This window comes from Rhinolophus ferrumequinum, chromosome 6 (genome assembly GCF_004115265.2).
Source record: "Rhinolophus ferrumequinum isolate MPI-CBG mRhiFer1 chromosome 6, mRhiFer1_v1.p, whole genome shotgun sequence".
NCBI lineage: Eukaryota > Metazoa > Chordata > Mammalia > Chiroptera > Rhinolophidae > Rhinolophus > Rhinolophus ferrumequinum.
Genome location: NC_046289.1, coordinates 64,631,727 through 64,685,798, shown reverse-complemented (window position 1 = coordinate 64,685,798; position 54,072 = coordinate 64,631,727). Strand labels below are relative to the sequence as shown.

The 54,072-nt window shown below is 49.3% G+C and overlaps 3 protein-coding genes across 5 annotated transcripts; all 3 read left to right on the top strand.

Annotated features, from left to right (window-relative positions):
• The first annotated feature begins 2,543 nt into the window (after window positions 1-2,543).
• On the top strand, window positions 2,544-18,186 carry DISP2 (dispatched RND transporter family member 2). Of its 2 annotated transcripts, XR_004423205.1 has the most exons (9): window positions 2,544-2,830; window positions 7,711-8,040; window positions 8,325-8,354; window positions 8,491-8,614; window positions 8,897-9,012; window positions 9,205-9,332; window positions 9,699-9,796; window positions 11,080-16,709; window positions 17,032-18,186. XR_004423205.1 is itself a non-coding variant. In XM_033108158.1 (8 exons), the coding sequence occupies exons 1-8, from the start codon at window positions 2,580-2,582 to the stop codon at window positions 14,338-14,340; spliced, it is 4,338 nt and encodes a 1,445-aa protein (XP_032964049.1). In that variant the 5' UTR covers window positions 2,544-2,579; the 3' UTR covers window positions 14,341-18,186. The 2 variants fall into 2 exon arrangements, 1 of the variants encoding a protein (XP_032964049.1); XM_033108158.1 differs by having other exon boundaries at window positions 11,080-18,186.
• Window positions 18,187-18,616: 430 nt separating this feature from the next.
• Window positions 18,617-31,818, top strand: KNSTRN (kinetochore localized astrin (SPAG5) binding protein). 2 transcript variants are annotated; one of them, XM_033108162.1, is made up of 11 exons: window positions 18,617-18,715; window positions 22,223-22,251; window positions 22,864-22,955; window positions 23,182-23,276; window positions 26,159-26,291; window positions 27,086-27,133; window positions 27,972-28,077; window positions 28,298-28,391; window positions 29,430-29,491; window positions 30,277-30,351; window positions 31,094-31,818. In XM_033108162.1, the coding sequence occupies exons 1-11, from the start codon at window positions 18,628-18,630 to the stop codon at window positions 31,223-31,225; spliced, it is 954 nt and encodes a 317-aa protein (XP_032964053.1). In that variant the 5' UTR covers window positions 18,617-18,627; the 3' UTR covers window positions 31,226-31,818. The 2 variants fall into 2 exon arrangements, with proteins under 2 accessions (XP_032964053.1, XP_032964052.1); XM_033108161.1 differs by having other exon boundaries at window positions 29,430-29,503.
• Window positions 31,819-37,272: 5,454 nt separating this feature from the next.
• On the top strand, window positions 37,273-48,889 carry IVD (isovaleryl-CoA dehydrogenase). Its single transcript, XM_033108451.1, has 12 exons — window positions 37,273-37,505; window positions 38,494-38,583; window positions 38,818-38,869; window positions 40,831-41,000; window positions 42,880-42,973; window positions 43,179-43,315; window positions 44,581-44,677; window positions 45,588-45,681; window positions 46,178-46,259; window positions 46,817-46,921; window positions 47,020-47,092; window positions 47,824-48,889. The coding sequence occupies exons 1-12, from the start codon at window positions 37,353-37,355 to the stop codon at window positions 47,955-47,957; spliced, it is 1,281 nt and encodes a 426-aa protein (XP_032964342.1). The 5' UTR covers window positions 37,273-37,352; the 3' UTR covers window positions 47,958-48,889.
• The last annotated feature ends 5,183 nt before the right edge of the window (window positions 48,890-54,072 follow it).

Genomic DNA, 54,072 nt, shown 5'->3' with positions numbered 1-54,072 from the left:
GGCTCACACATGCTCCCATTATCCTGTACACACAACCACGCACAAGCACACATATGCGTGTATCTGTGTGTACAACAGGCATGTATATGCACCTACCCATGCACATGTACAAAGACACAGCGATTTGTATATAAATTAGCACACACCCTTGTACCTACACACATGCATGCACTACCTACATAGAGAACACGCACACCCTCGCCTTGCCACCTCCTACCTTTGGTCTCCTCATTCTTCTTCCTCCCCACTACTCCTTCTTGGCTCCTACGTCTTCCCTGACCCTGCCTCCTGTCTGTCTTCCTTGAGTCTGGCCTTCAGTGAGCTCCTCTGTAGTCTTCCCAGCCTCACCCTCACTTCTAAGTACAGTCGGCCTGCAGTTCCTAGCACGGCAAACCTCTAGTCACTGTGCAAGGGTTTCTGGGTGATGGAAGGGAGGAGATGAGATAATTCTGCTTCTTAGTTACAGATAAAATAAACTGAGGTCTGGGGAGTGGGAGTCATATCTCAGCTCAAGGAATGGAGACCAGTGAATCTAGATTCCTCCCATTTTGTCCGCTCAGTGCTCTGGCTGCATCAAAGCAGAAGGCCCAGAGCAAGGAGCTGTCACTGCTCTTCCCTCCTCCCAGCCCTCTCCCACGATCCCCTACTAGTGCCCAGGAATCCCGAGTCCTCTACAGTAGGGGTAGGAGGAAGGGAGAAGAAAAGGGGGAGTTGATTTGGGGTAAGATTGGCACTGATCTCTGACTCGAACATTGTTCATTTGGCTTTCCACAGGAGCACTGATATGGTAGTGGGCAAGGCCAAGGTCCTGGGCACTGCCTGGGGGAAGCCACTCTCCAGGGCACTCTTCTAGGGGGAGCCACACTCCAGGGCCCCGTGAGCCATCCCCTGGTCCACATCACTGAGGAAGTAGAAGAAACAGGACACAAGAATGGGGAGCCTGAGAGGGTTGCCATGCTGACCTGACATGGGGCCTGAACTAGAATCTTCTCTTCTTAATAACCGCCTCCTAAAGGCCTGTCTTCCTTCATATCCAGCCTGGCACTCAGGGGACCCAGTGGTCTCTGAGATCCCTAGTTGTAAGAATGGGGCACCCAGGCAGGCATTCTTAGAAGCTTGGCTTGGTGGTCCTAATAGCATGTGGTTATATAAAGCCACCCCTCCTTTCCTTTTCACTTCTGCTACCGCCCATCAAAGGGCCTTAAGTGTGGCCTCCTCACCTCTACCCCGTCATATATACCCAGACCTGGTGAGCCTTCCAAAGTTCCATCTTGCATGCCTCACTCTACAGATCAGAAGCCTTCGATGGATCCCTACTGTCCAGGTTTATTTCTCTAACGTAGGTCCATTCCCTAAATGTAGATTGAACTTTCCAGACTCCTTAACTTTGCTCAGTTCCCCACCCTCACCACTCCCCCTTGCCCCATCCCCAGGTTGGGAATGCCTTTCTTCCAAGCCAGCTGAAGCTCCATCATTAACATGAAGCCCATTAGCTTCCCTAAAGCCCATTAGGAAAAGAGAGGTCCTCTCTCTTTGCACACTGTTCCTTCTCTACAGCTTATATCAACTATCACATGGGCCTGACCACACTCTACCCAGTCGGCACCAATTTATGGGCTGGCCTTTTATCTCTCCAACGAAACTAAGCTACTCAGGGCAGGGCCCACAAGTTCTACACATCTAGATTGTCCCACCCCAGTGCCTTGCATAGAGTGGCATTTGTACAGAGTTCAGGGACACCTATACTCCAAAGACCCCTGGGTTCTGACTCACTCCCCAGCCCCACTCTTCAGCCAAGGCACCTCCCTGCACATTCACCCAGCTTGTTTGCTGTGAAATCCCACATCTGAGACCCTCTCCACTTGCCGAATCCCAGGCTTCTTACACTGCGCCTATCCTAGTGCTACCACATCCCTCTAGCCAGGCGGGTCCACAGCCCATCACACGTCCCCTCACTCTCGGCCATTCCTTGACCTAGGAGGCAGCAAGTGCCCTGGAGTGAGTGGCTACTGGGATCTCCCAGGCTGAAGCCTGGGTGATTCTAAGAAAAGGAGCTGGGGATTTTCTGAGTGTCTCTCTTCTCCCTCTCCCAGCCCCATACTCCACACCTGAGTAACAGAATTGGAGCTCCACGTGTGATGGGTGCAGACCGAGGTCCCGGTCCAGACAAACGTGAAGAAAAACCCAACTTGAGCAGGTGCCAAGCGCACTGGGGTAGAGCAGGAGACGCTGACCGGAGCGGAGAGATATGTGTGATTATAGTCGCCCGACCTCTTGGCGCCCTGTGCAGTGTACTGCGGGCGTGGAGGGGCTCCCTCTTTCCTACTGGAAAAGTCTGCATTTCAAGTTGTGAGGCTCTCTATACTTTGGGGTTGCACTTCTGGTTCCTTACGGGAAGACCGATGCTCCCCAGGAAAGGCCGGTGTGCGGACTACAGCCAGACGGCCGGACTCCTAACCGCAGCTCTCAGACCTGGCCGGGGTACAGGGGGCCCACGCCACCAGCCCGGGGGTCTCAAAGACAGCGAGCCTGCAGCTCTGGGCAGCAGCGCCGTGGGAAGCCTCTGTCCCCGCCCCCCGATGCCGCGCCCATTGGTTGGCCTCCCCGTCAGCCCCGCCCAGCGATCGCCCCGCCCGGCCCTTACGCATGCGCAGGAGCCCGCCGCCGCCCGCGACCGCTTCAGCACCAGAGCCCGGACAGCGGCGCCGCCCACGGGCATGGACCGAGGTAGAGGCAGTACCAGCAGCGTTCCGGCTCCCGGCCCCGGTCCGGAAGGGGAGCAGCGGCCGGAGGGGGAGCCCTTGGCCCCAGACGGCAGCTCCCCGGACAGGTAGGGCGGACGGCTCCGCAGACCCAGCTCACAGACCTTCCCAGCACCCCCGCCCCAGTTATCCCCAGTAGCCGCCATATGTCGCCCCATTCATTCCCCAGCCTCTCCCAGGGCCCCTTCCGGCACCTCAATGTTCCCAGTCCCCTGACCACGCCCTCATTCTGCCGGGTCAATTTTCTCTCTCCCTGATACCTACCCCTTACTGTCAGCACCCCCATCGCCCTCACCACCCTGGTACCTGCCCCACCCCCTGTTCCTACCTTACCTCTAAGGCCTGGGGTACCCCACCCCTCCGGCCTCCCGAGCCCCTCCCTCTAGGCCCTGTCCCCATGTCTTCTCAATAAGCCCCAAGCCTGCAGCGACCTCAGTCTGGGTTCCTGCATGTCAGTATGCTCGAGGGTGCGCATGTATTGTAGACGGGAGGCTCGCCAAGGTGTGTGTCCTGGGGAAGGCAGGCGCTCGTCGGTCACGCCTGGGACTGTCTTTGTCCATCACCGTCAGTCTCCACCCTGCCCCGCATGGCGGGCTGCACACGTGTGGGCTCGAGTCTCTGCCTGTGGCAGCTACCTGCCCTTACTGGAGGCACTAAGGTGGGCAGGCTCTGAGGCTCAGGCTGTGGTCAGAACTGTCCCTGAAAGAGCCCCAAGCGGACAGGACCGGAGGAATATTTTCCTACTGAGGGCCCTGATCTCAGTGCTTCTCCTCTCCCTTTCTCCACCATATGTGTGAGGGAACAGCCCAGCCAGGTAGCAATATGGCGCAATTTCTGTGCCCTGCCTGATCTGCTGCCTCCAGAATCCCTCCCCTGATGTGACATTGCCTTTCTCTCCTGCCTGGACTGAAATAAGAGGCGTTCTTTGGGGCAAGAAGCAGAGGTGGACACATTGTCTCCAGACTGCCCCGGTTAATATGTACATTCTGTACCTCAGAACAAGAGGAGGTCCCACAAGTAGAGAGAAATAGTTTCTTCCTTCAATTGTTAACATATCAGCCTGGACAAGTTGAACCACCTTTCCATCTGAAAAGCACAGAGCTTTCTTCAAGGGGGTGAGACACAGAATGAATGTGTTCCCTGGCCCAGGGGGTTGCCTGGGACTATGGCCTGACCAAAGAGCCAGGGGGGTGGGGGGACCGGGCAGGGACAGTGACAGGGTTAGCAGGGGCCTGGGACCAGGAGTATCTCTATAAGGGGCTGGAGAGTCATTGGGTGTCTTGGATATTTTGCCAAGGATTAGCCCTGTCTGGTCTGCTCACTTCCCCTGCACACGAGGGTCGTTCTTGGGCACAGGAACCACTTGCTGTCCTTCAGCCACTCCCTGGGACCTGTGGCCCCTCTCGGCACGTCCCCAGAGATTCTGGGCACTAATCAGGCAAAGGGACTCCATTCAATTCAAGAAACACAAATACTCTCCTGCTGAGCTAAGTAGAACTCTGGGGATAAATGCACAGTGAATGTTACAGCAAGCAGGTATGTGTGCACGTGTGTGTGCACGTGCACACACACATACACACACACACACACAGAGTCCTTTACTAATGCATTGACTAAAGCACAGTTTGAAATAGTTCACTCTTTGTGTTTTAAAAATTACCTTTTTATTTTCCTAGTGGCATGAACTGCTCCCCCATCTATCCTGGCCACTGTGTGGGATCACATGGAAGTCCACATGGCTATATGTCTGTGGACTTGGGGGCAAGGTTGATGCACATGTACATTGCCCTTACGGGGCTCCCAAGTTGGGGCTCTGCGTCTGGGGGCCTGTCAGCTAGGCCCTGACTGCTGTGACTGGCCTCTCAAGGAGGCCTGTGTCACCACTTTCCATCTGCCTGCCTGCCCCAGTCACTTGGCTTACAAGCCAGTGGGCCCAGGCAGGCAGCCCAGGAAGTTGTTCATCCCAGTCAGAACCATGGAACTGAGAGGGTAAGAATGAAAGCCCCCTGGGGAGGCAGGGCCTGGAGTGCTTAACTCGTATTATTACTAGGTCTCCTGAGAATAGAGGGCAGCAGGAGCTGGCAGGAGAAAGCTTTTATTCTGAGAATAGTTTGGCTGTTCTCCTTGGGAGGGTTGAGACAAAGGCTTGGTCCTACAGCCATCAGAATGTGGAGGGTTTCAAATTCTGCTGTATTGCCAATGATGGGCACAGTTAAGAAGGATGAAATTTGGGAACAGCTGATCCTAGGACCCCGGAGATAGATAGAAGGGGTTGAAAGAAGGGCCTGGGGCCAGGAAGATCTCAACAGAAGCAAATCAATGGTAGGTGCTGGAATTCCCCTTGAACAGAAGCCACCTAAGGAAGGGGTTGGGCTTATGAGGTTGGGCAGACTGGTTAAGGGAGAGTGCTTCCATTATTTTCTAGTACCCCCTGGAGTGCTGGCTTCCCTTAATGAAAAAGAAACTGACATTCCAAGTGGTGGCCTGGATCCTAGGAAAAGCCCAGTGCTCAATGAGTGCTCTAAGGCCATGGGCAGTTGGAATAGGCACCCTGGCTTCCCCACCCTCCTGACTCCTGGAAGGCAGGCCCTGCTCTAAAAAGGGAGACCAGGACTAACGGGTCATCTTTGTGCCTTCAGGATCCAACCCAGACCAAGCTCAGTACCCAGTATGTGGTAGGTGCTCAAAAAAGATCTACAGAATAAAAATCTTAAAGAAGATGTCCGTAGTTACACATAAACCCAGGCCATGTATCCAGCTTCCTTTTGGGCCATGAAGATGGGCCCATAAGGTCTTTTATCTGCCAGGACACTGGTTGCTATGTAATTAACTTTATGGGGTCATCTGAGGTCTTGCTTTCGAACAACTGGTAGAATTCCTGTTTTTATAAAAGTTGAGTTAGTAAAAAAAATAATAATAATAATAAGTATCAGTGATTTAAACCTGAGATCAAATTCTGATGCAGTTCTGGATAGCAAAAAGGAAAGTATTTATAATTACATATGTAGTGAGAATCTCAAGGTGTAAGACGTTCTCAAGTAGAAATACATTATCTGAGGTGCATAAAGAGGTCAAATTGTAAATATAAATATACTTCTTAAACTACATGCTCCCTGCAGCACTGAGTGTGATAAGCAGCAGGAAAGCAAATGTGTCTTCCACATGTCGGGCACCTCACATGGTGTGTCAGTTAATTCCCATATCTAACCTGGGAGGGGTTGTTGTCATATCCTCACTCACAGACAAGGAGGCCAGTGCTCCAAGAACTGTGTCTTTCCCAAGGCACCAGAGCTAAAGGACGATGGAGCCAGGAGCCCACTTCCATTCCCCCATTGTACTCTCAGCATAAGGGTCATTCTCCCCAGACTGCTATGCCAGCCAGCCAGCCTTCTGGAAGAAAGAGGATGAGCTTACCTGTTCTTTCCAGTTCCTCTACTCAGCCTCTGGTCAGTACCCAGCCTCTGTGGGCAATGTCTACTTGCATCGGGATTCTGGCCCGCAGCCCAGCAGTGCAGCAGGCAAGACTGGAATCCAGGGGTGGCTCGGCATACAGCTGGCTCTCCCACGGGAGGTATGCAAGCTCCGGCAAGCCAGCTGATCCAGGAAGATGGGGGAAGGAGACAGGGCTCTGCCAAGGCTGCCCAGTCCAGAACCCCTGAGGAAGCCCCGCCATTGCCCTCAGGTACTCTGTTCTGTAGCCATTTTCTCCTGACCTAGGTCTGGTAATCCAGTCACTGAGGCAGGACTCCATGTCCCCTGTACCCAAGGAGTGGGGCTGGGTCCCTGCACAGAGTGCTGTGCTCATGAGTAATTTTGAAAGAGGAATCTATTTCTGACTCCTCCCTGGCAAGTTCCTTGGGGGTGCCAACCCCCTCTCCCAACTGTGCACACACTTGCAACGCAAACCTTCTACCCCATGGCCCAAGGTTGGTGGAAGGGCAGCAGCTGCCTCTACCAGACTTTCCCTCACTACCCCCATCCCTGTGAAGGTCAGGCTCTCCTCTGGGCCCCTTCAGCCCTCTGTGACTTCCTCTCTCAGAGCACTGAACATACTGGATTGTCCACATCTCCCACCTACTATGAGTGCCTGGAGGATAAGGGCTGGGCCCTCTTCATCCTAGAACCACTATCAGCAGCCTGTATGGCACTCAGTATTCATTCAACAAACATTTCCTGGGCACCTTCTGTGTGCAAGATACTGCTCAAGGCCCTGGGGATAGAGAGACGAACAAATGCACCAGGCCCCTGCTCTTCCAGAACTCACATTCCATATGAGAGACAGGCAATAAACATGACAACTATATAATATAATGTTCGGTTGTAGCAAATGCTCTGAAGAAATATAAAGCAAGTAGTGGGTAGTAGGGGGATGCAAAGCTGGTGGATGATTATTTAGAGAGGGTAGTCAGGGAAGGCTTCTCTAAGAAGGTAATCGTTGAACTGAGACTAGAATAAAGAGAGGGTGGGAACAAGAGTACAGCAGGTACTCACTAAATATCTCACAAGACAATGAACCGATGACCATAGCAGAAAGAGCACAGGACAGCAAGTCAGAACCAGGTTCAAGGCCCCGCTCGTCACATCTCACTGAACCTCAGTTTTCAAATCTATAAACATGGAAAATACTTCCCTTGTGGGTTTTTGTAAGGAGTAAATAAGATCACACATGTAAAAGCACATTCATTGCCGAGAACAGTGTCTGTCGTGTAGCTGCCAATAATGTTTTTTGAGTGCATGGACAGATGAGTGAATGAGACAATGAACCCCAAGAGGTAGGTTGGGGATGTAGACCCAGGCGCCCCCTACCTTCCTCATCTCTCCCCCAGGAGTAATAGAGAAACCCCAAGCCCCGTCTCCTTGTCTTGGCTGGCTTACTGAACAAAACTGGGGCACCGGGTGGCCCCCCCATCATCCGCCACCCAATCTTCCCTGTCTTCTCTCTCCCCAGGTCCCAGAGCAAGGCTGTGGCCCCTGAGGCAAGCCCAGAGAGAAGCAGCTCCCTCCACAGCTGCCCCCTTGAGGACCCTTCCAGTTCTTCAGGACCTCCACCACCAACCTCTACCCTCCAGTCTGTGGGCCCATCCAGCCCCTTGGCCCCTGCCCACTTCACTTATACCCGGGCACCACAGGAATACCGGGGGGGCAGTTCCCTGCCAGGGCTTGGGGACCAGGCAGCTCTGTGCTCCCGTGGCTCCAGCCTCAGTCCCTCTCCAGCCCGCTCACAGCATGATGGGGCCTGGAAGCCACCATCCGTGCAGCACCATGTGGTCAGCGTCAGGTAAGTAAGGAGCGGTCCAGCAGCCTGCCAGCTGCCACTGGAAGGTAGGGCAGGGCTTAACAGTGGGGCCAACCGCCCAGGCTCTGGAGTCTATCAAGAGGCACCCCAAGATGTCCCCTGCCTCTTATGGAGGAGGCAGCCTGGATGGAAGAGGAAGGAAGGGTTGCAGCTGGGCAGTGGGAAAGCCTGAAAGTGTTAATACCATCTTCCTCTATGTGCCCCGTCCCCACCCCCCACCCACAAGAGGACTCTGGCAAGCAAGTCTATTTTCTTCTCTTCTACAGGCAGGAACGGACCTTCCGGATGCCAAAGAGGTAGGCCTAGGGCTTGTCTGGACCCCATAGTGACCAGGCTATGCCCAGTATAGCCTTACCACCCCTTCTTGGTGGTTCCTAAGCTCACGCACCCAACTCAACACCAACTCCTGTGGGCTCTTTTCCTCGTTCCCAGCTACTCCCAGCTGATTGCTGAGTGGCCACTGGCCGTGCTGCTGCTGTGTCTGGCTGTCATCCTCCTCTGCACCTTGGCTGGACTCTTGGGGGGCCAGCTGCCCGACTTCTCCAAGCCTTTGCTGGTGAGGGGCCAAGGAGAGGGAGGGGGCCCCCAGGCTTGGCCACCGCAGCTCAGTCTAGGGCAGACAGTTGGAGTGGCCCAGCTGGGGATGGGGTGGCAGTGGTGGGCTCTCAACCTCCAGAGACAGTTGGGGAGATGGCACAGAGGTGATACTTTCATCCAACCATCCAGGCAGGCAGGCTGGCTTTCCCTGCTCCAGGGACCCAAGGGGCCATGCCAAGAAGGGCCAGCTGGAGAAGGCCTCCCGCTGCTTGCCTGATCTCCTGGGCCCTCCTCCCTGCAGGGCTTTGAGCCTCGGGACACAGACATCGGACGCAAGCTTGTGGTCTGGAGAGCACTGCAGGCCCTCACGGGCCCCAGGAAACTGCTTTCCCTTTCCCCAGACCTGGAGCTCAATAGGTAATAAGTTCTCATCTTTCCACTGTTGGGGGAATGGGGGAAAGAATGAGGTCTCTAGGGAGGGGCCAGCAGGTGACCTCCTCAAAGGCGGGTCAGAAGGGCTTGCTGGGACCCCCTGGGGAGTAGCTTCCGGCCTCCTCTGAACCCCCCACCTCTAGATGGTGCCTGGCATCGGTTTTCTCTCTACCTCAGCTCAAACCCCCACACCACTCTGAGCCCCACACCCTGGAGCAGTGCCCAAGAGGGCATAGCCCGGCCCCGGAGGATGGTGGAGCCCCTGGAGGACAGAGGGCAGGAGAGCTTCTTCTGTGGCCCCCCTGGTAAGCTAACGCCTGGCCAGCTCCTGGCTTTAATGGTGGTCCCCACCCCTCCTACTAGAACAGGAGAGCCCAGGAGAACAAATGTGGGCAGACAGAAAGGGAAGGAGGCCAGCTGGTTACATTAAAGCCAAGGAAGTTGGGTTACATTTGGGAAGATGAGCCAGGTCTCAGGTGCTCCACCAGGTAGGGTCAAGCTGGGTGTGGGTGGGGCACAGGAGCTGGGATGCAGGCCCAGAATGAGGCAGCCAGGCACAGGTTTCAGGCTCCCCGGAATCTGAACCTCATATGGCCCTGGGTAAGCATCTTCCCTTTGCTGGGCCCAGGACCTGGGGCCACAGGGCTGAGCTCTGGGGGTGTGTGTTGCAGAGAAGAGCTATGCACAGCTGGTGTTCATGTCCACCTCAGCGGGCAGCCTATGGAACCTGCACGCCATCCATTCCATGTGTCACATGGAACAGGACCAGGTGAGCTGACTGGGGAGGTGCCAGGGGCTGGGGCTGAATCAAGGACAACAGAGACCTGGTCCCAAGGAAATACAGCTGAGCCAAGACTGCCAGCGTAGACTGGGGAAGAGCATTTCCTGCTTAGAAAAGTATTCCAACCCTGCTGAGAGGCTCCAGGTTGGGGTGGGGAAAGAAGAGCCAAGACAAGTGCTAGAAGACAGACCATGCAGAGCCTGGGGATTTCCTAACGGTCCTGAAAAGGAGCCTCAAGAGCTGTTGGGAGGCCCCAGGCCCCCAACCCCCATCAATCCAAGTAGTGCCAATGCAATCGTGCTAACTAAAGAACCGTAACATCTGCAGAAAGGTTTGCTGCTAAAAACAGTGTGAACACCACTCAGTAGCCCAAGCTGCGCACTTTACCCAAGGGCATCTAAGTACCAAAGACACTGGTTAAGAACATGTGCTCTGGAGTCCGATGCCTGGATTCAAGGCCAGCTCCAATACTCCCTCGCTGTGTGACTTCAGGCATGTTTCTTAACCTCTCAGCACCTCAGTCTTCGTACCTATAAAATGGGGATAATGGTACTTTGTCATCAAGATGTTGTAACGATTAAGATAGAATTTGTACAACTATAGCACAATGATTGGCAATAGTAATCTCTCAGTTAATGCTACTATTGTCACCATGACCTCAGATCCAAGGCCATACAGCAGCTGGTGGCAGAACAGGGCCTCTAGTTCCCAGACGTATGCTCTGTAACCACACCAGCTATAGTGACGTCAACAGCCAGTGGGAGAAAAAAAGGAGGCATGAGGTCTGAGTAAGAAACAGCCTTGTGCCTAAGAGGGCTTAGGCAGACCAGTGGACAGAGAGAGGGGCTAGGGTGTGGCAGTGCCCCTGATCCTGGAATGTTCTGGCCTCCACGTTTCTCACCATTTGCTTCCAGTTACCGGGACCTTTGGCCCTGTTCCATCTGGTGCTGCTACTGCCACGCCTGCTCCTGGCTCAGGACATGCAAAGTTGGAGTGTGTGACCGGCAGGGGTCCTTAGGGAGGGTGTGTGACCTCTCAGGCTGAGGCCTCCTCAGGCAGCATCCCTGAGGCTCCTCTTTGATGGAGTCAAGATGTCAAGCTGACACCTTGGGCCAGGAGACAAAGGCAGAGCTGAGAGACAAGCCGTTCTTTCACTGGGCTCTGCCTCTGCCTTGCAGCCTGAAAGGAAGTGAGAGGGCCTCGGACAGGGCTGGGGAAACCTGGGCCCTTGCCCTGCTCCTGAGCTCTCTCCTGCGGTCTGTGCCCTACAGGTCCGCTCCCATACCCGCTTTGGGGCTCTGTGCCAGCGCACAGCAGCCAATGAGTGCTGCCCCAGCTGGTCCCTGGGCAACTATGTGGCCGTGCTCTCCAACCGCTCCTCCTGCCTGGACACTACTCAAGCAGATGTAGCCCGCACACTGGCCCTGCTGCGGGCCTGTGCCCTCTACTACCACCGTGGTGCCCTGGTGCCCTCTTGTCTGGGACCTGGGCAGGACAAGCCCCTACGCTGTGCCCAGGTTCCCACCAAGTGCTCCGGGAGCAGTGTAATCTACCAACTCCTGCACTTTCTGCTGGACAGGGACTTTCTGAGTCCCCAGACTGCTGACTACCAGGTGCCCTCCCTGAAGTACAGCCTGCTCTTCCTGCCCACCCCAAAGGGTGCCCCCATGATGGGCATCTACTTGGACCGCCTCGCTACCCCCTGGGGGCTCTCTGACAACTACACGTCCATCACTGGCATGGACCTGGGCCTCAAGCAGGAGCTGCTGAGGCACTACCTGGCCCAGGATACGGTGTACCCCTTGCTGGCCCTGGCTGCCATCTTCATCAGCATTGCTATCTACCTGCGTTCTCTCTTCCTCACACTTATGGTGCTGCTGGGGGTGCTGGGCTCCCTGCTGGTGGCCTTCTTTCTTTACCGAGTGGCCTTCCGCATGGCCTACTTCCCCTTCGTCAATCTGGCGGCCCTCATCCTGCTCAGCAGCGTCTGCACCAACCACACCCTCGTCTTCTTCGATCTCTGGCACCTCAGCAAGAGCCAGCTGCCCTCTGGGGGGATGGTGCAGCGCGTGGGCCGAACCATGCACCACTTCGGCTACCTACTGCTGGTCTCGGGCCTCACCACGGGCGCCGCCTTCTACGCCAGCTACCTGAGCCGCCTCCCGGCCGTGCGCTGCTTCGCCCTCTACATGGGCACGGCTGTGCTGGCGCACCTGGCACTCACGCTGGCCTGGCTGCCCTCCTCCGCCGTGCTCCACGAGCGCTACCTGGCGCGCGGCTGTGCAGCCCCGGCACAGGGCCCTTGGGCTGGCAGCGCCCCGGGGCGGCTGGCACTGGCGCTGCAGCGGCGGCTCCGCAGCCTTCGGCGGGCCACAACCCGCACTTCGCGCCTGCTCTTCCAGCGTCTTCTGCCCTGCGGCGTCATCAAGTTCCGCTATATCTGGATCTGCTGGTTCGCCGCGCTGGCGGCAGGGGGCGCCTACATCGCCGGTGTTAGCCCCCGCCTGCGGCTGCCCACCCTGCCGCCGTCCCGCGGCCAGGTCTTCCGGCCCAGTCACCCCTTCGAGCGCTTCGATGCAGAGTACCGCCAGCAGTTCCTCTTCGAGCGGCTGCCTGAGGGCGAGGGCGGCCACATGCCGGTGATTTTGGTGTGGGGCATCCTGCCTGTGGACACTGGGGACCCCCTGGACCCTCGCAGCAACAGCTCACTGGTGAGTGATCCTGTCTTCTCCGCCAGCAGCCCTGAGGCCCAGCGCTGGCTGCTGGCACTCTGCTACGGAGCTCGGAATCAGAGCTTCTTTGGTGCCCAGCCGCAGGGCTGGCCCACAGTGTGCTTCGTGGAGGCCCTCCGGCACTGGATGGAGAGTCCGGGTTGTGCCCGCCTGGGGCCTGGGCTCTGCTGTGGCCACTCAGACTTCCCCTGGGCACCCCAGGTTTTCCTGCACTGCCTCAAGATGATGGCTCTGGAACAAGGTCCCAATAGCTCCTGTGATCTGGGACCCCGCTTCAATACCCAGGGTGGCCTGGCAGCCCTGGTCCTACAATTTCAGACCAACTTCCAGTATAGTCCAGACTACAGCCAGGCCCACCATTTCTACACTGAGGTCAGCCACTGGCTAGCCGCTGAGCTGGGCAGGGCGCCTCCTGGCCTCCGCCAGGGTTGGTTCACCAGCCGTCTGGAGCTGTACAGCCTGCAGCACAGCCTGAGCACGGAGCCTGCTGTGGTGCTGGGCCTGGCTCTGGCGCTGGCCTTTGCCACCCTGCTTCTGGGCACCTGGAATGTTCCCCTTAGCCTGTTCTCCGTGGCAGCTGTGGCAGGCACCGTACTGCTCACCGTGGGGCTCCTGGTTCTACTCGAGTGGCAGCTCAACACTGCCGAGGCGCTCTTTCTCTCTGCCTCTGTGGGCCTCTCGGTAGACTTTACTGTTAACTACTGCATTTCCTATCACCTGTGCCCACACCCCGACCGCCTGAGCCGCGTGGCCTTCTCGCTGCGCCAGACCAGCTGCGCCACAGCCATGGGGGCAGCAGCCCTGTTTGTGGCGGGGGTGCTCATGCTGCCTGCCACGGTGCTGCTCTACCGCAAGCTGGGCATCGTCCTCATGATGGTCAAGTGCGTCAGCTGTGGCTTTGCCAGCTTCTTCTTCCAATCTCTCTGCTGTTTTTTTGGACCAGAGAAGAACTGTGGGCAGATCCTCTGGCCCTGCGCCCACCTGCCATGGGACGCTGGAGCTGGGGAGCCTGGAGGGGAGAAAGCAGGCCACCCACGATCGGGGCCAATGGGAGGGCCTCCCGGGTCCTGCTCAGAGCACTACGAGCTACAGCCCCTGGCACGGCGCCGGAGCCCCAGCTTTGACACCAGCACAGCCACCAGCAAACTGTCCCACCGGCCCTCAGTGCTCTCTGAGGATCTACAACTGCATGACGGCCCCTGCTGCTCCCGGCCCCCACCAGCCCCTGCCTCCCCACGGGAGCTGTTCCTGGACCACCAGGCAGTTTTCAGCCAATGCCCGGCCCTGCAGACCTCTTCCCCCTATAAGCAGGCTGGCCCCAGCCCCAAAACCCGGGCCAGGCAGGACTCCCAAGGGCAGAAGGCTGAACCTGTGCAGGCCCCCTCGGAAGCCCCAGCCCACACCCCCAAGCCCAAGGCTGCAGAGCCACCTGAGTGCCTCTGCTCCTCAGCCAGCACCCTGGAGGGGCTCAGTGTCTCTGACGAGACCTGCCTAAGCACCTCTGAGCCCAGTGCCCGTGTACCAGATTCTGTGGGTGCCTCCCCAGAGGACCTGGACGAAACTGAGCAATCAGTACCTGAGCGGGGCCAGCTGAATGGGAAGCGGGACACCCTGTGGCTGGCACTGAAGGAGACCGTGTACAATCCGTCACTGCCTGCCTCCCACCAGAGCAGCTCATCCTGGAAGGGCCATGGGGGGCCAGGGGATAGCAGCCCTGTGGTGCTGCCCAACAGCCAGCCAGATCTGCCAGATGTTTGGCTGCGCAGGCCCAGCACCCACACTTCAGGCTACAGCAGTTGAGGGAGGCCCAGGACGGCTGGACCAGGGCACAGAGCCTGTCAGGGATGGCAAGGCAGGGGCAGAACCCGGCTGGAGCCTCATGGTGTTTCCTCGTGTCAGCATGGAGAGGTCTCACCTTCTAGCTGTGGATTTTAAAAACTGCCAGATGTTCCAGCCTTGATCCAGGCTGCCGCTTACTTCCCACATCTGGAGGATTCAGTGGGGAAGGTCTTTGGAGGGAAATGCCAAGCTCTCCTTGTGACCTGCTAAGGGCTCGTCTGCCCCACAGTGCCAACCAGGACCCACCCTCTGGAAGGGGGAAGGCCAAATATGTAGCTCCAGGTATTAGGGGAGGTGGACCTGGCCCCCAGGCCAAGTAGCAAGAAGTCCAGTGGAACTAAGGGGCCCAGCTCTTGGGACCCTGTGGGGGTACCTCAGTGAGCAAAAGAGCCCTGAGGAACGTCAGTAGCCTCCTGGGCCTCACACCTTTCAGGGGCTCTTTAATAGGACACTTTCTTTTCTTTGGGGAGCTTCTCTGGGCCAGTATTGGGCTGGGGCTTCAATCCTGAACTGCCCTGCCCCCCTCACACACCCCAGTCTGACCAGAAATTCGTCAAGGCCGGGCAGAGATGGCAGCTGGGAGTGAGGCAGGAGGAGGAGCGCTGGCCAGCCTTGGAGCATCCCTGTTCTACTGAAGGCTTGTACCTCGTGGGAAGCTGTTCTGGCAGGGAAGAGTGGTCTCCCCTTGTTAACAGTCAGAATCCTTTCCATCCCTGCCTCTTTCAGTTTACAGAACACTTCCATACCCATTGTCTCCTTGGAATCTCACTTCACTATGGGGTAGCCTGCAGTTGGCTAGGCTCTTTTGCCCCTAATTTATAGGTAAAGACATCGAGACTAAGTAAAGTTAAGCAATTTACCCCAAATTACAAAGCTAGTAAAGGAGAACAGGTTTCCAGACCCACTCCACCACTACAACTCCCACTCTCCTCCTGGCTGCCTACCCCAGGGACATTGGTCTGTGGCTGTCCTCATCTTTTACCGCCAGCACCCTGCTGTTACCGGCATCCTCTGGGGTCTCTGAGTAAACTGCCCTCCCCCCCTTTTAGGCTTCCATCTCCAGAGAGAGCTACTCTGCGCAAGCCTGGAATTCCCCCATCATCCCTATGTGTCCTGCCTGATAGAGAGGCTCCCCTCCCACGCCCAGACACTGAGGACAGCAATAACTCAGGCCTACCCCATAGGGGCGCGTGTGAGTCTGAAGCTGTTCCCCAGGTAGGGTTCCCAGCTTCCAAAAGACAGGTCTCTCTGGTGGCCCTCAGCAGACCAAAGGCTGACTCCTCCCCCCCAAAGCAATGACTCTCTCTGGAAGATTTATCCCAGGTGAGAGCTCATGACAGAAACATCAGCAAGTTTACTGAATACCTGCTCTGCATATGGTACTGCAAGGGGACAGAGTCATGGAAGGAAAATCAACATCTACCCTCAAAGAGCTCAGCCTGTAGCTGGGGAAACAGCTTAAACGTCTGCACGAGCATCAGTGGGTCACTGAGGGCATCTGCCTGTCACCATCAGTATTGCTGGAGCTCAAGTACCCAGGACTGGGTAACCAGGAAGGCTTCCTGGAAGAGGGATGACTTGAGCTAGGCTTCAGAAGTCTTACGTATCTCAGACTGGAAGGAACCTTAACAATCATCTATTCCAGCAGTTTTCAAACTTTGTAGCCTCAGGACCTTTCTTCAAAGAATCTTTGTGTAGAAACACAGTATATAAAACATAAAAAACAGCTACTCTGGTGAGTGCTGGGTGGGGGAGGACAGAGCCAGTTCAGCCTCCTTTTCTGCTGTGCCTCTCAGAGGGCCCTGGAGAACCCCTCAACCTCCTGACTCCTGCACAGCATGTGGTGTGAAAACCCCTGACTCAGGCCATTTTACAGATGAGTATTACAGAGGGGGAGGGAGTTTCCCAGGGACAGTCTGTGGCAGAGCTGGAGACAAATTGGGCTGTTTTGTTTTTATCCTATATTGTGGAGACCCGCCTCGCACCCCAAGCAGCCCATGAAAAGTGGGACAGAAACCCAAATGAGACAGGCATTGTGGGAGAGACAGAAGACTGTGGACAGGGTACTTTGCAAGATAAATAACTCCCACCCATTTGACTCGACACCAGGAAGTGGAGGGAGTGAGTCGGACCTGACTTGGACCTGTGCCCGTGGGGGTCTGCTTGGGCCCCTCTCTCCTCATGTCCAAATGGAATTGAGCCTCTCTGGCTTCGGGCTGCTCCTCGGGGTCCTGACTTCTCGGCACCACAGACCATGTCCTTCTGTTATCACACAGCCAGGCTGAGAGAGCCCTGGCCTCACCTGGGACAGTCAGCCAGAGGGAGGACAGGTAAGCCCTTCCTCCTGAGCATGAGCAAAGTCTGGCCTTGACTCAAAAGAGAGTCCAGCATTGTCAATACTTCTCAGCAACTCACTGAGGTTCTTCTGCCCTGTGCTGTGGGAGGGCCCCCGGGACCTGGACCAGAAAGAACCTGCTCCTCTACACCCTCTTTTGTGTCTTTCTGGGGCAACATTGGTGTCTGGGACTGGAGCTTCCAAAGCTTTGCCAGAACACAACCACTGAAATGTGAGAGCCAGGGCACGGGGTGGGCACCAGGGATTTGGGCACACCTGAGGACCTTATCGGGGATTTCTGGGTCCCATTCATCCAGGCCATGGCCATACAACCCTACTGGACGGCAGAGGAGCCACAGAAGCTGATGTACTGACTGGATTTGTTCTGTGTGCCTCTGGGCCCAAAGGACTGGAAGAACCCAGTGGCAATCAAAAACTTCACCTCGTACCAAGAATGGCCTACACCCAACAGCAGACACCCCACTTCAGCGGGTAATCCAGCCTGCCTCCCTAGCCCCAATTTTGGAAAGCATGATTTAAAGCATTTTCTATTTCCTTTGAGTTTCCGCGGATCTAGTCACTTTGTTATTATTGTAGGTGGTTACAATCAGCCAGTGGCCCAGGACCTGTGGGGAGAGGCTTAGACGCATGCTGTGAGGCCAGGGAAAACCAGTCAAAGCATTCACATTTGGTCTGGAAAATTCAAGAAATGGTCTCTTACCACTGAGACACTTTAAAATACAACTACATTGACACTCATTTGGGACTTGAGAGTGTTTCTCCTATTCGTGTCACAGATCCTTGAACTCACAGATTATGTGTGGTGTGTTTTTAACATGTAACTCGGTATAGTTTGTTACTGTGGGAAAACCTGTCCTTCCATGGCTGTGGCGCTTTTGTGACAACGTTAAACAGAGATTGATTTGACTCTCAGAATCTTAGATTCTGGCACATGGCATATGCTATACCATGGTATTTAGGCAACATCCCAGCTTGAGCCTGATTCTGAAAACGACATCTCATAAGAGATTTATAAGCCAAACTTGCTCAGCCCCCTGCATCTCATTCCATTCTTCTCCCAGTGAATGACGGACAGGGAGGCAGAGGAGGGGTATCAAGAAAGACGATACATTGATTTACAGCCTTCAGCCGTTGTCTGGAGAATTCCTGTTCTTTTATTCCATGGTGGCCTCATCTCGGCTTTGGATAATACACATGGCAATGCCAAGCCCTCTGGCACCCCTGCCATGCATCAAGATCCCGTTTGCTTGGGGATAGGAAAAGCAGACATTCCTCACCCTTTCTACCCTTACCCTTGTTCATAGGGGCATCGGTAACTCAAGGAGTGGAGGTATTTATGTTTAAGAGAAGAAATTGTAACACAATTCACCAGGAAGATGAGAAACAAAAGAAAGCCATTATGTGCTATGTAAACGGCTAGCTGTCCCAGGCCACCTTCGCTGAAGAGCCCTGGAAGGACTTTGATAAACTTATAATTATTATCAGGCCTCTGTGTGGTTATTCATGTTATTCCTCAGCGTAGGAAAAAGATCAGCATTTTACCAAATTCACAAACATTGAATAAGAGCTTCAGTATTGCTAAAGAAAATCACACAGGTGGGCAGAGTGATGCAGATCTGAATTCATGACCTTCAACCTCAACTGGAACCTCAGCCCTGCCTAGCTAGTTTCCATTCTAATTACTAGTTTCCATTGTTTGTAATGACCATTTCATACTTTCTCTACCTTCCCCAGATATCTGACGCCCTCCACCTTCCACACCTCCACTTTCAGTAGACAGCTCATCCTTCATAAAGAAAACTGGAGGTATCAGATAGAAGTCCCCAACTTACCTCCCTCTGCGCCAGCCTGCTTCTCTCCCCATCCCTTCTGTTACAACAAAGGAAGCACTAATGGCTCTATCAATGGCTTCACACACTGCACCAGAGGCCTTCAAACTAAGGCTTGCATTCCCACAGCGACATGAAGTTTTTCCAAAAGGTAGGTAGACACAGACAGTTTTTAAGGGAATCGATTTCCAGAACTTCTTCCTTCATAAGTTCCCTCTCCTCTTATTGATCAGCCTAAGAAGGAGCCTTAGGTCAGCCAGTTCTGCTTGATCTCCACTTTCCCAACTGACTCCCTCCTTCATTTTGAATCCTACTCTGGCACATTGCTCTGCAGTATAAAAAAACAAAAGGACTACTTGAGAGTACTCGGCTTGAAGAAGTCCTTGAGAGAGCAAAGCCTAGAGAGTTGGCTTTGAAAAATTTTGAAGGGGACAGCCCTGTAGCTCAATTCTGTGCCTTCTCCATTTAATTTGAATTCTTTATTTTAATTGAAAAACAAAATTTAAAAAAAGTTTTTTTAATAAAACAAAATCTGACGTTTTCTGATGGAAAGTCAATCTCATTTGGCTGATGGGTTTGACACAGAGGACTGGCTTTGCAAATAGGATATATGGTGGACATTTTCCAGAAATGGAATCATTTAAATCTGAAGCTTCATGGTTTGAACAAAAATATATTTAAAGTACATATACAACTTCCCCTTGCAGCCAAGATCGAGTAGCAGGAACCAGATTTACCCTCCTTTCTAAAACAACCCCCCAAACAGAAACAACAGTTTTCACAACTCTGGACATAAGACAACAAAGGACAGTGATCCTGATGGACAAGAAACAAATGAGGTGACCCTATGATTGCCTGGCTTACTGCTTGAGAGAGTTTCCAGGATGTATTGCAGGGAGGGAGAACCCAGGCAGGGCCATGCAGACTTCCTGAGCTGAGGAGATAGCTCAGAGTTTGGGGCAACCAAGGTAGCTAGAGTGCTCAGGACAGAATACTGGAGAAGAGAAAAGTGCGCAGAGAGAGAAAGAGAGAATTCTGGAGATCTGCAAAGGGCTTCCCTCAAGTATTCAGCAGAACACTGCTCATTATATAAGTGTGAGGAAACTATTTAAGACCAAGGAAAAAGAACCATCAAAATGATTAGAGGGAACAGTAGCCACTAGTCGCACAGGGCTGGAACATTACCTATTCCCATTAGCCAGACTGGAAAACCTCATAATTTATGGAGCATTGGTTAGAGTTCTCAGAAGGATCTTGCCTCAGTAGTGAGGACTCATTAGCCCTAGTTTAAACATTGTTCATTCCCACCTAACAAATCTTAAAAGCAAGACCTGACAGGATCAAACTCTTTCTAAGTAATGTAACTGCATCCCAGAACAAACCTCCAAAATATCTACAGGAACACAAAACCAGCACTCAAAAATGTAAAATTCACAATGCTTGAGGTCTAGTAAAATTACCAGTTATGCAAAGAAGCAGGAAAATATGACCCAGAGTGAGGAGGAAAATCAATTGGCACCAACTGAGAACTGATACCTGTATGAGTCACCTGACAAGGACATCCAAACGATTATTATAACTGTATTCCATATATTCAAATAGCTAAGTAGAAACTTGGAAGATATTTTTTCAATACCCAGATTGAACTTGTAGAGATGAAAACTAAAATGTCTGAGATGAAAAAGCAATGGATGAAATTAAAAACAGTTTAGACATTGCAGTAAAAAGATTGGTGAACTTGAAGACATAGCAATAGAAATTATCCAGAATGAAATACCAAAAGAGAAAAGAATTTTAGAAATGAATAAAGAGCATACATAATATATAATATTGTGTTCCCCTAAAAATAAGACCTAGCTGGACAATCAGCTCTAATGGATATTTTGGAGCAAAAATTAATATAAGACCCAGTCTTATATAATATAATATAATATAATATACCCAGTCATATATTAATTTTTGCTCCAAAAGATGCATTAGAGCTGATTGTCCAGCTAGGTCTTATTTTCAGGGAAACACGGTAGGTAGAAAGTGTGTCCTTTACAAATATTTACAATTATGAAAATATTTAGGCATTAACTACAAATGGGTGAGAGGGTACATTGTTTTTTTTGTTTGTTCATTTTATTATTTGTGGGAGTACATGAACAAAAGAATTTGAAGATGCTGCTGTAGACCCCAACGTCCTTTCCTCTTTCTCTATGGCTTTGCTCCTTTGATCATCCCCTCTGTCCTCTGAAGCAACCTTTTCTTCCTCTCAGCTGACTCATTCCCATTGGCACATGTATCAGTTAGGATCTGCATCTTCGAGATTCCCCCCAGCCCACCTCCAGTTACTGCCCAATTGCTCTGCTCCATTCACAAACTCTCTATACCTGCCATCTGCTCCCCCAGCTCTCATGTACTCTTCAACCTGTTCCAACATGGCTTTCACTCAAACCCCTCCACCAGAATTTCTCTTCCTATACAATGACTTATTTGTTGCTAAATTAAAGGCTCCTTTTTATTTCCCATCTGGCCTGCCCTTTCCGTTATTTTCAATAGTTTACCACTCCCTCCTTCAATAGTGCCTTACTTCTTCCTTCTTAGCTACTAAGATACCACCATTGATTTGTTTTCTTCTCACCTCTCTGGCACCTCTTTATCAGGTCTCTTGGCTGTCACCTTTTTATTGTAACCTTTAAATGCTGCTGTCCCTGTCGTTGGCCCTAAGTGTCTCTGTACTTTTTCCCTCGGTGATCTCATTCAATATCATGGATTTAAATGCACCCATATACACATGACTCCCAAGAGTGTATCTCCAATCTAGACTCTCCTCTGGGCTCAAAGCTGGTATTTCCAACTGCCTGCCTGACAGTTTAAACACTTGAATGTCTCAGAGGCATTTCAAATTTACCATGTTCAAAACTAAACTCTTAATCTCCCCCAACACAAAATAGTGAGTATCCACACAATTATTCAAGCCTGGGAGTAATCCTTCAGATCGCCTTATCTCTTATCCCTCCTCCCCCCGCCACTTCCAATCTAGCACTGAGTCCTGAGATTCACCTACAAAAGCCAAGTCTTGAATGTGTCTGCTTCTCTCCATTTTCACTAAACCACCACCATCATGGCCAAGCCACCATCATCTCTAGCTTGAAGGATGAGCCTCCCAGTGGTCTCCCTAGTTCCACTCGTTTCCTTCAATCCATTCCCCCCAGGAGTGGCCAAAATGAGCTTTTAAAAACATAACTTGAGTAATACTCTCCTGCTGTAATACTATAATGGCTTCCCATTACTCTTAAGATAAAATCTCATTTCTTTATCTTTGGCCTACAAAGGCTGCCATTCTTCCAGCTTTATCTGTACCACTCTCCTTTCATCTTTCAGTCCCTTCTAGGAGAAAAGCCCATTCCTGCCTTAGAACTTTGCATTTCTTCCCCCTCTCCCATTGGTCATCTGTTTAACTCCCACTCATCCTTTGTTAATCAAACGTTACTCAGATGTCTTCCCTGACTCCCCAATTTAAACTAGGTCTCCCTGCTTTTCTCCCTAATAGTACATTGTATTTTTCCTTCATAGTTCTACTAGTTGGTAAATATGTATTTATTTGGTGTTTGTCAGTTTTATTGAGATATAATTGACAAGTTCGTGTGACTATTTGTTTACTGTTTTCTAGATTGTAAACCCCAGGACGGTAGAGCCAAGGTCAGTCTTGATATTTGCTGCACCACCCCCATCAGCCCACTTACAATAGTGGTCAGGCACATGGCAGAAACTCAATAAATATTTGTTGACTGAAATGAATGAGTGAATTAAGTGCTTGAGAACTCTGCCCTGATCGCTAGGAGTAGCTTTGAATTTCTGCTTAAAATCTGGATAAGTGCTATTAAAGTTAGGACTACGGGCAGGTCCCCCAGATATTTCAGCCCACAGATCCTCTTCAAACCTGTATTGTGTAGTTTGTGCCCACCCAACTACCCTTTGATTTTGGCAATCAGGCATCATGTAATATCCCTGACAATCACAAACCAAACAAAGGATTGTGACATGAACTCTAAACGTGACTGCGTTTGCGTCCCAAGCCCGGTGGCTCACAGCTCCCTTCAGGCCGGCAAAGTGCACCACTCCCCTCCCGCGCCCAGAGCCGGGGGGGCTCCAACACCCACCGCCCGGAAGCGCAAGCTCGCGCTTACGTACAGCATGGCAGCCCCCGAAGCTGTAGCTCTCACTAGTGCCTGCCGTACAACATGGCCACCTACAGGGCGCGCACTGCAGCCCCTCCCACCCGATCACCGGAAGTTTCCATTTGAAACCCAGGCGGCAGACCCAGCCACCAGTACGGCAGTTGCATCGGAGCATCTTTTGAATCAGAGCGACGAGAGCTGCGGGCAGGAGGAGCAGACACCTGGGTTCGGTTCTCCCGGGGCGGGGGACTGGGCTCATGTGTGGGGCGGACGGGATGGGTTGTAAATAGAGGAATTTTTCTCTCCCGACTCCTCCCCCGAGCCGGAGCAGGCTGGGTCACTCTTCTGGCCTTTCACCAGCGGGGGTGGGGGTCGGGTTTGGGGGGGAGGAGATGAGGGATGGCGGGGGAGAAGGGGGCTGACCCACCACGGGATAACGTTCGCCTTCCAGCGCCCAGCCTTGCCGCCTCGTTACGATGACCAGCGTGGTTAAGACAGTGTGCGCACCGCAGCCTCCCTCTGTGCTGAGCGGCGGCCCACCCGCAGGTGGGTGCCCGTGCCGCTCCTCAGGGGGGTATAGAGGATCAAATCGGTGGCCGTGAGTGGGTGGCGCGGGCAGGAGGGAGGGCATTCTATCGGCTCTGACAACCCGCTAACTCCCCCAGAATCGGGCTGTCCAGGTTTATGATGAGAGTTAGGGGAAGGGCCATGCTGTAGTGTTTTAGACCTGCCCTGCAACTCGTGCTCCCTCAAACCTAACCGTGCTACTTTCACCACTTTCACCAATTAGATGCAAGCTGCTGATTGTTCTACAATATTCCCATTAAGCTAGGAATCCCTTTACAAACAGTTACCCGTTTTATTTCCAGACTTGGGCTATCTGGAGGGACTGGTTTGGTTGTCAGGAAGGAAAAAGGAGAGTCATTTGAGAAGCAAGATACATAGGGGGAAGTAGTAGGGTTCCCCGCCATGTCTGGTTCACATTTGTATCAGCACAGTGTCTCTCATATAGCACATTCTCAATAAACATTTGTTGAGAGAAATGAGAGAGAGGGGTCAGGCCTAGCTAGAGCATTTGAGAAACGGGAGAAGAGACATGATTAGAACTTTTTTATTGCTTTGCCATCTTGCTTTATGTTACTTGACTTGTGGTTGAAAGTCATTGCCTATGGTCTGCAGGTGTCCAGCTGCCTAATCTAGAGATTATAGCACAGAGTAAGCTTCAAACATCAGAACCTGTTGTGGGAGAATTTGAAGCATCTGTTTAAGATCCTTTCCCAGTGACTCCATGCAGCTAGTTGACCAGCAGTAGCAAGATTGATCTGTGAAATAAATAGGCTTTTCTCTGAAGGTTTAAACGGTTGTCCTGCTTGAACGGTTATCCTGATTGCTTGTCTTATGTTACTGCAGAACACCTGAATAGTAATCTTGGCATTAACAGGGCCTAGCAGTGGGTGGGGGAACTGGAGCCACATGTCCTCACTGCCTTTCCCTTAGAGTGCAGTGCCCATCGGTCAGTGGGGAGTGACTGGCTCTCCCTAGCCAGGTTGAAAGTTCTCTTTGCTTTCTATGCATGTCCCAGCTTTATGATCATAAGTAACCTCAATAGTTTAACATTTTTAGGCTGTCTCCCAGGTTTTTTGTTTTGATTTTGGGCATGGGTTTGTTGTTTTAGTTTGTTTGTTTTTTATTATATTTATTGTGGTAACATCAGTTAATAACATTATATAAATTTCAGGTGTATTGCTTTATAATATGACATCCGTATATGCTATTGTGTGCTCAACACCCAAAGTCTAGTCTTCTTCTGTCACCATATATTTGACCCCCTTCACCCTCTTCGTCCTCCCCCTCTCTCTCTGGTAACTACCATTCTGTTGGCTGTATCTATGAGTTTTTTTGTTTGTTGCTTTTTGTTTTATATCCCTCATATGAATGAAATTTTCTGGTTCTTGTCCTTTTCCATTTGATTTATTTCGCTTAGCATAATACTCTCAAGATCCATCTATATTGTCACAAATGGCAATATTTCATCTTTTTAATGGCTGAATAGTACTCCATTGTATATTTGTTCCACATGTTGTTTATCCAGTCATCAGTCGAAGGACACTTAGGTTTTTTCCCATGTCTTACCTACTATGAATTGTGCTGCAATAAACATAGGGATACATATATCTTTATGAATAAGTGTTTTCACATTTTTCAGGTAGTTACCCAGAAGAGGGATTGCTTGGTTGTATGGTAGCTCTATTCATAATTTTCTGAGGAACCTCCATACTGTTTTCCATAGTGGCTGCACCAATTTACATTCCCACCAGCAGTGTACAAGGGTTCCCTTTTCTCCACATCCTCTTCAACACTTGTTATTTCTTGTCTTATTAATTATAGCCATTCTAACAGGTATGAGGTGGTATCGCACTGTGGTTTTGATTTGCATTTCCCTTATAACTAGTAATGTTGAGCATCTTTTCATATACCTGTTGGCCATGAAACTGTAAAGAGTTCGATTTATTCAACAAGCAGGTATCGAACCCCTGTTAGTATGCCAGATACTCCCAAGCACTGGGGACACAAAGACGTATTTTAGAGTAGTTAGGGAGACAGTCTATGCAATAGTCTATGCAAAACAACTATGCAATAGTTAAAAGAAACTCACAGCAGTTTGAGCGTAGCCTTAGGAGAGCTTAGTAAGATGGTTCGATTCCAATGGTGTCTGATGAAGGATTCAGCTGTATTTTGTCCTGCTGACTGCCACACTGCCCCTCATTTAGCTCTTTGCTTGTATCAACCTCCACTTTCTAATCTTTTTTTGGGGGGGAGTGGGGGAACAGGACTTCATTGGGGAACAGTGTGTACTTTCAGGACTTTTTCCAAGTTAAGTTGTTGTCCTTTCAATCTTAGTTGTGGAGGGTGCCATTCAGCTTCAAGTTGTTGTCCTTTCAGTCTTAGTTGTGGAGGGCGCAGCTCAGCTCCAGGTCCAGTTGCCATTGTTAGTTGCAGGGGACGCAGCCCACCATCCTTTGCGGGAGTTGAACCAGCAACCTTGTGGTTGAGAGCCCATGCTCCAACCAACTGAGCCATCTGGCACTGGCCCATGTGGGAATCGAACCGGCAGCCTTAGGCTTTAGGAGCATGGAGCTCCAACCGCCTGAGCCACCGGGCCGGCCCTCAATCTTCACTTTCACACTTATACCCCCTGGCCATTTGGTTTTGGCTACACATAAACACACTGCACTGTCACATTTAAAGAATTTTTGTTTCTATCCCCAGTTAGTGTAGAAGTCTTATTCTTCGGAATTAATTTTCACAAATTGAGTTGGCCAGAATGAAATACAGGTTTCTAACTTAGAATGGAGCTCTCTTTGTTATAGAGTTGCAGGTGTTAGGTCACAGCGCTTGAGGTTTCACCCCCCTGTTTTCCTTTGCAGACACACAAACTCGAGCCACCTCTAAGAGCCTGTTACCTGTTAAGTCCAAAGAAGTCGATGTTTCCAGACATCTTCATTCAGGAAGTTCAGAGAGTGATGTTACAAAAATCATCAAACCAAGACGAGAGACTGGGTGAGTCAGATCGTTGTTATCCAGTTAGAACATCTTGCTAGAAATTGCTCAATACCAAGAATTAGCAAATCAGCTTTTTGAGAGCACAAGGCACCTGAGCGATTGACCTGTAGTCAGTGACCCAGAGCAGTGCAGCATTGCAGAGCTGTTTGTCCGGACCCTCTGTGTTGCTCATCTGAAGAGGCACAGTGAGGGTTATGATAAGAGGTAGTCTTTCCTTTCGCACCACTGGCTCTGTGTGTACAAATGGCATTACTGTGGTCAAACACCAGTCCTAAGAGGATGTCATGGCAGGTGGGGGCTAGTTGTTAACCTATGTTGCTGTTCTGAGCACCATCCAGCCCAGTGTGTATGTATGTCCCTCTACACAATGCTCGGTCCCCACATAAGTGAAGTTGACGTGGAGAGCTACAACAACTACATGAGCAGGTTGAGGTGGTCAGAAGGGAGCCCTTTCCCTATTAATAAGCCTTTTTCAATAGTCTGGGCTGAAACAAAAGTGCATGGGTCCTCAGAGCTTCTTAAGCTTGTGCTATCACATTTGCAATGTATATAATCTCTAGTTCTCTTCTCAGAAAATCAGGCTCTTGGTTCCGCCTTTTTCACAACACACATAATGACATACGACGATTCTCTGATTCCTTTGTTATTGTTTTTTAATTGAGGTATAATTGATATATAACATTAAGAGTTTCAAGTGTACATGATAATGATTCGATATTTGTGTATATTGCAAAATGATCACCACACTAAGTCAAATGAACATCCTGATTTCTTTGTCTTTGCTTCCCTAGGCAGGTGAAAGTTGCAGAAACTACCGTCAAAAGGAACGTCAAAAAGAGGTGAACATCAGGGTAAATGAAATTTGGCCACCATTTTAGGGTAGTGGATCTCCATCCTGGTTGTACATCAGAATCACTTATGTTTTATGTGTTAGAGTCTGGCTGCCGCCCCGGAGATCTGAATGGAATTTTCAGGGGTGAGGCACAGCCTGGTTTGAGAAACACTATGAGGCCAAGCTCAGTGATGCTACTGTGTGCAGTGCTAGACGAGAGCCTTTCGGGCTCCATGCCAGGACCACTGCTGATAGGAAATCAGACCCAGCTATGACCCATCAATGTAGTACGAAGCTTTCGGGAGAGGAGGGGCTGTGTGTGGTTAGTGATTCTGAAATGGTGTTTCTTTCTGATGCTGGTGAAGGTGAAATCCTGGAGAGGGACCCATCTTTCTCTGTCTGAGGCTAGCTTGGACATTTTGCAGTCCTGAAGACAGAAATAACATAAGCTGAAAAGTCAGTAGAAATCAGTTCTAATTCCAAACCTGGGCATGTTTTACAAGTTCTGAAAACAAAACACTATCCAGAAAGACTCTGAGAATTTTGAAAAGAAGGTTTAATATTGATGGTGATAGTGGCCATTATTTATTAAATGTTTATTATGTGTCAGTAACTAAGAATTGTGCTAAGGACTCTCTCCCTTATCCTTCACAATAATAATGGTATGAAATGTGGGTATGATCCTAATTCTGAAAAAGAGGAAACAGCCTCAGAGAGGTTGTGCACCTCACTGAAGGTCGTATATCACTATGTAATGAACCCAGGATTTGAACCCCTGTGTGTGAGACTCCATAGCTCATCCTCAACCCCTCCCCCTCTGCATCTAAGTGTATATATCATCACAGTTACAAACCATGGAGTAAGCAGAAATCAGAGGAAGAGCTCAAGAATAAGAACCAGCTCTTAGAGGCTGTCAACAAGCAGTTGCACCAGAAGTTGACTGAAACTCAGGTAAGAGACCCTCCGCGCCTGTGCCATCAACTGCACTGGGCGATACATGTGGAATCCTGAGGGACAACCCGTCAGATGGGAGCAAGCTTGTAATGCTCAGGTGCCCAAGTGCAGAAAGCGAAGATGCCAGGCTTGTACTATGGCTGTCCAAGAGCAAGGGCTGTAAAGACCACCCAGAGGAGTGGGACAGGCCTGATCTGTCTACATGGCACCCCAATAGGAAGAACTGAAGGACCTGACCCAGAAGGTGGAGCTGCTGGAGAAATTTCAGGACAACTGTTTGGCAATTTTGGAGAGCAAGGGCCTTAAACCAGGTAAGAAGTAGCACGCAACAGCCTTCAAAGGGATCTGTGCATGTGCCCCCTCCTGGGATGATTCTGGACCAAGCGTCAGGAGTCCAGCATGGCAACAGCTGGCCCAGTCAGTGAAGGGGTTGCCTAGCAAAGCCCTAAAGATTTGGGGGAGCTCCTCTTTGTTCTTTTGTGATACTGACTATGCCTGACCAACAGCATTTCAGATAGTTGTGGAGAAAGGATGTTGCTTTCTTATCTGAACACTTTATTTATTTGGTGCCAAAAGGTATAACCTTGCGAATTAGACTAGAAATACTTTATTTCTTTCAAGGGAGATAGCATACAGGTAACTGTCCCAGGTAGGAAGAGAAAGAGTTGATACTGTTTCAAGGGCTCCTAAACCTGGCTAATCGGCAGAATCACAGTGGTTAAAATGTGAGTCCTGTTCTGACCTGGTCCCTTTGCAGAGTCTGTAGCAAAGAGGAGAACACAAGAAGGAATTGCCCGAAGCCTGTAAGAGGGTCTCACCCTGAGTCGAGGAGCCTGAGAATGCCGAGGGGAGGGAGCCAGGCTGCTTTGAATTAAGGAATACTGACTTTGAAAGCTACGGGTTAACCTGTGCATTTTAGGATATATTCTTTATGGTCACCATGATTTCAAATTGAAATTGTATGATTTCAATTTGCTTATGCATATGCACTACTTTTACCAAAAATAATAATGATTTTCAAGGCCTGAAAAGCTTTTAAAAATAGCTCTGTGTTTTATAAACAAAAAAATCCAACCTATACATCTCCTTTGGACAAATTTTCTGCTGAGCTAAGGAGAAAGCAGAATGAATATTTGGCCATATCCAAACCTAGAGAGGAGGGGAGTAAAATACAGCTCTGGAGGGCAGGCATGGGTGACCCTGTCAAGGGGAAAACTCAGAGGTGAGAGGGAGCATCTGCCTGGAGATGTTCCTCTCATGATAACTCCCGTGGTTGTCCTACAGGGATTTTATTTTCTTTTGTATAAGTCCAGTTCCTTAAGCAAGGCTGACTTTGTTGTCTCCATCAGTTTTAGGCAGTGAGACCCTGGCATCACAGCAAGAATCCACCACGGATCACACGGACTCTATGGTGAGGGCACAGGTGGGAGTGAGCGAGGGCCCAGTTACCGTGGGGTTCTACAACTCTAAGAAGGTCTCTGCCATATGCTCAGCAAACCCCGAAAAGCAGCCTTTAGTTATCTAGGACAGAGGAAGAGAGCGGTGGATGTGTACTTAAAATATTATAGCATGTTTTACTTGGCAGATGACTTTGTGCTTACAAATATGAGTGAGTCTGAGTTGAAAACGTGCTACTTTAAAACACATAATTGGATGGACCCGTATAGAGAGCTTTCTGGTTTCTCTATTCTACACTTTACCAAGTTTCTCTTCTTACTCCTTTGCTGAGAACTATAGGATGTAAAGGTCCAGCCTGAATTCAATTTGGCTTCTCTTTGGTTCCTTCCCTAAGGTAGGGAGGTAATTGTTTGGGATTAAAGTCTTTGAGCTTCTATGATCTCTCCTCCAGGAAGATTTCAATTGTCATCTTAGAATCATAGAATATTAGATATGGAAGTCTTCCTCAGCTCTCGCAGGCTATTCGTCACACAGTCAATGGCTACTACGTCTTGTTCATATTGCCTGTGTAGCAGAGCTCATGGAAGTGGGGTAATCTGTCCGTCCTGTGCACTGACTTCCTCCAGGATGCCCAATAGAGAGCCTGGCACATGTGTGGACGCTCAGCAGATGACGGAACGGAAGCGATGTTAGCAATCATCTAATTCAATTCTCCTTTCATACAAAGAGATTAGTTTACATGAAGAAAATGTTCACATTTCAATAAAGATTTGTTATTACATTGTACTTTCCTTTTAGTTGCTGTTAGAAACTTTGCAAGATGAGCTGAAGCTTTTTAACGAAACAGCCAAAAAGCAGATGGAGGAGTTACAGGTGAGAGGCAGACATCACCCTGAGGCAAGATTACCATTTCCCACTACAGTAGATGGATCTATGAGGGCTCTTTCTTATTTATCTACTTATTTATTTTCAATAAACTATTTTATAATTTCAGATTTATAGAAAACTTGCAAAGATAATAGAGAATTCAGTTCCCCTAATATTAACATCTTGCATTATCATGGCACATTAGTCAAAACTAAGAAACCGACATTGATGCGTTACTCTTAACTAAGTTCCAAAACTTCATTTGATTTCACCTTTTTTTTTCCAACTAATTTTATTATTATCTTCTAAAGACTCTTAGAAATGTTCACATCTGCAGAGCATGAAGCAGTGTGCAACATACTAGGTTGCTCCCAGTTAAGAGCACACCTGTGGACACCTGTGTGAAATCCATGCTGGGGAAACTTGATACCACAAGGAAACCTAAAATAGGAAACCCAGCTCTTTGCGTCTGGACTGCTTTGGGTTGCTTGGATGAATTACACTGAATCCTAGAGGATTTTATTGCTCCGGTTTAGATAGAAAAGTCTGTAGTAGAAAGGGAGAGTTTCTAAAACCAGCACGGATAAACAAATCTAAGCTAGAAAATACAATGTCAGTGTTCCTGTGGGCTTCCTCAATGGAAGAGAAGCATTCTGTTCTGACATGGTATTGTCTTTCGTCTGAGTCAAAGTTTTGTGGTTTTTTTGCTTGCTTGTTTGTTTTTCTTTTTGAATGTCTTTCCATGCAGGCCTTAAAAGTAAAGTTGAAGATGAAAGAAGAAGAGAGGGCCCGGTTCCTGGAACAGCAGACCTTATGTAATGGTCAAGTAAATGATTTTACAACAGCTCTTCAGGAAATGGAGCAACTATTAGAAATGTGATAAAAAGCAGTGGCCGCATGGCTCCCTCTTGGGGATAAGCTCTCAGAGGAAGCCACTAAAGACATCGGCTTTTGGCCATGATCTTCTAAGACTCACCATCCCCAGAATGGAAACAGTTTCTGCAGGATTAAGGATAGTTTGTGCTGAAATGGCAGTTCCTCCTTTAAGCAAAAGTACCCAACTTCCAGATGGGCCAGCTCTTCTGACCCTCACATGTAAATAATTGAGGTCTACAAGAGCGGGTCCTGGAAGCATGGATCAACTACTAGGCAACAAAGCAGTACACTGCTAGAATCAAGAGACTAAACCAGCCACAGCCAGAGGATCCAAAAGGTCACATTCAAATGTGCGGGAAGAAGCCCTTAATTGTGCAGTGGAGCACAGGTGCTCCACAGGAGACATCATTAAGAAGCCATGCTGTCCTCTTCTGACTTGGAGCACGTTCTGTCCCATCCTGATTGGGCTCTATACCTCATTGTAAATTTATGAACTTGAAGTTACTTGAAATGGCTTAATAAATGGGGTGAAGGAATAGATAGCAATAACACCTACCTGAAACAGTACACCTTGGAGCTTTTAATCTAAATCACTTCTGTGAGTTTTTTTAATATAAAGTATTACTTTTAAAATAAATATTTCTGTAACTATTTGGATTGCAACATTGAGAAATGAAAATAGACTTTTAACCTAAATATATTCACTGAAAACTATTGAACTAATCTAGGCAACAAGTTTATGACTGATTTAATCCAGAATATTTTTTCCTTCCACTCCTGCCTACCCATCTTCCAGGAGCATTAGCTAGTCTTCTGAGGATATTTCCTGTTAGTAGCAATGGGTGTCAGCCTCTGCAGGTTTGTGTCACTGGAATAAATTATAAAGATTTATTTAAGGGTCTCAGGGTTTGCAAACCGGAAACACAACGAGGCAATACCCACAGTGTTCCGAAGAAAGAATAGCTGAGGGTTCTTACAGTAAGAAGTGCATTCTTGAAAAGAATCAGTCCTGCATTCTTCGACTCTGGATTTGTCTGAGATGGTAATCCTCTAGATGACCAGAGGTCTGGATAATGGACATCAAGTGGCCTGGATATGTGAACATTCTTTCCTTAGTCCTAGGGGGTAAGCAGAGGGTCATCTGGAGATTTCACATATATCCAGGCATTGATGTAGGACTAGAAAGTTCAAAAGTTTAAGTTCCCAGTATGGGGACAGAGCCAAGAGTGCAGTTTCCAGGCTCTTGGCCTCACATAGAAAGGTGCTGGCTCAGGTAGTAAATGGCCATCAATTGTGATTGGATAGCCATCAGCTGTGGCTAGTTGGCCGTCAGCTGTAACCAGTGAGCCATTGGCCACTAATATAACTGCCGTGGCTATGCTAGCAGCAAATGGGGACTAGCAAGAAGATGGTGGCTGGCAAGCATGATTGCAGTTAGCACGGCGGAGTGCAGTTAGCAAGGGGTTGGTTGGTTGGCAGAGAAGTGGACGGCAGGTTGCAGATCATGTGGCTCCTGCTTCCTGTGTCTCTAACCCAGCCGCTAGGAGAATATAATGGTCTGACTCCCCTATCTATGGCTCCGTGGGTGTTCCTTTTGGCCTCACCATGTCCTGCATTCTTATGTGGGAAGCGGGACCAGAGACTCCACATGACACCCTGCATGACACCAGCCTAGTTAAAACAAAAATAGAATCGTTTCCTCATACCTCAATCGGCTTGATTTCAGTAATTTAGCAGCTTGACTATAGTGACTCCATTTTATTTCTTCACTTTATTCCTCACCACTAAAAACTGATCTGTGGCAGATTACTTCTCTCAGTCTAATTTCTTCCCAGTAAGAAATAATACCTATCTTGCTAAGTTGTTGTAAGAGAGAATTATGTCCAGCATCTAAACCAGTTCCTGTCAAAGTAACTCAAATCCTGATGGTTACTTTGGCTCAAAAAAAACTCATTAAAATTCTCTACAGGTTTGGATGTTTCTTGCGTCGACACAAAACTATACGAATTGATGGTTACAAATCCTGATGGTGGTTATTTTAGTTCAAATTTTATCTTGGCAAATGATTCCCTTCATAATTTTGCCCTTAACTTCTGATACCATGTTGGTGCTTGCTCTTGCTCTCTTCTGTCTCTTTGTCTCTCTTTAGTGCCCTGATTTTATCATGCCTTTGCAAACCTCAGACATTCAACTTCCCTGTCACTGGGATCTCTCAATTTTGATGAGGCTCAAATCACAGCCATCTTAAAAAAAAGCAAGTGAAACGAATCACCCATTCTCATCTCCTTTACTACCTGTTTCCTAGTCACAGTCAAATTTCCCAAGAAGTGTTTTCACTCATTGTCCTCTTCATCTTCCAATCTGGTTTAAAGACAAAAACAATTATATGGGGCAGCTGGATGGCTCAGTTGGTTAGAGTGCGAGCTCTGAGCAGCGGGGTTGCCGGTTTGATTCCTGCATGGGCCAGTGGGCTACGCCCTCCACAACTAGATTGAGGGACAATGACTTGGAGCTGATGGGCCCTGGAGAAACACACTGTTCCCCAATAAAAATTAAAAAAAACACAACAAAAACCAATTATATGAGGTATCTAGAGTAGGCAAATTCATAGAGACAGAAGGTAGAATAGAGGTTACTGGGGCTGGGTGGAGGAGGGTACCAAAAGTTATTGTTTAATACGTAGAGTTTCTGTTTGGCATGATGAAAAGTTCTAGAAATGGATAGTGGTAATGGATGCACAACATTGTAAATGTACTTAATGCCACTGATGTACACTTAAATATAGTTAAAATGGCAAGTTTTGTTATGTATATTTTACTACAATCTTTAAGAAAGTGTATTGAGGCTTACCAAAGTATACTAACCTTAAGTATACAGATTAATAAATTACTGCTCCCCCCTCCAGAGAGGGGCACTATTCTGACAAAATCACGATCTGTGAGTGTTCTTTTCTTGAACTTCGTATAAATGCATTTGTCAAATATGCATAATGGCATAAATTGCTCAAAATATCCTTTTATTACTTTTTCCATGTCTATAGGTCTGAAAGCTATTCTCCTTTTCATTTTCCCCCCCTTTTTCCACCTCCCTCCCACTCCAGTTCAAGCAGTTGTTTTTCAGTCTCAGGGTCGCTTTTGCCAGCACCAGCAGCCCAGCCCCAGGGAGAGCCATTGTTCACAATCTTAGCTGTAGAGGGCGCAGCTTACTGGCCCATGTGGGAATCAAACCGGCAGCCTTCAGCGTTATGAGCACGGTGTTCCAACTGCCTGAGCCACCAGGCTGGCCCTCTATTTTCTTAGAATAGAAGAGTTGATCATTTCATTTCAATTTCTCTTTTCCAGTTGTGAAAAAAAATAAAATCAGGCCAAAATGGAGTCACTTTTGCTAAACCATTACACCAAACCAAAACTTAATAACTAACCCCACTGCAATTTCAGACTTCCAGGAGTGGAATTTTTAAACCAATCACCCTCGGATTTGCTGGTCAGCACTAGTGAGGTAAACTACCTGATAAGACCTCCTGCCTTCCCCTAGAGGGTGGGTATACTTGCCTGAAATAATCGACTCTTTTAACTTCTTAGTCCCACACTCTGTCTGCCTATAAAAACCTTCCATTTTGTACAACTCATCAGAGCTCCCTTCTAGTTGCTAGATGAGATGCTGCCCGATATATGAATTGCTTAGTAAAGCCAATTAGATCTTCAAATCTACTCTGTTGAATTTTGTTCTTTAACACAGTATATGCATTGACAACTATAAATTTCCCTCTAAGGGCCAAATAGCTGCATCCCACAAGTTTTGCTATATTTTCTTTATCATATTGTTTAAAATATTTTCTAATTTCTATTGTTATTGTTTTCTTTAACCTATGGATAATCTGGCTTCTTGCCTCATTACTCTGCCAAAACAGTCTTCGCACAAGTCACCAATGACTGCCTATGGGTAAATCCCCTGGACTTTCAGTTTCATTTTGGCCTTTAAGCAGTTGAGGACACTATTAACTACTTCCTTGAAGTTCAGGCTCTTGGCTCTGTGGGGGAGAAACCAAGTTTCCTCTACCTTCAAGGTTCTGGCTGGTCTAATCATCAGTTAGACAGCATGACAGATTAGCAAAAGGAAATAACCAAATTTAATACACACGTGTATGGAAACTCTGCATACGTGACTCAGAGTCCCCCACATGTAAGAGGTACTGAGATAAAAAGGGGGGTTGAGGTATATAAGTTAACCTGAGCTAGGGATGAGGTAATGCACCTTGGGGGCTTCAAAGGGTCCTTGCCGGATGATAAGAGCAGATATTTAATAAGTAAATGTTTTCTCTGTCATATATGTGGGTCAAAAAGATTATCGCTCATAATCTTTTATTTTGCGCAAGGCTCCCAATTCAAGTTCTTCTAGGTAGTTAAAAGGAGGGGCAGAAGTTTCCCTTGAGCCTGAAGTTAAAATTGCCTTTAGCTCAAAACAATCTGCATACCACAGAAGCACATCTTGGGTTGACTAGCTGTGAACTCCCACAGTTCTCAACTGTGTTGCACTCTCAAAGGTGGTGGCATGGAGTCGTGGAGAGAGACATTCTACCCCTTTGAGCTATGGCTCTTGAAAACAGGGTGAGGTAAGGGGCAAGACCCTGTTTGGAATCTAGATGGAGAACCTCTATTTGGTGTTTACAGGGGGAATCCTCTTCATCTACAGTAGATGGTGATATAAGAGGCAGTGAAGTGAAGAAGAAAGCATTATATCTTGGCAAGCTTACAGAGCCTGACTTTTATCTTTGCTGTGTTTAAGACCTTGCACTAATGGGTGCTATAAGAAGGAACAAAAAGTGTTGTCATTAAATATGCAATCTCCTTGGGGCCAGCCCCATGGCTCAGGCGGTTGGAGCTCCATGCTCCTAACTCCGAAGGCTGCCGGTCCAATTCCCACATGGGCCAGTGGGCTCTTAACCACAAGGTTGCCGGTTGGACTCCTGGACTCCAGCAAGGGATGGTGGGCTGTGCCCCCTGCAACTAACAACTGGCAACTGGACCTGGAGCTGAGCTGTGCCCTCCACAACTAAGATTGAAAGGATAACAACTTGACTTGGAAAAAGTCCTGGAAGTACACTCTTCCCCAGTAAAGTCCTGTTTCCCTTCCCCAATAAAATCTTAAAAACAAACAAAAAACAGAAATTCTTAGGAAAAAAAAGAACGGAAAAAAAAAAATCTCCTTTATTCCTAACAGCCTTGCAAGTGGGTGGTATTGTTTTCATTTTGTAGATGATGAAATAGAGACAGAAAAGACCCAAGAAACTTGTCCAAACTCCCAGTTACGTAGTGAGACTGCGACGCTTAGGCTTAGCCGTTGGGTTTAGGGCACTGAACTACCTGAGATGAACTGTTCAAGGGCATTGGCCCACCACAGAGAAGGAGAAAAATAGTGGAGGGGGCGGGGGGAGGGGTATGGAGGCTGAATTCCATCAGCTGAATTCCATCACACACCACTCTTCCTTTCCCGTCTCCCACCCCAACCCACACCACCCCCGTTAAAAAAAAAGTCCTGCTATTATTGTCATTAAATAACTTGGAAGACAGCAGCCCCTTTTGCATAAAAGGAATCAAAAATCAACAAACCCTTTTACATAATAAAGCAAATTTTATTGCGTTATAATCAGTATGCTCACTAGAGCGAGCCTACTTTCCCAGTCTGAGTTATCCCAGATTTGCCTTAACAATTTATTCCCAAGCATTTGGGAAGTTTTCCGTTTGCTGTTTTAACACGTGATTTCTCACAGAGATAGATTTCTGCATTTAGGGACTGCTATTTCAACGCAGGGAAGATACCATATCCTCCATTCAAAGAACAAGGCACTTTTCTGGTTATTCTACTTCAAGACCTAACCTAGCGTTTGGGCCAGCAGGTTCCAAGCCGGGGCACGCACAGCCGCCCCACACGGAGTCAGGAGGCAGAGGTCAGCGCTGATTGGCTCGCGTCTTGGCCAAGGGCAGCGCGGCCTTCCGCGGGCTGATGAGGGGTGATAGGCTGCTGGAGACCCACCCCCTCGCAGAAGGTTGTGGGCAGCGAAGCCCGGGATTGGTGGAGCCCAGAGAGCTCCCTCCTCGCAGCTGCGGCTCCGGCTCGGTTGCAACGCAGAGATGGCGACTACGGCTTGGTTGCTGGGACGGCGCGTTGCAAGCTGGAGGCTTCGGGCATCGCTGTCGCCGCTCGCAGGCCTCGTTTCCCAGCGGGCCCAGTCTCTGTTGCCCGTGGATGATGCGATCAACGGGCTGAGCGAGGAGCAGAAGCAGGTAGGGAGCTCGACCCCCTTTCCGACCCCAACGCCTCCTGGCCCGGCCCATCCCACCCTCCTGCTTCGTGGTCGCCTCGGAGCTCTTCTGCCTAGCGCCCACCCAGCCGTGGCGTGTGCCGGGCTGCCGGAGTTAAATGAGGAGTAGAAGATAGGAGTCACCTATATGTGGCAAAACGGCCCTCAATCTGTCTGAAGTCCCCTTACAGCTGAACGCTATCTAAGGCTGTGGTTCTCAAACCTGGTTAATCATCATCCCCAAGAAATCTTTTTCGAATACACACCTCCGGGGTTTTGAAATGCACAGTGTAATTTGACTTCACTGAGTTAGAGCACGAAGTTGAACAAAATACATGAAAAATGCTGTTACAAGTGGACCTGAACTGGAGCCCTTCCAGGAAAAGGAGACTGTTCACTTGGACAGATTTCCCCGGAAACAGGATTCTCCTGTGCCTACGCCTCCCGGAACTCCAAAGACCACTTGGGTTTACAATCAGCAGACAGAGCTTAAAAATCACCCTGGACAGAAAGGGTTCCATCCTACTCCTCAAACTTTCCTGTCAAAAGGAGTTTCTAATCTCTTTTAGCCAACGTATAGAAAAGAACCTGTAATGCACCTAGAACAGAAGGGGTTGGGGCTGGAGCACCTTAAGTGGGGGCAGGGGGAAGTACTGGGGAAGGCTGGAAAGGTCAGCTCATGCAGGGCCTTCTAGTAATAGTAAGTACAGTGGAAAGCCATGGAATGATTTTATGTAGGCGACTGGTATTTACAAAATAATCTTCAAGCTGTCTAGTCTGAGGACCTCAAGAAAAAGGGGTGAAAATCATCTCCAAGGAAGAATAAACTAGTGGTCCTCTAAGTTTCTGTGGGATGCTTCTGTGGTGAAGTTACTTGTGGACTGTTTCCCTGAATGTGTCCTCTGTGGTGGAGATGCTGTCCTCAGTGTCAGTAATGTACTATTTCAATCTGTCCACCTCTTTCCCTCTAGCTTCGTCAGACCATGTCTAAGTTCCTTCAGGAGCACTTAGCCCCCCAAGCCCAGGAGATTGATCGCATCAATGAATTCAAGAACCTTCGAGTGAGTTCTGAGGCCCACAATGGAGGGGCAGGGGGGCAGTCTAGGAGCTAGGTGGCGCTGGTCTGGGAGTTGCACAGCTGCCTGGAAGGGCTCACAGTCTTCTGGTAAATGAAATCTCCCTAAGTATGCAACCCGTTTCTGTGAAGCGTTTGGGTTTCCTTGTTCCAGATGTCCAGGCACCTGTGATGGGCTGCCTTCTCACAACTCACTGTGCTCACTCCATTCTGTTGGCAGGAGTTTTGGAAGCAGCTGGGGAACCTGGGAGTTCTAGGCATCACAGCCCCTGGTGAGTATAGTTTCTTGCCCTAAAGAGAACTTTTCTTGAAGGCCCTTTAACACCGATCCCAAAAGAAGCAGGACAGGAGGGGAAAGATTATGCTCAAAGAAACCCAGCACTTCCTCCCTCTTGGATCTGAGAAAGCACCCATGGACTGTCAGCCCAGAGTACAGCCTTCTGTTTCTTTAGGCAGTGACATTGATAAGGCAGAGAGTAGGCCGGTGTGGTTCACTTGGGTCAGGATCATTCAGACTCTTGAACTCAGCATGCTTAATCGCTCCCCCAGGTGATTCTGGTAGCTGTCTTAGTACCTCAGTCTTACTATCTCCCCTAATCCCTAAGCTCTGCCCTGCCAGTAGCATCCAGGCAGGACTACTCAGGACAGGTGTGTCCCTATGGAGACTACCTGTGTCCTCTGCCCATAGCTTGGCCCTGGAACTCATTTGAGAGCAGATGGTGGTGTGAAGGAGAGGTGTGCCTGTCTGAGCCTCCACATAAGGTGGCCAGGTGATGTGTTTAATAGGCTCTCCCTGGGCCTGCCCTAAATCCCCTGTGGGTCTTACCACCTATTTCCAGGGATAAAGGGCAGGGAGCTAGGGGGCTCTGGTTTAGATGTTGGCCTCTGAAGGAGAGGCCCAGCCTGGCTTGCAGTGCCAGTAAATAGATGAGCCAGTGGCCTTACCAGCCAAAGCCTGGATGGAACACCCTGCTTCGGCCTGTATTCATTGGGCATTGGAACAGAGCTAAGTACAATATACTTCTTACATCTTCCCCTCACCACTTCGGAGACAGTTCTGGGATTTGAGCTTATCACAGAACGTTATATCATGAGTAATGATAAAATGAAACCACTTAAAATTTAGGCCACCTTAATGGAAAAATGGTAGGGGAAGGCCAGTGGGAACTCCCAAACAAGACTCCTTCTTCCACTGTGTCTTGGGGGTTTATGAACCCCTATAGAGAGTATGCTTCTGAATCAGATGGTATTTAATGGAAAAGAGAGGCAGTTAGAAGTCAGATGAAAACCCTTTCAAGGGGGAACCTCGAAAAGAAAGCCAGATAGGAGTTCTGGTTTCCACATGGTTGTCCTGGCGGCTGTTTCCAGTGTCACTCACCTTTGGGCTTTCCTTCCTGGAATTGCAGGAGTCGGGTCTGCCTTCCCCTAGAGCCTTGGATAAGCCTGACTTCTCGGTCAGAGTGAACATGTGCCGACGGTCTCACCAGGGTTTACCCAAATAGCAGGGCAGGGGGTTGGTACCAGATGACCCAGCCACATTGATTTTAAATCTACTACCAAGGAAAACGCAGTTTTTATGAGGAGTTCTGAAATTCCCTACCAGCATTTCTTCTGCCCTCTGTTGCACTGCCCACCGGATTTTTTCTCTCAGGCTGTGGCTCTCCTGTCCTCCGTTACTAATCTTGCCTTTTTTTTTTTTAACTTTTTTCATTGAGGTATATTGATATATAACAATGTGTACATTTAAGGCGTACAACATGTTGATTTGATAATCCTGCTTCTTGAGGTCCAAACTTATGCTATGAAAATCTCACCTTCCTCAGGCCTTTTACACACACATGTCCTTTGCTTTGTATCTGTTCTTAGTGCTTTGATCCTCCCTCTTTGTGTTTCTTGGTTAAACTCCAGGTCCTCTTCTTCATTTATTCATCTGCCTCTGCACTTCCAAATAGTGGATTCTCAGGTTCTCTTGTCTTCATTAAGAGGTCTCTCTGGGATAAAGCAGGAGTTGCAATGACTGAACCACACTTCCGCTGACAGAGGCAGCAGACAAAACCAGTTCTGCATATTCGTAAACAGAGCCCATGACATCGACCTGTTGACTTTGCTGGGGCAACTTGGAATGGGGGCGACAAGGGTGTTTCTCTGCTGTCAATAAATGTAAGGTTCCTGTCAATGTCCTAGTTTAATCTGGGCTGCCTTTTCCACTCCCCATTACAACTTCCACTCGTAGTCCAGTATGGCGGCTCTGGCCTGGGCTACCTGGAACACGTGCTGGTGATGGAGGAGATATCCCGAGTTTCTGCAGCGGTGGGACTCAGTTATGGTGCCCACTCCAATCTCTGCATCAACCAAATTGTGCGCAATGGAAATGAGGCCCAGAAGGAGAAGTACCTCCCCAAGGTGAGGAAATGGGAATGGAGAGAGATACCCTGATCTCACAGTGCAACCACCAATGGCGAGGCACCCTTCGCCACTGGTGAGGGCAGGTCACACTTGTCTTCTGTAGCATGCTGCCCAAACCAGATATGGTTAGTTTAGGAAGGGGTCAGGGCTTTGCTTTCAAATACTTCAGTCAAAAAACTTAAAAATAGGGCCAGACCTCCTGAGTTCATCACTGGACACAATTTTCAGAAAGCACTTTAAGAAACAGAAAACTAACATTATAAGTGTCCTTTTGAATCTAGTTGGATGACAACCATTAAAAATTCAATGCAATAATACTTGCTGATCACTTAGTGACACCAGGACCTTTACTTCATGCCAGAGACACAAAATAATTAACCACACTATCCTTGCCCTCAAAGAACTCACAGATGATCAGGAACGGGCTATAAATGAGTAATCATAATACGGCATACTGAAATCAGAGGTCCAAAAAGTGCTGTACGAGTACAAATGAAGAAAATCTGTCTGAGAAGACAGGGAAAGCCATGGAGAAGGTTCACCAGCTGAAAGGAGCCTTGAAAAATGGCATTCTGCACTTACTTTTCCTGGGACAGTTGCTAGGGGCTTTACAAATGTTTGTTATTTGAACAAAAACCTGTTGGATTGCTAGCGGAGTTCCCATTTTTAGGATAAACAGGAATACTGAAGATAGCGATGTTAAATTCCTCGCTCAAGGCCACATTGCCTGCTGATCAGAGAGCTGGTATGGGGGGTTCTTTAAGACGACGGGAATGACTAGTAATAAAACAGCATTTTTATCATGTCACTTTTTTCAGGTAGCTGAGTCCTGCTAAAGTGTTTATTTTCCAAAACAGTCTATTTTAATATCTTGAAATCTTGTTTGTATTTGGCATTTTCTTATTAAGCATTTTTATAGATCGTGCAAGGGAAAAGCAAATCACCTCCCACTGGAATGAGCGTGTGCTTCATATCAGTATAATATAAAAATAATATTTTTCACTATTTAAAGATTATTAACTATCAGACATCTCTCTAAGACAGCTGTCCTATTACTTTTCACATTCAATGAAGTCTTTTTAATTTTATCAATAAATCAGGAAAAGAAAAACAATAAAGCTATTTCCATCTTGAGAAAAATATTTAGGGCTCTCCATTAAATCCAGTGCCAAGTATTTTGTTTGTTTATTTTATCTTAACCTGTATTAAGATGAAATTTTTGACTTGGTCTAATTAGAATGTACTGAAGGTCAACTAGAAATATGGTCAGTGGTATTGTAATAACTACGTACAGTGTCAGATGGGTAGACTTGTTGGGGTTATTTGTGAGGTGTGTAAATGTCTAAACATTATGTTGTTTTGTACACCTGAAACTAATAAAAATAATTTTTAAAAAGATATAACGTACTGAAAACTGTATTACTGGTTTATTTCTATGCAGCCTATTGATGCAGGTAGAATGGCAAATTAGCTAAATAATGATACCTTGTAATGAAATGGTGAAATAGACTCTCCTTAGTTTTTCTTACCTATCTAATTACGTTTCTGTATAAGGTGAGGTCAGAGTGGTTTCCTCCATTTTTGAGGTAAAGCAACTGAACACAAAGGTCAATTTAAAAAGCAAAGAAATATTTCACAAGCTCCACAAAAGGCAAAACAACACGGAAGACTAGAACTTGCTTTGCTTGCAAAGGGAATGGGAAAAGGAGAGAGATTTTCAGCCTTGTAGATACTGGGCTTCTCTTATAGCACCTTACCAATACCCTGGTCTGGAGGGAAATTTGAAGGGGTGTCATATGAACAGGCAAGAAGTATCTGTGAGCTCCTTTAGGTACTTCTGAAGTCATAACCAGACCCTTTGGGGTTTTCCTTACAGCTAATCAGCGGTGAGTACATCGGAGCCCTGGCCATGAGTGAGCCTAACGCTGGCTCTGATGTCGTCTCCATGAAGCTAAAAGCAGAAAAGAAAGGTGAGTCCTCTCTTGACTTGGAAGCTGAAATGGGCAGAGGGACGGACTTTCTCAGGCTAAGGAAGAAATCACTGGGTGGCCACCTCTGCTGGGTTTCCAGAACTGTTTCCCAGCTGGGCAGCTTTCTGCTTAGCAGCAGGTCTGTGGACAACTGGCTGAGATGAGCCAACACAGATGGAGTAGGTAGCCAAATTCCTGTTCTCAGGAGATCACTATGTCCTGAATGGCAACAAGTTCTGGATCACCAATGGCCCTGATGCTGACGTCCTTGTTGTCTATGCCAAGACAGATCTGGCTGCTGTGCCAGCTTCTCGCGGCATCACGGCCTTCATCGTGGAGAAGGTGAGTAGAGGGGATTGCACGGCAGGAACTTTTTGTCTCCTGACAGAGGTGCCAAAGACAGATCCCTTCAACTGATCACAAACACGACCATTGTGTGCTCTGCTAAGGCTCCCTGGGGTGGGGGTGAGGCAAGAGCAGGCTTAAAGGAGAGGGGCCAAAAAGTGGAGTCCAGGGAGGATGGGTCAAGTCTGAGATCGGTGGAGCCGGCCACACAAAGGGGGCCAAGCAGATGAGGACTGAAAGGAGACAACTGGACTTGATAATGGGATGTCATGGGGGGGGGCGGGGGGCTGCTGAGAGCAGCGATGGGAGACTAAGGTGGGAGTGGAGACTGAATAAAGACCGCACCTTCTGAACCTTGACAATAAAATCAAGAGGGAGATAGAGCAGGAGTTAGACTAAAAAGTTGGGAGTTTGAGTTTGTTTTTAAGAATGAGCGAGAACTGAGCAAATGTTTTGGTAAAGAGAAAGGAAAATAGGAGAGGGAGAACTTGTGATGTGTGGGAGCAAGTGAGCAAAACGCAATGGAGAGTTTGAGAGAGAAGGCTGGTTACAGGTGATGAGTGAGGAACCTCTGCCTGAGGACCTTGAGGTGGGAGGGCTGGGGACCATGGGGTGGGGGAGTTGGTAGAGCGTCCTGGAGGTTTGCAGTACCCTCCCTAGGGAGACGGGGAGAGGAGCTGACTACAATTGGAGAACATGAGAAGTGAGTAGCCCTAAGGGCCTAGCTAAGATCAGAAATCTCAAGATTGTGCGGCGCCACTCTCATCAGCCAGGAGGTGAGGGGAGCAACATGTGCGCTCAGCTGGGCCCTTGCCACTGCACACTGCCTCTAATTAGTCCAGGTCAAAGCACACAGGTAGTTGAATGGATTCCGGGTGGGATTCAATTAGGTACAGATGGCAGAGGAACAAGGGGGCAAAGGAATTGAATGGGCTGGTGAGAGTGTCTTGGAAGTGATTTCCTTGAGGAAGGAAAGCCAAGGAGGGTCAGGAGGACCCCAGAGATCGGGTGTTTGGGAGAACTGCTCCCGTGAGAACGCAGGCTAGCAGCAGAAGAGGCTGGGGTTAGGGTGCGGTGTTAGGGCTGGAGCTTCCAGGAGTGGGACAGTTGTGCACAGGGTCGGGGCTCAGGGAGTAGGATGCTGGCCTGTCGTGCGAGTAGAAGAACTTGATGCGAAGGTGGGCATTTCTCAGGGGTCTTCCCTGTACTAGGCCCCGTTGGGGCCTGGTCTGTAATCAAGGTCACTTTCTGTTTCTGTAAAGAGTATGCCTGGGTTCAGCACCTCCAAGAAGCTGGACAAGCTGGGGATGAGGGGCTCTAACACCTGTGAGCTAATCTTTGAAGACTGCAAGGTTCCTGGTGAGTCTTTGAGAAAGGGCGAGCACTTGTCCTGACCCCTTCATAAGCTGAGAAAGCCCATCTTTGGGTTACAGAGGCTCCCCACTGTTAGCTTATCAGTGACTTAACGGCTAGACAGCAGGCCTGCCACTGCTGTCCTTCCCACTGGCCCATACGTGTGGGGCTGGGGGCCTGCTGGGCAGCTATTTTTCCTGTGTGCCTGACTGTGGCTGCCGTGTGGATTGGATTCCAGTCTCTGGAGTAGAAAGGTAAGATCTGCCTTTGGCCACTAATGTCCTTCAGACATCCTTGTTTGTACGTTTCCCTGGACAGCGTGTGTGAGGTATTCACTGATACTAAAAAACCAGTACAGATCCTTCTGTGTCAGGAGAAAAAACTCCAAGGCCCTCCAGGGTCCTGGCTTCCGGGGTGGAGAGGCGCTCAGCAGTTTGTCCCTAGGGCTGAATGGCTCGTCTCTTAGATGAGGATTCTTTCATGGACCACCCTTGGAGGGGAGGGGGTGGGTGATACTGGACCAGAGCAGAATCAACCTGGAGGAAAGAGTAATTATGCACACAGATGTAAAAAGAACTAGGAAGGGGTTGGATGACTTCTAGACCACATTAGCTTTTCTTCTTTCCCATCCAAGGCAGTGAAGGAAGAAAAGGGGAGGATCTAAGGATCAGGCCTTTGTGTCTGGTCTTATGGAGGGGGTGTGTGTGGTGGTGATGGTGGTGGGGTCCGTCTAGCAAGCTCCACTTCTGGTTGGAAATGGTAAACTCCATCCTTTTCTCTCACCAGAACCCTAGTTGAAGGTCAGGTGACATATTTTTGTGCCTCGTGTGGGAGCCATGGTACCAAACCTAGTAGCTTTTATAAAAGAGAGTCTATAGATAGCCCCCTTCCCTCTGACCAGCATTTCTCCCGGCAGCTGACAACATCTTGGGCCATCAAGGTAAGGGCGTCTACGTGCTGATGAGTGGGCTGGACCTGGAGCGGCTGGTACTGGCTGGTGGGCCCCTTGGGTGAGTATGAGCTGAGCTTTTGGACTCCTTGGCAAGTGGTACGCTCACAAACAGCAGCTGCAGCCATCCCCTTGTGAGCCAAGGGGAGCTGCCTCCTGGCAGATGTGCCTTCTCTCTTGGAGGAAGAAAACCTCCTCCTAAATGTATAATTTCACACTGAAGGGAAAGATCATTAGGTAATAGACAAAAGGCCTGAGGAGCAATACTCCTTCGTTACTTGGGTTGTGAAACAGGATGCCCGGGCTCTAAGGCCCCTCTATGCAGGGGTCCTGCCATTCTGTCTGATCTCAGGGGAAGGGGCACAAGTCCTGGACAATCAGTGAAGCGACTAAGCCGGGGTGACAAATGTCCTCAGGCTCCGTTTCTCCTCCCTAGAACTCCAGCTCCTTGTCTCACTGAGCGTCCCCCCAGGGCTTCCCACACTGGTATTTTGCCACCCCACCTGGCAGTGGAGGAACAGTGAGGCACTGCCCCCGGGTCTTTCTCCTTTCCACAGGATCATGCAGGCCGTCCTTGACCACACCATTCCCTATCTTCACGTGAGGGAAGCCTTTGGCCAGAAGATCGGCCACTTCCAGGTGACTAGAATGCTTTGCTGAAGTGTGCTTTCATTGTGTTCAAGTTTTCTTTAACAAATGAGTACCCAGTGCACATGTCATTTACTATCATTCCCCAGCAAAACGTGATTGAATGCTTGTCAGACAAGCTTCCTCGGCATGTTACCTGGCTTTGAAAGTTGTCAGGAAGCTCATCACATGTCACCTCATTTCCTATTTGAGATGAATGAACAAGGCAATAAGATTAAAGGAGGAAGCGTGCAGGTTGTGGGGAGGCCTGGGGTAAAGGGAGTGGCATTTTTAGTCATACTTTCTGGTCTAAAGACACTGCAGGGCATTAATGAGGGTGGTGGTGGGTGGAGGGCCATTTCAGGGTGCAGCGGCAACCCTCCAGCCTTATCTCCAGACCCGTTACCCTCTATCTCTGTGATCCCAGGCAAGTCCCATCTCTCTGTGCCCTGATGTCCCCATTCCTGGCTGTCAGGTTGCTACTGTTGACCTACTTTTGGTAACTAGGGAGAGTTTCTGAGAGGCATGTGGCTCTAGCATGTTGACTTGTGACCTCCCTTTGTGGCCAGCTGATGCAGGGAAAAATGGCTGACATGTACACCCGCCTCATGGCAAGTCGGCAGTACGTCTACAATGTCGCCAAGGCCTGTGATGAGGGCCACTGCATTAGCAAGGTAAGGGCCAGTCCCGGAGGGGCAGTGGGCCGGCTGCTGGGACTTGCTGTCTGCGTGGCCTTTGCAGGGCCCTGCCGACCACGGCCGTCTTCCCACAGGACTGCGCAGCTGTGATTCTTTACTCAGCAGAGTGTGCCACACAGGTGGCCCTGGACGGCATTCAGTGTTTTGGTGAGTGGCTCCCCACCCCCACCGCCAGGGCTGCGCCTCGCTCCCAGAGTCTGTGGCTGCCTCCGGAAGGAGGTTTCCTCTTCACTCCTCACTCTGAGCTTCAGCTAGCCGCACTTGAGCTGACGCCATTAGGCTCCTAGTTACTAGGAAGACAAGGAAAAGTAAATGAGAACACAACTTACAGAGGCTATTAAGTTTCCACTACTTTCAGCAATGCCCTCCTCTCATCCTCTCTCCCCAAGCTCCGCCTGGTCCTGTGGACACTGGGAAGTGGGCAGAGAGAGATGCCTCAGAGGTGGGACAGTCTTGTTTCAATGCTGCACAGTAGTTAAGAGCACAGACTCAAGCCAGATGGCCTAGGTTTGAATCCTGGCTCTGCCACTGACGGGCTTTGTGACTTGTGCAAATTACTTTCCCTCTCTGGGCCTGGCACCAGTAAGTGCTGTGCAGTATCTCCTTGTCTCGCTTCTCCATGTCTGCCAGTGGTCGTCCCCTCTCCCTGCCTGCTATCCTCCACACTCCAGGTGGCCTTCCAGCCCCTGTCCACCCACCGCGCAACTAGGTGTTCCCTACACCGCTCCTTCTAGCCATCTTTTGCTGCTTCTGTTTAATCCGTCTCACCTCCTCTGGCCTGTTTATATATTCTTGGCCTTCTGTTGCTTCCCTTGTTTTGCCAACTGCCTATCATTTTTCCTGTTGTCCTTTCTTCTCTCCCTAAACCCCGGCTGCAGGTGGCAATGGCTACATCAACGACTTTCCCATGGGCCGCTTTCTGCGAGATGCCAAGCTGTATGAGATTGGGGCTGGGACCAGTGAGGTAAGGCGGCTGGTCATCGGCAGAGCCTTCAACGCAGACTTCCACTAACTCCAAGACCTCTCACCCCTCCTCCCAACACCTAGAGGCCTTTGGAAGTAGAGGTGGGACAACTCTACTCCCTTGCCCGAGGCAGGCCCTGCTGCTCGGCTGCCCTTGAATTAGTCCTCTGGCCTCTGTATGAGGTTGAGTTCTCCATAACGGCTACCAAACCACTGTGGGCCTCAGAGCCACACCAGCCAGCCAGCCAGCCCAGGAAGAGCATTCAGTGGGTTAAAATGGACTTGGCAGGAAGCACAGTGGCTTTTCTGGAGCTGGTTAGGATGGGTTTTGGGGACTCTATGCTCTTGCTCTCCGACTTCCAACCCTGACTCCCCCTACTTCCCAGATGGGCACCTCGGGGCAGGCAGGTGGCCACCCCTTTTTCTTAGGCAAGCCTCTGGCAGAGAGTTCTCTGCTCAAGTACACCAGAAACGTTGCCCCTCTCCATTTATTTGAACCTTGTAGCCTCTTTCAGGGGGAAGAAAACCCCAAAACCTTTGTTTCTGCCGATTTTCATCAGCCTCCAGCAGCTTGTGATCAGGTGCCCCTCTGCAGCAGGCCTTCTAGCCTGTAGGGCTTCATGCTGTAGGGCTGAAATCTCACCATGATGCGGTATAGCTCGGAATAGGCGTCTCAGAACACCTGTGCCACCCAGAGTCCTCTGTGGGACAGAGGCCAGCATGCTTGTGAATGTTCAGATGCTGGCCTCTGTGGCAGCACCTTTGATCCCTTTGGCACTGCTCTGCCACCGCCATCATCTAGTCTTGGCCATGTGACAGCCCACAGCTGAATGGGCAGCAGGCCTGAGTTGTCTGGCGAGTTGTCTGACTTGGCTCCAGTCAAGGCTGCCTGTGGACATTTCTCTGGATATCCTATGGCTACTTTTGTTACAGCTGCACAGTGGCTGCTGCCATTTTGTATTAAACATATTATGAAGCAAACCCATCTGCTTCTACACTGGTGTTTTTGGGGAGAAGGAATAGACTTGCTACTGCCGCCTGTCTGGCTCCAGCCCCATGTCTTTGAGAGTGGCTGGTCCAGGTCCTGTTCCTGCCTTCCAGTCCGCTCACTGGTGAAGGGGGACAAAGGTGGAATCAGTCCTTAGGAGAGAGGAGGTCTCTGCCTCTGTCTCAGATCTCCCAGGGAGTTTTAAAGGAGTGAGGGAGACCAAAGTGGTAAGAGTTTTAGAGCTAGAAGGAAATTCATATATTTCTGGAAACCATCCCCATGTTTTTTAAAAGGTCAAGATAATTTGATTTTCCCAAGGTCAGAATTCGAGTTATAATTCAGATCACGAGAGATGGGGGTTCTGAGAATGCCAGCCTGGGGCTCCACTGCACAGCTGCCTGGATGGAACAGGGTGGAACGTGTGGGTTATTCCAGCCCCATCTAAGATCCCTAAAAGAGAGAACTGTTTTTCTTGGCTCTCAGCCCAGGAGTATGTCTTCTGACTTTTGCTCCTGGTCTGTAGGCAAGTGCTCTTGTACCTACCCCAGCACAGTTCCAATCTGAGCGGAAGACCCAGGGCTGGTGGCCCTGTCCTTTCACTTCCCCTCCCTGCCTCCTGCTATGTTGGAGGTGAATGTGGCTAAAATGGTAGCCTTGCTGCCTATAGTGTGTAGCTAGAACAACCAGCCTGGAGACATTCAGAATGTGACAGAATCGGATGGTTTGTCTAGTCAGCTCTGCCACCAACTTAGGGAAAAAGTTACTGTTCTGATGCTATATGTGAAATTGCTATGTTTAAAAATAAAGCCAAGGGCCGGCCCGGTGGCTCAGGCGGTTGGAGCTCCGTGCTCCTAACGCCAAAGGCTGCTGCTTCAATTCCCACATGGGCCAGTGGACTCTCAACCACAAGGTTGCCAGTTCGCCTCCCGCAAAGGATGGTGGGCTGCGCCCACTGCAACTAACAACGGGCAACTGGACCTGGAGCTGAGCTGCGCCCTTCACGACTAAGATTGAAAGGACAACAACTTGACTTGGAAAAAATCCTGTTCCCCAATAAAGTCTTGTTAAAAATAATAATAATAAAGCCAAACAGAACAAAGAAAGTGTAGCCTGAGTCATGAATGGATGGGCAGAGGACACTTCCACTTTGGTTCTTGTGGGAGATTCTGGTTGTCTACATGCATTGTGCAAGTATAAAACAGCTGCCACCCCTGCTCCCTGAGGCTGCCTCTAGTCCACTCCAGTTATAGGCAGGTCATACTAGCAGCCGAGCTCCCCTGTTTTCCTACTGCTTGCCTTATGGGATGGTAACAGAAGCTATGGAAATGGCTCTCCAAGTGTGGTCTGGGTACACCCTTTATCAGAATTTGGCAACCTGTAAGAAATGCAGATTCCCGAATCTGCCCCAGACCTAATCACCTCTCCAGGGGTAATTGATTTTGAGGCACAGGAAACCTATTAAAACAACTGACCTGGAGCCTAGAGGACACATCCCCAGAGACCTAATTCTAAACCCACGTAATCTAGTATTGGCAATCCCTTCCCTGCACAGCCCTCTCAAGTTTCGTTTTCACATATTAGCTCCTTGATGTTTGCGACAACTCGACAACTCGGTGCGGGAGACGAGGTTACACAAGCCCGCATTCCGGGAGACCGGTAAGGTGAGTTGCCCAGGGCAGGCAAGCAAACGGCGGGGCGGGCAAGCCAGCCCCGCCCAGACGCTGGGTGGAGACACAGCTGGTGTCAACGCGGCGTGGGGGCTGGGGTGGGGCGCCCAGTTCACGTAGCTCCTGGCGGAGCCTGGACCCAGGACCCAGGTGGCCGTTAGTCGCGACCCCCAGTTAAAGGTAGGTTCAGGGTCCTCTCTCTGTCCCCCTCCCACGAGGCATCGCGCGACGCGTAGCCTTAGGCTCGCGGGCTTGAGCTCGGGCGCGGCTCCGCGGTCTCTGCGTGGAGCTCGCCTGACCCCTGCCGGCTGCCCGTGGGGATACAGGCGCTCAGCACTCGGCCTTTGCCCGGTCCCGGTCTCTGATTTCAAGATGTACAGGGCTCAACGACGTTTTGTTTTGCCAAATGAGGACATTGGGGTGGGGGGTGGGGGGTGGTGTGAAAAAACATTCGGCTATCCTCTACCGTGTATCATTTCATACAAAAAAGGCCACTTTTAGCAATTAAAAAATGTAGAAAGGACTCAACAAAAGCCAGTGGGTTTTTTTATTTTTTTAAATTTTGTGTTTTATGTTCATGGGTTTTAAAATACGACAGTTTAAAAGGCTTATTTCTTTAAAAGAACTTCCCTGGCCCTCCCACCGAATGAAACCACATTTGAATCTTTTGAATGTTTAAGAGATTTCTTTTGGTATTTCACTTCATTCTTCTAAGTGATATACTACTTACTTATTGCAGACACTTCTAACGATAATTCTTTAAAGTGCATACATTTGACTTATAAGAGCTCATTACATGCCCATGTTTTCCTCACTTTCTCAGGCCAATCCTATCCATAGGCGAACATTTGGGAGCCCTAGGATCAGATGGTACAGAGTCCCATCCACATTCCTGGCTGTCCCCTGCCTCTGCCCACACTTAGTGCTTCTCAGTACCCAGAGTGCAGAGCTATACTAGTTCTGGGTGGGAGCCCGCCTCTCCCTGTGTGCTCCACATGGTCACTCTGGCAGAGAACTCTTCTTGAAGCTAATCTCTCCCACACCCACTACCCACCCACTCTCAGTGCTAACCTGTCTAAATATTTCTTGGATGCACAACAACCTGACACCTTGCTTGCCTTCTTACAGTCTACGTCCCTCAGTCCTGAGCCAGAGTGAACTACCAAGCTGCCCCTAAATCCTTCAGAGGCTCCCAGCATCTATAAAATCTCAGGTTTGGCAAGGCAAATAGGACTCTGACCTGCCTTGGTCCTCCTTTCCCGTGGCTCCTCTCCCCACCACCACTGAGAACTTGTGTTCCTGTTGCAAATAGTCTGCCTGGTGCTGTTTCTTACCCCTGTGCCTTTGTCACAGCTGGTCCCTCTGCAGAAGAGGTCCTTCTGGCCCTTCTCCTTGCCCTTGCCCCCTCGTCCCTAATGCCTCAATTCAGGAGCTGTCTTCCTCGGGAAGACCTCCCTTTTCCAGCCTTTCCTCACTCCTTGCCCCCAGCCCAGCCATCCTGAGTAGGGCCCCTTCCTGCTTCTTCCTGGGCATATCTACATCAGTGGGCTTGCCCCAGTGTCGTATTTATCTCCTTTATGTGTCTGTTTTCCCTGCATTAGGCTAAGAATTTAAGAGCCAGAATTGTGATTTAACTGATTTAATCACTGATTTAACTGGTTTTATATGCTCACCATCCAGCAGGGTTCCTGGCACATACTAAATAGGTGCTCAACAAATGTTTGTGGAAAGAGTAGATGGGTAGTCATGTGACACCTAGCTCACATTTTGCTGGTACCATAGTTATTTGTGTATGTGATCACCTCTGAGTATATTGTAAGATCTTTGAGGTCAAAGACCATTTCTCACTTATCTGAATCCTCCCAACAGCACCCAGGGCTCAGAGTGAGCACTCAGTGGCTATGTTCATGCCGAATGAGTGAAACAACAGGTGGGCCAGAGCCTTGGCCTAATCCCCAGAGTTGGCAGAGCCAGAAACAGCAGAGCCAGCTGGCCTTGCCTGGCCCTGCTTTCCTTCGGCCTTCTCACCCTGGAGTAGCCAGGGCCCAGCTACAGAAGGGTGGCCCTCACGCCCCCCATCTTCTTCTGACCCTCTCAGAAACAGAAAGGAACTGTGGTGAGGGATAGTTGGCCCCTCTTCTGACAGCTAAAGACAAGAATGGGGATTGGCTGGAGAAAGGGGGCAGAACTGGGGCACACACCATCCTTCATGTTTCTCGTACATACAGAAGAGTATGTAACATGCATATGTGATGTAAAGGACAATAATAAAACAAATCCCTATGTATCCAGCACCCAGGTCAATGAAGAGAATATTCCAAGTATCGTAGAAGCCTGTGTGACCCTCTGTGACATGGTTTCCCCAAAGGAACCACCATCCTGAATTTAGTGACAATCCTCCCATCACTTTATTTTATGTTTTCCTACCTCTATATGTATCCCAAAACAGTATTGCTTAGATTGCCTGTTTTTAAACTTTCTACAATTGGACTCATACTAAATATATTCTTCTGTATCTTGTTTCCTGGCTCATCATACAGATTTTTTCATGATAATAAGTAGAGCTGCAATGTGGTCATTTTTTTTTCTTCTATAGTATTCAAATGTGTGAAGATACTACAATTATATCCATTCTAGTGTTGATGACATTTGGGTTGTTGCCAGTCTGAGGCTACTCTAAACATCCTGTATATGTCTTCTGGTTTATGTGTACAACAGTTTCTCTAGGCACAGTGCCAGGAATGGAAGTTCCGTGTTGTAGAGCATATACCTGATCAGCTTTACTAGGTAATTCCAAACCATTTTCCAAAGTAGTTGTGCACCTATATTTTTTAGAATAATGCCGCCAGAGGTGACCCCAGGGCAGAAGTGGCATGCCAGCCCCAGGGCCAACTCCATCAGCTTATTTTCAGCAAGGAAAAGACGTCAGATGGAGAAAGAGTGTGCATCACTGCTTCCCTGCCCAGGCCCATCAGCCACTTGGTCAGCAAACCTTTATAGACCAGCTAAGAGCCATGCACTGGCCAGGGGCTGGGAGACAGCACTGAGTAAACACAGACCAGCCTCAGAGAGGGACAATTATGTTCCCACTTACTCTGCCGGGCAACCCAACACACCTTTGCCCTAGGAGACATGGGAGAGTAAGGACTGGATGGGTAAGTGGGAGCCTCCTGAAGAAAGGAACAATATTCCAGGCCCAGAATATCTCAGCACAAGCAGTAACTTCCTCCTCAGAGGACAGTGGGTCAGTGGAGGAAGGAGAGAGGGCTGCGCTTGCCGGCAGTAGAGGGAGGGAAGGAGGAAAGAGAAGACGAGGGCTCTGCCCCAGGCACAGAGATAGACATCTCTTCATCCAAACACACCTGTTCCCCTGTGCCCATCGGGGCAAACATGCGCACACACATAGACATACAGATGGCCACACACTAAGAGACAGGCTGTTAGACCTGCTGCAGGAGCCGAGGCCAGCAGCGAGCTAGCAGCTGCCCTTGGGAGATAAGCACACACGG

Bases quoted from the DNA above. Each gene is read 5' to 3' on its own strand.
- IVD (XM_033108451.1), top strand. From the start codon at position 37,353: ATGGCGACTACGGCTTGGTTGCTGGGACGGCGCGTTGCAAGCTGGAGG. The intron at 41,001-42,879 runs GTGAGGAAATGG...TTTTCCTTACAG, and splicing joins AGGAGAAGTACCTCCCCAAG to CTAATCAGCGGTGAGTACAT. The intron at 45,682-46,177 runs GTGAGTATGAGC...TCCTTTCCACAG, and splicing joins CTGGCTGGTGGGCCCCTTGG to GATCATGCAGGCCGTCCTTG.
- KNSTRN (XM_033108161.1), top strand. From the start codon at position 18,628: ATGGCTCTATCAATGGCTTCACACACTGCACCAGAGGCCTTCAAACTA. The intron at 22,252-22,863 runs GTCAGTCTTGAT...TTTGAAACCCAG, and splicing joins CCCAGGACGGTAGAGCCAAG to GCGGCAGACCCAGCCACCAG. The intron at 27,134-27,971 runs GTGAACATCAGG...ATATCATCACAG, and splicing joins AAAAGGAACGTCAAAAAGAG to TTACAAACCATGGAGTAAGC.
- DISP2 (XM_033108158.1), top strand. From the start codon at position 2,580: ATGCCGCGCCCATTGGTTGGCCTCCCCGTCAGCCCCGCCCAGCGATCG. The intron at 2,831-7,710 runs GTAGGGCGGACG...CTCTCTCCCCAG, and splicing joins GACGGCAGCTCCCCGGACAG to GTCCCAGAGCAAGGCTGTGG. The intron at 8,041-8,324 runs GTAAGTAAGGAG...TCTCTTCTACAG, and splicing joins CACCATGTGGTCAGCGTCAG to GCAGGAACGGACCTTCCGGA.